A 72,089-nucleotide genomic window follows, 5' to 3' on the forward strand; every position below is an offset into this window, starting at 1 on the left:
CTACTATCATATGGAGATGGAAGAACACTTCGGGAGATCTGATGATGCATGATCTCTACTGTCATATGGTAATGGAAGAACACTTCAGAGATCTGATGATGCATGATCTCTACTGTCATATGGTAACAGAAGAACACTTCGGGAGATCTGATGATGCATGCTCTCTACTGTCATATGGTAATAGAAGAACACTTCGGGAGATCTGATGATGCGTGCTCTCTACTGTCATATGGTAATGGAAGAACACTTCGGGAGATCTGATGATGCATGCTCTCTACTGTCATATGGTAATGGAAGAACACTTCGGGAGATCTGGTGATGCATGATCTCTACTGTCATATGGTAATGGAAGAACACTTCGAGAGATCTGGTGATGCATGATCTCTACTGTCATATGGTAATGGAAGATCACCTCGGGAGATCTGATGATGCGTGCTCTTTAGTGTCATATGGTAATGGAAGAACACTTAGGGAGATCTGATGATGCATGCTCTCTACTGTCATATGGAGATGGAAGAACACCTCGGGAGATCTGATGATGCACAATCTCTACTATCATATGGTAACTGAAGAACACTTTGGGAGATCTGATGATGCATGCTCTCTATTGTACATATGGTAACAGAAAAACACTTCGGGAGATCTGATGATGCATGATCTCTACTACCATATGGTAACAGAAGAACACTTCGGGAGATCTGATGATGCCTGCTCTCTACTGTCATATGGTAATGGAAGAACACTTCGGGAGATCTGATGATGCATGCTCTCTATTGTACATATGGTAACAGAAGAACACTTCGGGAGATCTGATGATGCATGCTCTCTACTATCATATGGTAACGGAAGAACACTTCGAGAGATCTGATGATGCATGCTCTCTACTGTCACATTGTTATGGAAGAACACTTCGGGAGATCTGATGATGCATACTCTCTGCTGTCCATATGGTAATGGAAAGTCTTTAACGTATATATGGTAATGGAAAATATCTTCTGAACATTTGGCAAAGGGAGATCTCAACTGTCCATATGGTAAAGAAAAATCGCTACTGTAATGATAATCAATGAAGATTTCTACTGTACGTAAGTCAGTGAAAGATTTCTACTCTACATAAGGTAGTGGAATATCTCTACTGTACAAATAGTAATTGAATATATCTACTGTACTGATGGCAATGGAAGATTTCTACTGTACAGGTCGTATTGGAATATTTCTACTGTACAGATAGCAGTGGAAGATATCTACTGTACTGATAGTCATGGAAGATTTCTACCTACGTAATGCATCAGGAGATGTCTACTGTAGGCAGTGGAAGACATCTCCACTACATGTAGTAATGGAATATGTCCACTTTACATATGAAAATGTATGTTATTACCCATATTGGCTCAAATATGCAGTGAAATAACTTTTTTTATATTTGCACAGTGTGCAATTAGTGATTCTCGAAGCTGATTGGTCAGTTGAACAAAGATGAATTTTCATTGGACATGGAACTATTTTTTTTTCATTCCATTCATTCACAAATCCATGCCTTTCCCTACAGATGTTTTACTTGCTACAATCTCACTGATTCGAGTGAGTGAGTGAGTGAGTGAGTTTGGTTTAGCGCCGCTTTGAACAGCTTAATGTGGGAGGAAAGCCCGAAGTGATGCAGGTCTCAGACGTTTACCACTTCGGTGAAACCCACGAGCAAGGGTATGGTGCTGACAAACCTAGAAACATAATCGGGGCGAACCGAGATTCGAACCCACAATCATAGGTTTCTGGCGTGCCCAAGGGACGCAACTCTGCACAGCGAATGGCGGCGCCTTAGACGACTGGGCCACCCGTGCCCCCCTCACTGATTCGAGATCTTTAAGACAAGAAACACACTTTCATATCAACAACATGATATCACATTATTATTTTTTCATTTATGTCACATGATTATCATTTTACAGTAAAAAACAAAACTACGTCCGCGTTTGTAAACAAACATGGGTGGCCATTTATTTGACACCTGACATTTGAACGGAAATCTGACTGACATGAAGAGTTATTCGTATAATTCAACCTCTGAACACATTTAATGTCTTTGTTGTCAAAACTGCATATGGCCAGATTGAACATTCAGATTGTGATGTTTCTGGTGCGCCAAGATCAACACCACCACGTCCGGGTTTGCGTCTGTTTGACGAATCTTTCGACCACCCGAAACCAAAAACCGGACTTTGTACAGACCGGTTTGCGTTTGTGAACGATGATGACGTCGTCAACTGCCAATGAAAATGAAAACACAATGAAAAAAAACTACACTTGACAAGTTGACATGAACTTAGTGCACAAATTTATACTGGTAAGAAAAACACGAAAAAAAAGTGTGACTACTCACACTTTCAACGATGGCATGAGAATAAAAACAAATTCATTTTGCAACAACATTTAGACTTTCCGAAAGACAACATAAAGATACGCCATTTCGTAGAATTTTGTAACGTTGTGTGAAGAAATAAGAACGTGACACTTTTTTAATACAATGTATACGTTTTTGTAACTGCGACGTCAGCACAGTACGGCGCTGAGCGGTATGCAGGCGGACTGACGTCCGGGCACCATAAGACTATGAGGGCTGATGACACAGGAAAGGTGCAACTAAACATTATTCCTTGCAAATTTATCATTTCGGCATGCACATCAGACGATTCAGAATTCGAAATACCTACTTTGAAGGAGATCAAGGATAGCATAGAATGTTACCTTAGTGACCAGATTACCAACATCTGGTTGCGAAATCGATGTACTTTGCTGAACTCGGAGAGGTTTTGAAATCAAAACAAAAATAATTAAAAATACAAGGAAAAGAAAATTTACCCCAGCGAGCTGATCCTGTGTCCGATATTGAACTAAATGAACTCCGTGAATGCGGACAGCTTGGCAGCAAGTCTCAAGACACCGTGTTAGTCTATCAACAGGTATTCGACAATCATGAATCACATCAAAATATCAACAAACTCCCGTCATTTGATTCCACTCCACAAGCATGTTTGACAAGTCCTCCTAAAATCCCACATGCACATGTTTCCCATCAGTGACACTTGTCTCAAATCACACACGATGTTCATAAAACTTGTTGTCCGGATTAAACTGTAACGCCGGTTCTCTTGTCATTCCTGGTTTCGGCTGATTCATATATCGGGTCATTGACTCCGACACTGTGACAGCAATCGTACTTTTCAAAGTTTACCTTCTTTTCGTAACTGTTCTCTAACAGACAAGACTTCTGTACATTCCGTCCATGTTGTTTTTATAACTTTTGGAATTTTTAAATGACAAAAATTTGACAGGTTTTCTGGGTTTCCTCTTCTCAATGTAAAAATGCATGCCTCTGCCGATGTACGGCGGGCCTGTGTGTCAGTTACGAGATCTTGTCAAAACAAACCTTGATTAAAAAAAACTGATGAACCTTTTTGGAAACTTGTCTTCTTTATCAATGCTAGATAGTGTACGCTGTGTAAATCGGACAGAAATATAACTGCGATAATGTGATCTTTACCATTTTTAACAGAACCATATTGTGTTTTTTTCACACGCGGATTGATACAAAACAGCTGATTCTTGATTGGCGACAATCATTTTACGCTGAAGCTCGGAACTTAAAACATTAATTTCACTCGTGACATAGTTTCCGTAATCAGTCGTACCTCGTGGGTTATTCTATAAATCTGTACTGTACATAATTATGGTAATGGCATATCACCACTGCACTGAAGGCAATGGGCGATCGCTATTGTAATAATATAATGTAAGATGTCAACTGTTAATGTGGTAATGGAGGACCTCTACTGTGCATATTGTAATGGAGGACCTCTACTGTACACATTGTAATGGAATACCTCTACTGTATATGTTGTAATGGAGGACCTCTACTGTACATATTGTAATGGAGGACGTCTTCTGTACATATTGTAATGGGGGACCTCTACTGTACATATTGTAATGGAGGACCTCTTGTGTACATATTGCAATGGAGGACCTCTACTGTAAATATTGCAATGGAGGACCTCTACTGTACATATTGTAATGGAGGACCTCTACTGTACAAATTGTAATGGAGGACCTCTTGTGTACATATTGTAATGGAGGACCTCTACTGTACATATTGTAATGGAGGACCTCTACTGTACGTATTGTAATGGAGGACCATTACTATACATATTGTAATGGAGGACCTCTACTGTACATATTGTAATGGAGGACCTCTACTGTACATATTGTAATGGAGGACCTCTACTGTGCATATTGTAATGGAGGACCTCTACTGTACACATTGTAATGGAATACCTCTACTGTATATGTTGTAATGGAGGACCTCTACTGTACATATTGTAATGGAGGACGTCTTCTGTACATATTGTAATGGGGGACCTCTACTGTACATATTGTAATGGAGGACCTCTTGTGTACATATTGCAATGGAGGACCTCTACTGTAAATATTGCAATGGAGGACCTCTACTGTACATATTGTAATGGAGGACCTCTACTGTACATATTGTAATGGAGGACCTCTTGTGTACATATTGTAATGGAGGACCTCTACTGTACATATTGTAATGGAGGACCTCTACTGTACGTATTGTAATGGAGGACCACTACTATACATATTGTAATGGAGGACCTCTACTGTACATATTGTAATGGAGGACCTCTACTGTACATATTGTAATGGAGGACCTCTACTGTGCATATTGTAATGGAGGACCTCTACTGTACACATTGTAATGGAATACCTCTACTGTATATTTTGTAATGGAGGACCTCTACTGTACATATTGTAATGGAGGACGTCTTCTGTACATATTGTAATGGAGGACCTCTACTGTACATATTGTAATGGAGGACCTCTTGTGTACATATTGCAATGGAGGACCTCTACTGTAAATATTGCAATGGAGGACCTCTACTGTACATATTGTAATGGAGGACCTCTACTGTACATATTGTAATGGAGGACCTCTACTGTACATATTGTAATGGAGGACCTCTACTGTACGTATTGTAATGGAGGACCACTACTATACATATTGTAATGGAGGACCTCTACTGTACATATTGTAATGGAGGACCTCTACTGTACATATTGTAATGGAGGACCTCTACTCTACATATTTTAATGGAGGACCTCTACTGTACGTATTGTAATGGAGGACCTCTACTATACATATTGTAATGGAGGACCTCTACTCTACATATTGTAATGGAGGACCTCTACTGTACATATTGTAATGGAGGACATCTAGTGTACATATTGTAATGGAGGACCTCTACTATACATATTGTAATGGAGGACCTCTACTGTGCATATTGTAATGGAGGACTTCTAGTGTACATATTGTAATGGAGGACCCCTACTGTACATATTTTAATCAAACTTTTTAAAAATAATTATCAACATAATTAATACCCAGTGAATATATATTAAACAACTACTTTTTCAAAACATTATTCATTAATCTTATTTCCCGTCCATGCATTCTTGAAATCCTGCGTCTGTGTTTTGAAAAGGTAGTCATAACATCCTTTGTTATAGCAACAAAACGAAAACATGAAGACTTTATTTAGGACTTTACGAAAAGCACCCCAAAAATAGAGGACTATCATATATTTTCGTGTTATGATAGGACATATTATTATCATTATTTATATTAAATTTCATAATGATTTTGTCACTAAATAATTTATTTCTTCGTATTTCTATATTTTCCATTAAAACATGAGTAGGTATTTTTCTAGTTGCAGTACAAAACAGTTCCTAAATCACGACAGTATTAATACCGACAAAATATATGCCATCATTCTAGTAATCGTTTCCTTCAAATAATATTTGGACCTTTCTTGAAACTGTGCAATGTGCGATGGAGGGGGCACGTGTTGTATGTCGTTACTGGTTCCACTTATTGTATGCGCAGCAAGCTATGCACGTTTGCAGACAACTGTAGACAAGAGTCGATTTTAAGATATTCGTACCTCCACCGTTGAAGATTTCGATCTTAACTAGGATCGCGATCTTAACTCCAAGCCGTTTTCAATCGCGCTAAGATCGGTTTGTGCAAGTTAAATAGGACAATTGTGTGGTGATTGTAATGTAGCCAACTAAGATCGTTCTGTGCAAGGGGGTCCTGCTCTCGTTCAATTACAATCTGTCACACCACGCGTGAATGAACAGTTCTGCATGCGTTGATGTGGGCAAGTACCTAGCCTGTATATCTATTTTCATAAATACATATGTTACAGGTTTATGAAAGATGAATTAGTGCCTTGATATATTCAACATAAACGAATCTTGTATTTTTCCTCCATCCTGATGTGCATCATCGTTTAATGTGCCATTCAAAGACGCCGCCCAATAGACACAGTGTCGTCGGTTTCGCCTGAACTACCATCCAATCCTGTCAGTAACAGTTATGAAATCAGTACACAAACAACTGTCATCCGGTGTCAGTGTGGAAGTAGTTTGTATGGTTTACTCTCACTTCGCCAGCAGGGTGGGGAGATTAACTTGTACGGTCCAGTGACTTGCCAGCTATAGCCTGTTCTGATTATCTGAGCTACTTGATGACTTAGCTGTGATCCACTGTGAGCCAAACTTAACCAATGAAGTAAACTGTGTTCAGCTTAACATATATGGCTAAATTATTTGATGTGAACATAAATCACTGATTACTATACTATTCCAAACAGACAAATTTAGTGAGTTTAAAATTACGGGTATATACACTGTATATATACATGTATGGAGGTGCCATTTGAGAATTTATTGCAAAATGGCAAATGCACAGGTAAACGTTAAGTTCATCCCTAATTCGCGAGGTGGACAGAGTTTAGTGTATGGTGGACATAAGTTCAAGACAAGAAGACGAGACACAGTGCACTGGAGGTGTTGTAAGGCTGGATGTCCTGCAACCATCAACACTGCCAATAATCTCATCACCACCTACAGGAACATCCATAACCATCTTCCCGATGAAGTCAAGTTGAAAGTCAACGTCTTCCTTGCCTCCATGATAGATACAGTTCAAGTTGACTCTAGGCCGGTGCCTAGTATCTATCAAGAAGAGCTGAACAGTAGCTGTAACAAATGACAATTTCAGTAATTTTCAGTTTCTACTGTAACCATCTGGTGATATCTTTGTATTTTGTTTGTGTTGTAGCTTCCATTAAATCAATCATTAATTAATACTTTTATTTGTAGAGCTGAGATGTTCCGAGGTCGGACTCTAAGTGATTTTGCTGTAGCCAGACATAAATTTTGCAAGCTATATTGTATTATATTGTCTTGAACATTTGTACATCTTTACATAAATGTAATTTTTAATTATTAATTAAAAAAAACTATACTACTACATACATTTTTTGTGTGTTATATCTACCTAGACAGGCTGTAGTCTGGCTAAAGTCAATCTGTGAAAGTGAAACCGTCTATAGTGTTAATCCCCACTGTTGTAGGGATTATCACGGGCTACTGATTTTTGAACTAGAATAATAGCTGCGGGCAAAGTGAGAACACCCCGTTTGTATTACGTCCGCCACCGCACAAAAATCAGTAGCAATCAAAAAGGCCTTTGCCTTACAAATAACCAAGTGACGCACGTAACAACGGCTGTCAATCTTGCTGCTACAGCTACCATACCAGCATCCTTGTCACAACTGGCGCATAACTGGAATTTTCAAAATATTAATTTAAAACTTCGTTAACAGACTGACGTATATCGAATACAGTCCTTTTATTTGATAAAAAATACAGTAAGTAAGTTAACTGAAAAAATGAACTGGATGTGAAATTCCTTATATCAGCTAACGGACCTGTTTGAGAAAATATAGACATAAATTGGTATAGGGAAAAAAGTGAAAACAAATTGAAATAGATTTGAATAAGACATTATTGTACTAAACAACTTGCAAAAGCGGTGCCCCAAATTGTTGTATACAAACGAATAGCACGTAATTGTCATGCTATACGAATGCTTCTATATACAAATTCAGATATACCACCGGTATGAAGATGAGAACTGATATACCAAATATAACCTGCATTCACACACGGAAGCAATATATGCCCTCTCCTCTCCTAAAAAATATCACTAAAGTATTTACATTGTAATCAATATAGTAATGAATAAAACGTAGTAATTTGGTGTGTCTCCGATAGATATGATTTTCAGGTGGCAAGTTAAATTTAGTCTGAATCTGTTCAATTTACCCGTAAAGTAAACCCTAGTCGCCAACCTAACTTATGTATGAAAGATGCAGAAATCAAAGATGTTCAAAGTCATAAGCGCCTTGGTATTACTTGACAAAGCAATTGTACATGTAAAATGCACATTGATGATATTGCGAGGAAATGTTGAGCAAATCTAAACATTAGATTCTATTCAAAACTTCATATTAAAAACTGTAAGATTTTCAATTAAACGAATTGTTTAACATTAACTGCAAATATATTTATATTGTATACACATCTAGCTTGGCATGTAAAATTCATTTGTTACGTCTAACCTTCATTGACGTGTTTCATGTCTCATGTCTTCTGTGTAATGGAGTGGTATTGACATAAGCGCTTCGCTCGTTTACCAATTCATTTTCACATCTTTGTGAAAATAGATATGTTTAAACGATATGATTTTCATTTATTGACAGCTTTGATTGACAGGGATTACGTACATGTAGTAGCTTTCTCTAATGCAATAATAATTAGAAATTTCAAATGTCACGTGATAGCACTAGTGCTGTTGCTAAAATATAGCAGTTTCTCTTATCGGGTATAAATAGTTGATTCGTCTATTCACGCAGTCATTTTTACTTGATCGTATGATTTCCACGAAACTTTCCGGCAGAGAGTTTTTTTGTATTTTATTATATACATGTATTGTTAATTGTAGAAGATTATTACAACACTGTCTCAGAACGCAGAATCGATATCATTGCTTTCGGCTTCCTCAATCGGCTTGAAACATAATTCCCATTTGTCAGTTCGACACCGCATATAATAAAAGAATTATTTCGAGATTTCGTTAGAATGTGAGATATTCAGCCAGACAGTATGCAATGAAAGACGAATCAGTTTTTTTTCATAAAATGTGTACCTGTATATCGCACACTTAGTGTCACTTAATTGCCCAGTGTGATTGTTAGAACGGACATGGAACGCAAAATCCACTTAAAAGGGTAGGCCGTTAACATTTTACGACAATACACAAGGCCAAAGATGCGGTAGGCGGGATCTTCCGCCCTGTGGCCTCGTCTTTCTAAGTCATAGGCCTGCACATGGGCCAAACCTTTTCGCCCATGTGCGAAATATTTTAATAACGCCACAAATTAGTTGAATTAAGTTAAAATGAGTTGTATCATGTGTCATGATGCTTGTAGACAAGGCTTTATGTATTTGCAAAAGAAAAACATAAGTTTTGAGCAAAGGAAAATATTTTTGCCCATGGGCGAAACAGTATAAATTTTGAGTTTTCAAAGCTTTTTTCACATTTTCTCTTCCTTTTTATGTACACGTGAGAATAGCATGTTCAATTTTGTAAATACCTTTGACAGAGACAGGTCATAGCATGGATAGTTTCTGGACAAATGGGTTTCCCGAATTAAAATACGACGTGTTTACTGTAATTACTTAGCCTCACGATGATTAAGATAAATACGCACTAAGGGCAATCAAATACCGACACACACCTACCTGCCTCAGACAGCCCTGCTCGCTCACTGGAGCCAGTTCTCATATCATCTCTCCAAACACCTCCTGTGTTATTATTAATGTGCAGGTGACATTAAAACAACTGCATCGGAAGCAAAGCTTTGGAGCACAGTATAAAATATTTACACGTATACATGTAGCGTTACTCATTATCAGCGATATTGCTGAGTGAGAGAGTTTTTGAGTTTGTGGATATGATATGATCTCGGTTATACCAAGTTGTGTCAGTCTGACGTGGATGGAAACAACTTGCAGATCTACCATCTCTTCATTTTATATTGAAAAACATACGGATCTGTTTACGAAGTAATCTGTACACTAAAAATCTAATAGAAATAAAGGTTACATGAGAAAGATAGGACGCCGAGGCAGCCCCAGGAGATAACATATATACATATATACATGTACATATATATATTTTTAATCATTACGGTCTCTATACATCTTCAAACGAGTTTACAGGTCACCACGGTTGAGATACAGCATCGGCATTGTGAACTGGATGGTCGATATATGGGAAGATATGTTATCTTCTGGGGCTGCCTCGGCGTCCTGTCCTTTATTTCTATTAGATATTTATATAGGCCCCTGACAAATGACTATGGAATGCATGCCAATTCATTGTACAAGCGAATCCAAAAAGAAAACCACATACATAAAATACATGACACATGAAGCAATGGAATACAGGAGGTGCTAAAGGGTGGCTCGAAGGTAACAACACGGTTGAGTGGCTTCCAAAAATGGAGAAAGTGACCTCGTGCGAGGCTGATGGGTTAATAAATGTAAACACTGTGACGTCAGGTCCGGCTTACACGGCATGCATGCCCAGACTGTTTGGAAGTACCTTGTGGGGAGTAATTACTGTAACATGATCCAGACGGAATGAAACAAATTATATGACGGTGTTTTTTTAGAAATAATGTTGAATATAAAAGAAATGTGTTGACCGACCTGTAATTGGTAGATTAAATATGAACGAGTATGTACTGTTGTTGTTGCACAAACTAAAATATTTAATTACCATTTTGTGCCACAAACAACATGAAATGTAGTACATGAAATGAAGTTATATTACATACAAATATTTACATACAAACATTTCGCATAATGTGGGGGCTGCCTCGGTTGCCTATGTGAGACCCTGGAGTCAAGGTAACTCGGGTTGACAACCTGGAGTCGAGGTGACCCGCGTAATATGACTGAATGTCCTGGAGTCTTAGGGACCCGGACTTGTGTTGATGTGGGAGGGACATGCCAGTCCTGGGGTCCGATGACCCGGAGGATCCCTAGAGATAAGCTGGTCCTGGGTCGTGCTGACCAGACGGTACCGAAATAGCGTAATGTTCTTTGGAGCCACAAGCCTCCCATGCGACACATAGCCTTGTGGGCTTGTACTAACGTAGCTTCGGACGTTCTGATAACTTGGCATAACAGTCCGAAGTTCACCTGCCCATAGTCTTAATGAGGTGATCCTCGATGTGAGCAGTGGCTGCCGTAGTAGCTGCTCCTATCCGGAATGAGTGTCCCGAGTAGTCTGCAGAGTTATAGCGAGCTAGTGTGAGGACCCTATCTAACCATGACAAGAACACAGTCCTGGATATTGGTATATAGTCCCGGCTGATCCTGGTTTGCAGCCCTGCACTGCGTTCTTATGGAAAACAGTCTTGACAAGGCCGAGTAGGGACATGTCATGGTGTCAGTAGCGAATAAAGCAATGCGAACCCCTTGCCGGAAGGGATCAGTCTTTGACGCTTTTAAGGTTATAGCACATGTTCTTTTAAGATGTCCAAAATTAATGTCACGTTAATGTTATGTTCCTATTGGAATCAAAGTTGGCCAAACATGTGCATTCTCCGCATTGCAGGAATCCGAAGAACGCCGTGAGACACATACATTCCATCACCAAGTCGTTGATAGGACTGAACACTCAAGCCCTGAGCCGCTTGACGATGGTACTTAGCACATGGTAAGTGACTGGGAGTCTCTTCCTCCGATCTGTTGTGTGGGCACATTTGTAGCCCCTTAGTAGGGTTTAAATCCTATTCAGGGCACCGGTTGAGACATCGTCAAACAGTGTCCTGATGCCCGCTTGCAGATAAGTGAATCGGATTCCTGCCAGATAAGTGAATCGGATTCCTGCCAGATAAGTCTTCACGGTGTCATGTGAGAGTTTGAGGAAGCCGAAACAATGGTGAGTGCTGGGTCACGCTAATAGCGTTTTGGCCCCGTGGTAGAATTTGAATTTGAAATAGAAAACCAACACAATCTCAAATTTTGTTATCAATCAAATCACTGTCAAATGTTCCTGTTGAGGTTTCTCCTCACAGGACTTTGAATAGCAGTAAAGGCTTTGTCCCTGACATTGGACGTTGCCTTTCAGATATGACTGAGACTGACATTGGACGTTGCCTTTCAGATATGGCTGAGACTGAGACTGACATTGGGACAGAGCTGCACCCACAAGGAGTTACTGCTGTTAAACGCTTCACAGCTAAAAAGATCAACGAAGTCATTAAAACAAATACCTATCTCTTCACATTTAGTCTTCCCGTGCACCCAGAATCACTTAAAGCTGGTTACTGCAGCTTAAGGGTGGATACATTTATATCAAATGCTTATGGTGCAAAAAATATGGCCACGGATCAAAGTCATGCCATGTACCAGCTGCATGCCATCGGTGTGCTGGAACATGTGAGGACAGTAACCTATGTGATAAACCTCCTCTCTGTGTCAACTGTTCTGGCAACCACCCATCTTCTTCAAAGGAATGCCCAACATGGAGACCGCAATCCAAAATTTCGAGAGTTAAGCATGAACAAAACATCTCCTTTTTCGCGGCAAAGAAGGTTGTTCTTGCTCAGGATCAACCAGGACCATCTTTTGCTTCTGCTGTCTCTGCTTCTCTGCAGTCATCAAAGACCAAACATGTTTCATGTCATTCTGTTGGTTACCAGACCGACTACATGTGGGCTATGACATCTGCCCCTGCCTTGCTGTCTACAGCAGCCCTCTTGATGAGGCCCCCGCAAGAAACCTCCAGCTCTCAAACAGCCTCAACATCTCAAACACTTACTCAATCACAGACATCTAATTCGTCTCTATCTCAGAAACAATCACCCAAATTAGCTCAAGCACTCAAATCAGAAACTAATGTGAAACAAACTGCAAAAAGCAAAAGCAAACCTAGACCAGAACCATCACAAAAATCTCCAAGCAGCAGACCCACAAAACCGGACTACCAGATCTAACTGTTCAATAAGTTTGGATCCTTAGAAGACATGAATGTGTCCGATAACAGCCATTATCGGACACATAGCTTGTCACTCTCAAGAAAGGTGAGGGGTAGATCCCCAGTTAATCCTCCGAAAAGATAGTTTCTTCACCTACTATTGTACAGTGGAAATGTGGAGAAGTAAAGACTACTATTAATAAACTACATATATTATTCCAGGATCTTAATCCATCAGCATTCTGCTTACAAGAAACATATTTAAAGCAGACAGATAATTTTAGTTAACGTCAGTTCAGCGCGTATCATTCGTTTTCTCCTCCAGGGGATAGGGCCACCGGAGGATCTTCAATCATTGTGCGACAGAATGTTATACACTTGATACTAATCTGCAAGCTGTTGCTGTGCGACTTACTTTGCACGTCGCGTTAACATTGTGTTCTCTTGTATTCCGCCGTCATCAGCTCTCCAGCAGTCTGATCTTCAAACTCTCTATGATCACCTCCCTAAGCCCTGTATAATCATGGGTGATTTGAATGGCCACAATCCTCTTTGGAGTGGTACAAGCACAAATACTAAAGGTAAAGTACTTGAAGATTTTATATCCAATAATAATATATGTATCTTCAATGATGACACCCATACTTATCTGCATCCAGCAACCGGGACTAACTCTTCTTTGGATTTGTCCATTACTGATTCTAATCAACTCAACAATTTCGAATGGTCACTCTACAATGATCTTTGTGGAAGTGATCATTTCCCAATTATACTATCAACTGTTAATCCGACTGATGTTCCACCTTCTACAAGATGGAATTTTACAAAGGCAAACTCGTCTTTATTTCAAACAATGTGCTCAAATCAAATAAAACACAAATGTTTCACTGATGTCACTGATCCTATTCAGAATTTTTCTAACCTTTTAAATGGAATTGCTGACGAATGTATATCTAAATCCTCTACAATTCCACATATATGTAAACAAAGGTTTAACACCGAATGTAAACAAGCTAGAAAAGCGAGGAAAAAGGCAGTGAAATATTTTCGACGCCACCCTACTGTCCACAATTTAGATAAATTTAAAATATTAAATGCAAAAGCTTGTCGTGCATTTAAACAAAATAAATGCCAATCGTGGCAAAGCTATGTCTCTAAAATAAATTCCCCTACACCAATATCTAAGGTTTGGAATAAGGTGCAAATGATAAAGGGTAAAGGATCAAAATCTAGTGTTCACCATCTTAAGGAGGGTGACACTCTGATGAGGAAGAATGTTCAGCTAACTTAATAGAGTGTCACCCTCCTTAAGATGGTGTAAATCATACACCAAAATTTCCAAAATTTAAAGACCAACAAGAAAAAAAAGAAAATTGATTTAATTCTGATAATGGTGAGGATTATAACGAATTTGTTTCCATCCATGAGCTGCATACCGCCCTAGGGCAACCACGGATGCCGATAAAATCCATTATCAGTTACTCAAACATTTACCCGAGTCATGTTTAGACACATTATAAAATATTTTTGACCATATCTGGACAACAGGGAATGCTGGAGAAATGCTGTTGTAATTCCAATACCAAAACCTGGCCGTGATCATACTGATCCTTCTAATTATAGCTTACTTGCTTACTATTGCTTACTAGCTGTGTATGCAAGACCATGGAAAGAATGGTAAATAACCGACATATATGGTATTAAGAAACAAATAATCTTTTAACTAATATTCAATGTGGTTTTAGAAAAAAAAAAGTACCGTTGACCATTTGGTTAGACTGGAAACTTTTGTGAAAAATGCTTTAATTAAAAAACAACATGCGGTATCAATATTTTTCGATTTGAAAAAAGCGGACGATACGATCTGGAAACGTGGAATTTTAAAAGATCTTTATGAAATGGGATTGAGGGGGCGTTTGCCAAATTTGGTGTCTCAATTTTTAACAGATATAAATTTCCAGGTTCGTGTGGGATCCACCTTGTCTGATTTTTACGATCAAGATCAATGTGTCCCACAAGGTAGCATATTATCGGGAACGTTGTTAGCATAAAATTTAATAATTTATCTAAGGTTTTAAATGACTCTGTTGACGGGTTATCGTTTGTTGACGATTTTAATGTTTTACGTTTTTACCACATATTAAATATTGCAAGCTAAATGTATGAAGGCACTAGATTTATTGAAGGTTGTTTCTAGTTCCAAGCAGGGAAGGGATCAAACGAACCTCGTTCACTTATATAGATCTCTTTTCCGTTCTAAGCTCGATTATGGCTCCATTATCTATGGTGGAGCCTGTAAAAGAAATTGAATTGATTAATAAATTTTGATGTAGAAAGTTATATATTTTTTAAATTGGTAGTATATGATTATGAACTAAGATTGTTAGTGGTTATACCCTTGATAAGGGTTGAAGTAGCGTAAAATTATTATTCCCCAGAGAGGGTGCGTAAGCCCACTTCATTCAAACTAATTTATATATACCAGATTTTAAATCGTAGAAAAATTGTTTGTTTTAATTTTGGCTAAATTTCTCCATAATCACCAGTAACCCAAGGGATGGTGTGAATCCTGCCGGGGTCCATGCAGGTAGCAAAGGTACTGTAGGTCCCCATCATCCCTGGTATGGTGGCCTAACTTCAGTTCTTGGTAATCAATAGCCTGGTTTTATAATGTGTCGTCTGCCATAAACCAATCATTTTATTGTTCTAAAATTATTTTTAATGTTATAATCTGTGATATATTGCTAGTTGTTGTACTGTCCTTTGACGACAGTTGTTTGTCGAATCAGATAAGATAAGATCTGCGGAAGACGTTGTCACCCGCCATCTTTGTTCAAGATCACTCAAGATATATTATTACAACCAATTGTGCAGCAACTGGAATTCGATAATTGATCTGTGAAAACGAATACCTATTTATGCTTATCTGTCCATGTTATGAATCGCTCAGAACAAAATATGTCCAAGGTTTATCCCAAAACATCAATACACTAATCAAGCTCCTCCGTTTTGATGAAATATCTAACGAGCACGAAAAGAATACTATCCTATAGATTGATTATCGTTTACGACTTCGCAACCGTCTTTGTACAAATGATGTTTAATTATTCTTGAGGTTATTTGCCTTTATTAATCAAATGCTTTAATCTCTTCTTGTTGTGTTGTGATGCAATTTATTTTTCACAACATTGTACACGTACACATCTCTGTGCATATAATTCTGCATGTTTATACTTGTACATGTACAAAACTGTATATATGTAAGGCCTGAATACAATATATGATGATGATGAATTCGGATGGTGTAAGTTAATTTTATAAAACAGTCTCCTTTAGTTGTGTTGTTTTGCAGATACAGATAGTCACATGATTAATGTATCGGTGGCGGGGTTTAGAATGCACTTTGACGGTCACTTTCACTGAACGTCAATGTTGATGTTAATTATGTTACTACACAGACCATGATGCATATCAATATTTTGTTGGATACAAGAGGTAATTATCAACGCAAGCACTTAGCAGGATACGAGGGCTGGTCAAAGTTCTAAGCCTGACTAACTTTCAACTATGGGCAATAACAAAGTGAACTAGACAATGTCGTGCATTGTTCATTGCAAGTGTATTTGGCCTGTTGAGGCAGTTTGTATGTTAGTGACAGTTGAACGTGATAGGGGTCCAAATAGACACAGAAATGGAAAAGAACGAGAACCGAGCAGTCAAGTTTTTTACTTTAGAGAAATGTTCTCCCCAAGAAATTCATGACCACATGTAAACAAGTGTGTGAGGTGCCCACATCTTTTTAACTGTGAAACGTAAGGCAGCTATGTTTAAGGGTGGAGAACAAGTCTTGATGATGACCCGAGGTCTGGACGTCCCTCAACTTCCATAAATGAAGATTCAATCAAGGAGATAGAAAAACATTAACTGTTACATAGACGTATTACCGTTGCTAGAACTTGAGGAAGACACAGGTCTTAGACATAGATCCATTGAAACTTGTATTCATGAACATTTACGGATGAATAAGATATCTGCTCTTTTGGTGCCAAAGTTTCTAAATTCAGATCTTATGGAAAAAAGAACTGACATTGCCTGAGAAGATTTAGAGCTAGTTGAAGACGATTCAGCCACTATGATCCCGAGTCAAACCGTCATTCCATGGAATGGCACCATTTCACCAAAGAAATTCAAGCCTTCAAGATCAGCGAAGAAAGTTATGGCCACTGTATTCTGGGATGCCAAGGGTATTATCATTATTGACTTTGAAAGTCAAAAGACCTACTATGCTGATTTCCTTCATCGACTGAGATATTCTATCAAAGAAAAGCAGGGAGGAATGCTGACTGCTGGAGCTCTGCTACTTCATGACTATGCCTCTTCTCACACCACTCGACTGACAAATGCTGCCGTGTGACAATGTGGGTTCAAAGAACTTCCTCAACCTCCATTATCGCCAGACCTGGCACCAAGTGATTTCAGGCTGTTTCCTAAACTGAAAGAACACCTTCGCGGAAAGCGCTATGACGCCAACGATGACCTGAGAAATGCTGTGAATGGGGTTTTTTTCCGGGTGGCTTCGGAAAACCTCTTCCTGGATGGAATTGAGATCTTCACTATCGATATGAGAAATGTATTGAAAAGCAGGGAGGTAATGTCGAAAAATAAAATTGAAATCGGTTTCACAACCGTTGGTTTTGTTAGGCTTAGACCTTTTTGACCAGCCCTCGTATGAATTATTTGGTAGGCATTACTGAGAAGTTGACGGATGACAAAGTAGAACTATTTCATGGATACCAACTCCTTTATTTACTGTGTAAGGATATATCCCGAAACGTCGTCTTTAAAGTAAATAAAGAAGTTGTTATCCATAACTTATCTCTACTTTGTCAGCCCCTTTATGTTTGACCAGAATTCAGTTGGACGGCGTTTTGTGGTCGTCATATTACGTTCGGTTTTCGGTCGTAAGCGTATATGTATAACGTTTACATATCCTTTACATGTCAGTTAGCCCTATCGCCATTTCGTTCATGTCAGTCCGCGTGAAAAGTTGAGCAGATTTCTGTTATACAGCGAACAGAGGGAATCTAAACAACGGAAGTATTTTCAGGTCGACTAACTGCAGGCTGCTAGTTACCACCCTACTCTAAATCAGGGGCAGTCAGGTAGCCTAGTGGTTCGCTCGTCACGCCAAAGACCCGGGTTAGATTCCTGACATGGGTACAGTGTGTGAAGCCCATTTCTGGTGTCCCCCGCCGTGATATTGCTGGAATATTGCTAAAAGCGGCGTAAAACCATACTCACTCACTCACTCCTAATATAAATCGCTAAATGATATTATTAAATCCTATTTTCTGCAAGAGACAGAAACAATGCTTGTTAATTACTAATAATTAGCTCTGAACTACCCTAAGCGTGGATCATCTGGTTGTTGGATGTTGTCTAAAGTTATTTTGTAGTGAGGAGCTTACAATGTGTATTTTTAATATTTCCCCAAAAAAGTCAATTCATCATTTTCCGATAAATATGTCCCACTCCCTTCTAATGAAAATGAGCAAAATTACATTGAAATTGATTTCAACCATATTCGTTTGGTTTTCTATCACCATTTCTTATCGGAACTGTTCAGAATAATATTTAACTATTTTGAACTACAATGTATATAATGTTATGTTATGTGTAGTCCCAAATAAATTTTATATGATACTTGATGCATGTCATTGTATCCCAATTGCGTGGATCGATGCTCATGATATTAATTGTCTGGTCCAAACTCGAATATTTACAGACCGCCGTCATATCGCTGGAATATTGCTGAGTATGGCGTCAAGCAACAAACCAACCAACGAACCAACTTGATTCACTGAAACTTTTTGACAAAAAGAGAAAATTAAAAATGGTGACTGAAAACTGAAAGAGTGCAATGCTCGCTCTGTAGCATGAAGGTGGGAATCGTAGCTTCTTACAAAGCCTGTTTAATACATCTATTCTCGTTATGACCCGTGTGTGTACTAACAGCTGCCTAAGGGGCGAAAACATGGAGGTTGTTATAATGTGGAACATTGTTGTTTTCGCTGCAAGGGTGAGAACTGTGACACGAGCATCCCAGGAGATAAAAACAGGAATGTTGGATCATTTAGGAATTGGGTTTTTGTATCAAGGCTACATATTTTTTTCATTTTCAGGTACCAGATATATTTTTTTTATTTAAAGCTATGAGCCTGAAGATAAACACCTTACAAGAATAACATTTTTGTGGCTGGCATTTTTTTTCCCACTCTAAAGCATAATTAACGTTTTCAAGTTTTTTCGGCGACAATTTACTTTTTGGGAAAATAACACTCCAGACCCTTCCCATAATATCAAATGTTTAGTCCCGTTGTCAGAGAGTGGGATTTCCCCCTAGCCTAAATTCCCCCCGGAAAAGGGGCTATATAGCCTAATTTCCCCCCGGAAAAAGGGCTATATAGCTAAATTTCCCCCGGGGAAAAATGACTACATGTACATAGCCATATTTCCGCTTTAGAGTGAGATTTCCCCCCTTAACACAAGGGGGAAGTATGGCTATACAGCAGAATTTCACCTATATCCCTCAGATTGTTCAATGCAATATTAAAAAACATAACCTACGGCACCATTTAACAAACATTGATCAAACAGCACTGGCAAAAGCGAACATCTTGCATGCCATATTTGACAGAGAAATTGGAGTTAAACGTGTCTCAATTGAAAACAAGCTTTTAGGAATCCTGTACAACAAGTTTAGTGTTCGAAACATAGACGATTCCGACTTGCCACTTGCTATTCATGCCAGAGAACTTAATTATGAACTGTTGCTGGATACTAGTAAATACTTCACGTCAGTGATTTTCTACAATGCAGTGATTAATGGTGTGTTTGAATCATATATCTTCCACTGAAACACGAGTTGAAAAACTTGCGGCGTCTCCTTTGGCAAGTGATCTTGTTCATGCATGCCTCTGTCCACAAACAGTAAATGGGTACCAAGGAGTTAATGTGGTAATGGTAATGTGAATGGGTAATCTTCTAGCGCCTGACAGGCAGCTTTGGTTGCATATTTCACATGTAGCTGGGAAGTTCTGGAATGCAAATTATACGGACCTCTGATCGGGGCAAGAAACACTATGAGCACGCACAGATATATGCGCTATATACCTTGTAAATATACTTTATAATATACTTGGCAGTGAGAGACTGAGGATTCTCGATGACAGAAAAGTGATATGTCACTGCAACCATGATAAGGAGAACGACTGCCGTTCAAGTTTACAGTGCAGACCTGATAGAAATCAACTAGCAAAATGTGTTTCAACTAGCAATGTGACGTATTGTTACTGAAGACAGTTGGAAGATTTTAGATTCGATGATTTACCTCAAATACACAAGAAAATAAAAGAAACAACAACAACACTTACCCTAATAAATAAATATATAATAAATAAAACATTTCATTTCGTCAGAGATAAAAGGCTGATCTGATCTGTCGAGTGACAGATCCGCCATATCTCACTGTCGAAATAAACTATCCTCTATTTATTAAAATTACAAATGTATGGCGCAAAAAACACACAAGATTTTAATCATGGTTTCTATTGTAAATTACTCCATCAGCCTACTGTACATCTAGGTACTTTTGATAATAGACATATATTTAATTATGGGGGAAATCTGACTCCAAAGCGGAAAATTGGCTATATAGTGTATTTTCCGGGTAGGAAATATGGCCATATAGTATGCTTTCCGTGGGCCCTTTTTCCGGGGGGAAATTAGGCTAGGGGGGAAATTCCACTCCCTGACACCGTAACAGCTGGTATTTTACGTTTTGAACTTTGTCAGATAAATCACGACCAAACTGTTAACTGGGCTATTTGATTCCCTGGTTTGAAAACATTGGTAAAGCGTATTTCAAACCATAAACATGGCTAAAACATAATTCAAAACATTTAGGGAACATGCCGCGAAATGTCTTTTGGGTGTTTGTACAATATGTCGCGGGGTATAGCCATGAGATGAGGTTGTCACAACGATTTCATCCTTCCAATACAACGTTACTTCACGTCCTTGTGACAACGTCCATGACAGTCCACAGAAAAAAAGCGTTGTAGGGACGTAATATTAAAACACTGCCACAAAGTAAAATACGACATTACCTCAACGTAAAATACAAAAATTCCCACACCGTCAAAATGAAATGATATCACAATGTTGTGACGAAGTGAAAATGACTTTTCGCAAACGTTAGCTTACAACGTTGTGACATCATAAATTGGAGTCCACAGAGACCCGTAAAGACCCGGGAAGAGAAGAGGTCTACCCAACCCATCCTTGCCGAAAAAGGTGACCATGCTCGTCGTAAGGGGCGACTAACGGGATCGGGTGGTCAGGCTCGCTGACTTTGTTAATGCATGTCATCGATCCCAATTGAGGGATGATATTACGTTAAATCCTTCCAACGAAAGTGTGTGGGTGAAAGTTGCACATATTTCAATGTTGCTATCGCAGATGCAGTACAGCGTGATCAATACATCCTGGAATACAGGTTTCCTGTTTCTACTGAACTTCATAAATATTAATCCGACATTGCTGCAAAGGATCGCCGTCAGTACTGCTGCTACCAGTACCAACATCACAATTGTCACTAAAAGAAACTTAGTTACCCAGGGAGCACACTTTATACTATCACTTCAAATATGATCGGCCCATTCCGACAACGACCACTGCAATAACCAACATTATACATGCCACAACCGTTTCCACCAAAATTCTGACCACCAACAACAACATTTCCACCGATACCACAACTGACATCGCCACGAATTGACACAGACACCAATTGACACCGCAACCATCCCATTTGCCTCCGTACTAATGCCACTGTCACCATCACAGCTTCAGTTTACACGCCTGTTATGTACATTTGTTTGCCAAGGACGCATACCATGTGATGTCCAGAACATCGGCTACGCATATTGTTCGCGGGCACGTGAAGATCCGGGGTAGAATGGCCTTCAGCAAACCATTCCAAAATACGTTGTTATCATAACATTGTGACGACGTGAAAATGACGTTTCGAGAACGTTAGCTCACAGCGTTGTGAAAACATAAATGGGAGTCCACAAGGACCCGTGAAGATCCGGGTAGAGAATAGGTCTTCAGCAACACATGCGTGCCGAAAAAGGTGACTATGCTTGTCGAAAGGGGCGACTAAAGGGATCGGGTGGTCAGGCTCGCTGACTTGATTGATGCAAGTCATTATATTCCAATTGCGTCGATCGATGCTCATGATGTCAGTCACTGGATTGTCTGGTCCAGACCGCCGTCATTTAGCTGGAATATTGCTGAGTGTGACATTCAACAGCAGACAATAACAATAAATAAATAGCATATTGTCAGCAAGGTCCGGTATGTTATTCCATATGTGCAAATCAAAACGGGTATTCCTTTTTCTGAAGTGATAACTTTTTGTCAGTCAAATTCGTTATTCCGGCCACATGGCTCATGATACAGTTGTAAGATAAATTATATTTCGGTCCCATGTCCAGAATGTCGATCTCATTTTAAACAATTTACATTAATATAAAGTTATCAAGCGTGGTATGAGTTAATTACCTTTGATAAAGAAATTCTACCTTATTTATGACTTGAGGTAAAAGGGATATATTTCCTACACACCAAAAGTACTCTGTATTTCTCTTCTGTTACATGAAGGTCACATATAATCACAATATCATATAAATTCTACATGAGGTATGTTGAACAATGGCCTTTTACATTGCTCTAACTAATCGTTAGTCTCTTATATTATTCAGTTTGCAAAAGAAATTTTATATTAGCATAATACACTAATAAAGACTCCAAACTATGGTATCATATAAAGCGTTTGTCTAAACGCACCGAAAAACATGTTCTTATCACCAACACATACTAAAATGTTCTCATTCGAGATAATGATGTCAATGTCAAAAGGACGGTGGGGTAGACGTCAATGTACAAGGGACGGTTGTGTAAATGTCTATGTACAAGGGACGGTGGGGTAGATGTCAATGTACAAGGGTCGGTGGGGTAAACGTCTATGTACAAGGGACGGTGGGGTAGATGTCAATGTACAAAGGACGGTTGGGTAGACGTCAATGTACAAGGGACGGACAGGTAGACGTCAATGCACAAGGGACGGTGGGGTAGATGTCAATGTACAAGGGACGATGGGGTAGACGTCAATGTACAAGGGACGGTAGGGTAGACGTCAATGTACAAGGGACGGTGGGGTAGACGACAATGTACAAGGGACGGTGGGGTAGATGTCAATGTACAAGGGACGTTTCGGTAGACGTCTGTGTACATTGACGGTGGGATAGACGTCAATGTTGAAGGGACGGTGGGGTAGACGTCAATGTACAAGGGACGATGGGGTAGACGTCAATGTACAAGGGACAGACGGGTAGACGTCAATGTAAAAGGGACGGTGGGGTAGACGTCAATGTACTAGGAAAGGTGGGGTAGATGTCAATGTACAAGGGACGTTTCGGTAGACGTCTGTGTACAAGGGACGGTGGGATAGACGTCAATGTTGAAGGGACAGTCGGGTAGACGTCAATGTACAGGGGACGGTTGGGTAGATGTCAGTGTACAAGGGACGGACGGGTAGACGTCAATGTACAAGGGACGGTGGGGTAGACGTCAATGTACAAGGGACGGTGGGGTAGACGCCAATGTACAAGGGACGTGTGGGTAGACGTCAGCGTACAATTTTCGGTGGGGTAGACGTCAATGTACAGGGGACGGTGGGGTAGACGTCAATGTACAGGGGACGGTGGGGTAGATGTCAATGTACAAGGGACGGTGGGGTAGATGTCAATGTACAAGGGACGGTGGGGTAGACGTCATCGACAAGGGACGGTGGGGTAGACGTCAGTGTACAAGGGACGTTTGGGTAGACGTCAGTGTACAAGGGACGGTGGGATAGACGTCAATGTACAAGGGACGGCGGGGTAAACGTCTATGTACAAGGGACAGTGGGGTAGATGTCAATGTACAAGGGTCGGTGGGGTAAACGTCTATGTACAAGGGACGGTGGGGTAGATGTCAATGTACAAGGGACGTTTGGGTAGACGTCAATGTACAAGGGACGGACGGGTAGACGTCAATGCACAAGGGACGGTGGGGTAGATGTCAATGTACAAGTGAAGATGGGGTAGATGTCAATGTACAAGGGACGGTAGGGTAGACGTCAATGTACAAGGGACGGTGGGGTAGACGTCAATGTACAAGGCACGGTGGGGTAGATGTCAATGTACAAGGGGCGTTTCGGTAGACGTCAATGTACAAGGGACGGTGGGATAGACGTCAATGTTGAAGGGACAGTGGGGTAGACGTCAATGTACAATGGACGATGGGGTAGACGTCAATGTACAAGGACGGACGGGTAGACGTCAATGTACAAGGGACGGTGGGGTAGACGTCAATGTACAAGGGACGGTGGGGTAGATGTCAATGTACAAGGGACGTTTCGGTAGACGTCTGTGTCCAAGGGACGGTGGGATAGACGTCAATGTTGAAGGGACAGTGGGGTAGACGTCAATGTACAGGGGACGGTTGGGTAGATGTCAGTGTACAAGGGACGGACGGGTAGACGTCAATGTACAAGGGACGGTGGGGTAGACGCCAATGTACAAGGGACGTGTGGGTAGACGTCAGTGTACAGGGGACGGTGGGGTAGACGTCAATGTACAGGGGACGGTGGGGTAGACGTCAACGTACAAGAGACGGTGGGGTAGATGTCAATGTACAAGGGACGGTGGGGTAGACGTCAATGTACAAGGGAAGTTTGAGTAGACGTCAGTGTACAAGGGACGGTGGGATAGATGTCAATGTACAAGGGACGGTGGGGTAGACGTCAATGTACAAGGGACGTTTGGGTAGACGTCAATGTACAAGGGACGGTGGGATAGACGTCAATGTACAAGGGACGGTGGGGTAAACGTCAACGTACAAGGGAAGGTGGGGTTGTTGTTAATGTACAAGGGACTGTTGGGTAGACGTCAATGTACAAGGGACGGACGGGTATACGTCAATGTACAAGGGACGGTTGGGTAGACGTCAATGTACAAGGGACGGTGGGGTAAACGTCTATTACAAGGCACGGTGGGGTAGATGTCAATGTACAAGGGACGGTGGGGTAGACGTCAATGTACAATGGGCGGTGGGATAGACGTCAATGTACAAGGGACGGTGGGGTAGACGTCAATGTACAAGGGACGGTGGGGTAGACGTCAATGTACAAGGGTCGGTGAGGTAGACGTCAATGTACAAGGGTCAGTGAGGTAGACGTCAATGTACAAGTGACGGTGGGGTAGATGTCAATGTACAAGGGTCGGTGGGATAGAAGTCAATGTTCAAAGGACGGCGGAGTAGACGTCAATGTACAAGGGACGGTGGGGTAGATGTCAATGTACAAGGGACGGTGGGGTAGACGTCAATGTACAAGGGACGGTGGGGTAGATGTCAATGTACAAGGGACGGTGGGGTAGACGTCAATGTACAAGGGACTGTGGGGTAGACCTCAATGTACCAGGGACGGTGGGGTAGACGTCAATGTACAAGGGACGGTAGGGTTGCCTGTTACTCTGGCTCGATTCCTAACATGGGTACAGTGTACAAAGCCCACTTCTAGTGTCCCTTGCCGTGATATTGCCGGAGAATTACAAAAAGCAGCGTGAAACGACACTCACTCACTCATGCGAATTAGCAAATGTCAAAACTTTGGGTAAGAAGAAGCGTTTATTGTCTATCTATCATACATTGTTCATACTAACAATGTGCGAATACACAAAGCTTTGTTATGGTTCTGACATTCGAATATAAAACTTTATTGCCTGAAAGTTACCACTCTCGATTATCTCGAGTTAAAATATGTTAACTGTCAGCTATTTCTACCAGCAAATATTAATGAGATTGAATTCGAAAACGGACTTTCTCATTTCTGCAATAACATATAATTGATACCATATCCAAATGGTATTTTCAATCTTTTTCGTTGAGCACACATGATCAATTCTAAACACTGTATCTGTAGATCAACGATGTCCGGTGGTCTGTTTCAGGCAACATACCACAAAACGCCGCAATGTTTGTTTGTTTATTGTTTACCGCCGCACTCAGCAATATTACAGCTATATGACGGCGGTCTGTAAATAATACATTGTCAACATGATCATGAGCATCGTTCCACGCAATTGGGATACGATGACATGCATCAACCAAGTCAGCGAGCCTGATCCCGTTAGTCGCCTCTAACCACAAACATAGCCGCCTTTTACGGCAAGCATGGGTTTTGAAGTTCTATTCTACACGGGCCCACTTCAATGTATTACCATATGCTGGCGTACTAAAGTATTTATGTGATGATGCAATACTTAAGAAAGCGTCTGCTTGAATAACCTAAGTTGCGACAAGAGTGACAATATCAAATAAAATAACGAATATTTGACGACCTCAGAAAAGGAACTACAACAAATCACTTGCTTCCACAGATGCGATGAAATTTGCTCTTGTTCTTTCATCATCTGCATCTAAAAGAAAACATATATTTGAATAAATTGACGATGGAGTTATAAGAATGTCACAGCTCACACAGTTTTATTAAAATGAGGTGAGGTGAAATGGGGTTTAACGTCGCGTCCAAGATTATTGCACTTATATAGCGACGTGCATGCACCATGCCGCAGTTTAACTTGAATACCCCACTCAGACACAGTATACTGACTCCGAGCCGACCAGTCCTTGTTTTAGCACCTTAATGCCGAGCGCCAGACAGGGTAACAACAAGTACCATCTTTTAATGTCTTTTGGTATGACGCGGCCGGGGATCAAACCTCGGACCTTCCGCTCTACGGGCGGACGCTCTACCACTAGACCGCGGAGGCGGTCTGTATTAGTAGGAGTGTGTCGGGTATATTGTATTCAGACATATGTAAACTGTTGTATTACGTGGTGTACCTTGGAATATGTATCGTTACTAATGTACTAGTGATTTTAATAGTTTTTCATGTTCGTCTAACTTTCTTCGCATACATGTACTTCTTTAACTGATCGTAAACAGGCCCGTGAAGATCCGAGGTAGAATAGGTCTTCAGCAACCCATGCTTGCCCTAAAAGACGAACATACGTGTCGTAATAGGCGACTAACGGGATCGGGTGGTCAGGCTCGCTGACTTGGTTGATGCATGTCATCGATTCCAATTGCGGGGATCGATGCTCATGATATCAGTCACTTGATTGTCTGGTCCAGACTGGATTATTAACAGACCGCCGTCATATAGCTGGGATATTGCTGAGTGCGGCGTCAAAGAACAAACAATAAAAAAAAACGTTCGTAAACATGGTCTTTTAATTGATTGTTTGCATAATATTGTTGACTGATTACATATAAGATTCTGTGGCTGTCTAATAAACTGACTGTTTTTTCACCCAGGTCTTCTGTTGTTATGTGGGTTGGTCGTGTACAGTTGTACCTCTGCTAAGCGAGCTGAATTCCAAACTCTCGTTTTTAAATACAGTGGTCCTTGGTACATGTATATTACTGAGAGTGTACATACGTCTTTGTTGAGAGCAATACTGAAAGTATCTATATATCACGGCAGTTTGTATGTAACGGTTCTTGGTTTGAGACCCCCCTCGTTGTCTAGAGCTGATACAGAGCCGACGGTTGGTCATGTCAAAAGACGTTAAAAGATTATATTCGTTGATATCCTGTCTGGCGTTCGCGACTGAGAGACTAAAACAAGGACTGGTCCGGTCTGAGTCAGTATACTGTGTCTGAGTGGGGTACTCATGTTAAACTGTGGCATGGGACCTCAGTGGACTAGCACTATAAAAGCAGCATTAGACTAGTACCAGCAGACACACACACACACACACACACACGCACGCACGCACGCACACACACACGCACGCACACACGCACGCACACACGCACGCACGCACGCACGCAAACACACACACACGCACGCACGCACGCACGCACGCACGCACGCACGCACGCGCGCGCGCGCGCACATACATGCAGGTCGCTATAACAGTGCAAACAATTTGAAGGCGACGTTTAACCCCATTTCACCCTACCTCTCTAGTGTTAACGATTAAGAGTATATAAGGAAGGTCTTATCGGCTCGGGGTCAAACTTTGAATAACAAAACGTCCATCATTTTATTTAAAAAATCATTTTTAAAAACTCATCTTCCGATGAAGTTGTTAATGAGTAATTGTCCTTTAAACAACATCCCAGCAATATCCCGACAAGAGAAGAAAAACTCTCCCACATGGCGGAGATCGGTTTTTGGAGTGAGTCTACGCATAAACCATATCAAGTAAATGAGTGAGTGTCGTGGCGTCACGCCGCTTCAAGCAATCTTTCGGTTACATCACGGCACGTCAGCTTGAAGTGAGACGACAGCCCGAGGCGACGCAGGTCTCAGACCTTCATCGCTTACCCATCAGGGCAGAGAGCTGACAAACCTAGAACATACACATAATGAACCGGAATCCCAACCCACTAGCATAAGCGTCTGGCACATCTAAGGCACGCAAGTGGCGAATTGAGATACGTAAGATGACTGGCACACCAGTGCCCGAAAATCATACAGATCAGCAAACAAAATATATAATTTGAAAATGAGGTCAGTTGCTGTCTCATTGAGCTTGTGATTCCCCCAACTCGACCTGTTGATGTACTTACAGTTTCCGTCATCCACCCTGTGCAGGTAGAAGGACATCCTCTGTGCATCCATGCCAATATCAGGCGGTAAGCGTGGCAGCCCCTTTGTTGTGTCTTTGTCTTGCAGGTCTCGGCAGCCAATAGTGACGATAGGCCCGGGTTCTTTTGTTACTTCCCCTAACCCGGAAACGTTAAGTCTGTAAATATAGTTCGAGTGTTAGGTAATATAATGTGAGTGTTAGGTAATATAACGCGGGTGTTAGATAATATAATGTGACTATTAGGTTATATAATGTCTGTGTTAGGTAATATAATGTGAGTGTTAGGTAATATAATGTAAGTGTTAGGTAATATAATGTGAGTGTTAGGTAATATAACGCGAGTGTTAGATAATATAATGTTAGTGTTAGGTAATATAATGTGAATGTTAGGTAATATAACGCGAGTGTTAGATACTATAATGTGAGTGTTAGGTAATATAACGCGAGCGTTAAATAATATAATTTGATTGTTAGGTAATATAATGTGAGTATTAGGTAATATAATGTGATTGTTAGGTAATGTAACGCGAGTGTTAGATAATATAATGTGATTGTAAGGTAATATAATGTGAGTGTTAGGTAATGTAACGCGAGTGTTAGATGTTATAATGTGAGTGTGAGGTAATATAATGTGAGTGGTAGGTAATATAATTTGAGTGTTAGGTAATATAACGCGAGTGTTAGATAATATAATGTGAGTGTTAGGTATTATAATGTGAGTGTTAGGTAATATAACACGAGTGTTAAATAATATAATTTGAGTGTTAGGTAATATAATGTGAGTATTAGGTAATATAACGCGAGCGTTAAATAATATAATTTGATTGTTAGGTAATATAATGTGAGTATTAGGTAATATAATGTGATTGTTAGGTAATGTAACGCGAGTGTTAGATAATATAATGTGATTGTAAGGTAATATAATGTGAGTGTTAGGTAATGTAACGCGAGTGTTAGATGTTATAATGTGAGTGTGAGGTAATATAATGTGAGTGGTAGGTAATATAATTTGAGTGTTAGGTAATATAACGCGAGTGTTAGATAATATAATGTGAGTGTTAGGTATTATAATGTGAGTGTTAGGTAATATAACACGAGTGTTAAATAATATAATTTGAGTGTTAGATAATATAATGTGAGTGTTAGGTATTATAATGTGAGTGTTAGGTAATATAACACGAGTGTTAAATAATATAATGTGAGTGTTAAATAATATAATGTGTGTGTTAGGTAATATAATGTGAGTGTTCGATAACATAATGTGAGTGTTAGGTAATATAATGTGAGTGTAAGGTAATATAACGCGAGTGTTAGATAATATAACGCGATTGTTAGATAACATAATGTGAGTGTTTGGTAATATAATGTGAGTGTTAGGTAATATAATGTGAGTGTTAGGTAATATAATGTGAGTGTTAGGTAATATAATGTGAGTGTTAGGAATATTATGTGAGTGTTAGGTAATATAATGTGAGCGTCAGGTAATAAAACGCGAGTGTTACGTAATGTAATGTGAGTGTTAGGTAATGTAATGTGAATGTTAGGTAATATAATGTGAGTGTTAGGTAATAAAATGTGAGTGTTAGGTGATATAACTTGAGTGTTAGGTAATATGATGTGAGTGGCAGGTTATATCATGTGAGCGTTAGGTAATATAATATGAGCGTTAGGTAATATAACGCAAGTGTTAGGTAATATAGTGTTAGTGTTAGGTAAAATAATGTGAGTGTCAGGTAATATAATGTGAGTGTTATGTAATATAACGTGAGTGTTAGGTAATATAGCGCGATTGATGGGTATTAAAATAAGGTAATATAACGTGAGTGTTTGGTAATATTATTGGAGTGTTAGGTAATATAACGCGAGTGTTAGGTAAAATAAGGTGAGTATTAGGTAATACAACGTGAGTATTGCGAAATATAACATGAATGTTAGGTAATATAACGCGAATGTAAGATAATATAACGTGAGTGTTAGGTAATATAACGCGAGTGTAAGATAATATAACGTGAGTGTTAGGTAATGTAACGTGAGTGTTAAGTAATATAACGTGAGTGCCAAGTAATATAATGTGAGTGTTAGGTAATATAAAGTGAGTGTCAGGTAAAATAACGTGAGTCAAAGGTAATATAATTACCATGTAATACCTAACATAGCAGCGAAAAACACATCGTGATTGACACGCGTGTGTGTATAGGCAGCACAGGATACGGTAGTACCTAATAAGTGAGGTAGCTTTTCCAGTTAGGAATGGGTCGTTTATCATAAGGGGGAAGAATTTACCATATATTGCCCAAAATCTCAACACTATTTAACATGCCCCCTAACCCCAAATAAATTTAACACTTTTCTATGCAGGCCCCCTACCCTATACCCAAAAAATAGAACTGCAGGGTTTTTTTTTCATTGTGTGCTATTTTCATACTTTACCCCCTTCCCCACCCCCCACGCGCCGACCCCCACCCACCCACCCTCTTCACCAACAAAGATAGCCAGTCCCTTATATTCTTATATTGTCAATTTTCGCCATAATAAGGGAGGAACCAAAGGGACGCAAATGGAAAATGCAGCCATTGATGAGACCCAGGAACAAAGACACAGAATACAGGAACCAACATCTAATGCTTACCCGCCTTTCCTGGATTCTGAAATATAAGATACAAATGCATATAATATCATAGATACTTCGATCAATCAAACGTGATGCAGTTAGCATATCACATGTGTTTGGGCTCTCGGTAATCGGAAAATACATCTTTAACACAATTTTCAACGATATATCATCACCTGTATGGTTCTTATTTATGAAAGAAGGTGAGCGAGTGAGTTCAACGTTGACATTATGCAAGTCATATGGCGAAAGGTCATATAATACAAGCACAGCAGTTTTGCAGATAAGTGTGTACACACATATCTAACACTACTAAGCGGATGTTTAGACACTGCGGTTATTTTCCCATTCATATCTGTACCTGTCAGTTTCCTGAATGCCAGGCAGAAAATAGAGACGATTATTATGCCAACAACCACCACAGACACAGCTGTGACGATCACAACCTTCTCTCCGTCTACAACACAAACAAGGGTACATATTAATTTGAGGTTTATGCACAGTGTCTTTGTTTATTTGTTGGTTTGTTATTGAGCCCCGCACTCAGCAATATTCCAGCTATATGACGGCGGCCTGCAAATTGTCAAGTCTGGACCAGACAATCCAGTGATTGATATCCTGAGCATCGATCTAAGCAATTAGGATACGATCACGTGCATCAACCAAGTCAGTGAGACTGACCACCCGATCCCGTAACTCGGCTCTTACGACAAGGATTGCTGAAGATCAAATCTCACCTGGGTCTTCACGGGTCTGTTGCAGGATGTGTTACAGAGCCTATATTAACCAACCGTTTCCATCTATTCAAATGTTTATCACAAATGCACCAGAAATGTCCAACTGACTTTAATTCAGGAGATGCAATTAATTTTCCATTCTTTCAGCAGCAAAATAATCATAAAACGGTTCACAGTAAAACAACTGAGGTTGAAAAATAACTTTTCATTTGTTTGAAACTGGTAGTAACTCTGAACGCTAAACGGCCGTGTATATTTACTGAGCAGTCTGAATAAAACAAGAGTTGATACATTTCAAACCCGCCCTATGTTACTCTGAAAAAAGACATAAATTATCGTAACGATCTACAAACAGCATATCTGTGAGTCACAGCCATAAGATATATGTATTGTGACTCGGTAGTTGATGCGGCCATTGGCTATACTACAAAGCACAAATTACGTAACGAACGGATATATAAGTGATCTCTGTCCAGTTTCTTAATTACTTTATATGTTTCACTTCACATGTAGGCGTTGGTGCTCACGGTGTACATTGAAGAATGTATATCGCTTTAGGGGCAGTCGGGTAGCCTAGTGGTTAAAGCGTTCGCTCGTCATGCCGAAGACCCGGGTTCGATTCCCGACATGGGTACAGTGTGTGAAGCCCATTTCTGGTGTCCCCCGCCGTGATATTGCTGGACTATTGCTAAAAGCGGCGTCAAAACATACTCACTCACTCACTCACTGCTTTGATTGTAGTGTGTCCTTCTTTCACATTGTCTGTGTCTCGTAGATACCAGAACATACAAAAACTGACAGAACCATACTCGCCTGGAACAAACAGTTCAACGCTGACGTCCAGAGAGCCTTGGCCATTGTCGAAAGATATAGTGTAAATTCCTTCATCGCTCTGTTCAACTTTGTTGATGGTAAATGTAACCATGAACTGGTTGTCCTCGATGTTTGATGTTGAGAGTATGTACTTCTGGCTACCTGAGATGTTAATGCCAGTCTGTCCGTCTGGACAGGACAGCCTTGTATTGCTGGGTTTAGGGTAGCCCCAGAGATAGAACGTTCCAACAGCATGACTTGTGTACGTCTTCAAGGTGATGTCTTCGTCATTCTGTCGATACAGTCTCGCTGAAGTAACAGAACAGATACAGTGTTGAGCAGATTGCCCGACGTTGCATAGTACAGACATATATATACCATTTACTTTTGTTAAATGCAGTTAAAACGAAGAATGATGTTTCTCTTTACACAGTTCATCCTTATCGTTACCAATCACTCTTCTACCTTCAGCTTTGGGAAGTTCACTTGAATAGATCAGAAGGGTGTCAGTCTGTCTGTCAAAATTGTGAATCTTGCAAGGCCAAATCACGCATAAAAACCGGATGCTCGCATTGCACAAGGTAAGGGTGTAGCGTGCTTACATTTCAGGAAACTAGAAGTAGATCCATCATCATGCCCGACTACATTGGACGCTGAACACAGGTATTCTCCCAGGCTGGGCTTCCCGACGTTAAAGGCAACCATCCTAGAAGTGTAGGTCGTGGTGCTGCCCAGCACTGTATCCCCATCCTTGGACCTTCTGATGAGGGACACAGACAGAGGCGGCGTGCCGTCCACCTCACACGTAAAGGTGACGTCATCAGGCTTCGGGTCAATACTCGACTTGGCATCATGGGTCAGTCTCTTAATGGTTGGTTTGTCTGAAGCATACGAGAGCAGATTCTCAGTTGACTAACAGAAACCTTTCACTGACACTATTTTCAGATTATGATAACACATCTGCTATACAATAGATGCAACAAAAGGCGGTGGAATGATCTACTGCTTATAGCCTTCGATCGACAAACCAAAGACCTAGGTTCTTTTCCTCACATTGGTAATGCGTAAGAAGTCAACTGTTTGTGTATCCCGTTATGATATTGCTGGAATAGTACTAACAACGGCGTAAGACTATTCACACATATATTTTCCGTCCATGTTTTGTAAACAGTATTTTGAAACTTGTGAATTTGAGAAGGTGGTAACAGTATTGATTATAAGATTTTGATGTACATCGCTTGCAAAAACAGTTGTGCGAATGAGATTAAAGATCTTGACTAATTGAGACATTAGTCTGTGATGTTGGTGCAAACGAGAGGCATAGAAACACAGAAACAGCTGGGTCTAATGGAATACAATAAGAATGTCTATCAACTAGTACTATTTTGTGTTCATTGGGCAACTCGAATCGTCGTGTATCGGGACAAAATGTGTTAAGTTAATCTGTCAAGCAATGCTGTCGAAACTCACAGACGAAAACGTCAAATGAACGATAACGCCTGACATAAGGAACAAGAGCTGGATTTACTCTTTGATTGGCAGTTAGGAGTGATGCATATAAGAGAGAGAATTTATACATGTCAAGTTTTTTTTGTCTTTTTAAGTTGACATCCATATTTTTTTCTCTCTTAAGAACTGAATTCATTACCATTTAACGAAATGTCCGAAATTGTTTACGGCCAAGGTGAATGGGAGCAAGGGCACAATGTATTTTTAACTATGGCGTCATTGAAATGGTTACCTGACAGCGTGACGACATGACAGTGTATGACTTTATCACAGGAATGTTGCATCACATAAGGAACATTGAAATACGTCAATGCAGACGTTAAAATTAGTACACTGGTTTATAACAATAATGATATTTACCTCTGTAAGAATGATGATTATACGAACGTTTTATCCACGTGGTCAAAATACTAATAATACTGTCAGTATTTTGTTATGCAAAAATATTAACACAGAGACCGTTTTGCCAATATGTCTCTACAGCAAAGTGAAAATTTGGTGAGGGTAGTGTGAAGCCCCATTGTCATTTGGAAACGAGGCCGTGGGTTAGCCTAGTGGTTAAAGGGTTCTCTCGTCACACCGAATGCCCGGATTCGGTTCACCACATTGTTACAATGTGTAGACCTTATGTCTGATATTTCCCGCCGTAATGGTACTGAAATATTGGAAAAATCAGTGTAAAACCATTTTAGCCGACTCACTTAAATGGAAATGTTGGATTAAACCAAATATATTTTGACACAATCTATATCCATCGTCCCGAGGCAAGAGAGTTAACTGCCTGTAAAAGTCAAGTTTCCACCCTTGCCAAACGAGGCTGTTATTATGGCTGGACTAACGAGTCTATGCATAGTCCAATCAAAATCGCGCAATGAAATCGAAATCCGGTTCGTAAACTGTCGTGCAGATTTCGGTCGATTGCACGATTTGCAAAACATGTGCACCGCCAACTCGTTGTCAACAGATATTTGCCAAACCTTTTCATGTTTTTAATCAAGGTGCTCGCGTGATTTGATGCACTTCGAGATGTAATTATAAGACCCTTTTTATCACAAAATATATCTTGATTATCGATTCGATCGTCTTGACTGGACACAAGTGATGGAATCGGATTGGTCCATAGGAGAGGCTTAGAAGGGACATAACTCGTAATATCCACTGGTGGCGCTACGATCGATCCCTGGAATTCCAGCCTAGTTCGGCAAGGGTGGCAACAGGACTTTTAAAGTCAGTTAACTCTCTTGCCTCAGGAAGATGTCTATATCAGAAAAGGCTTAATACCCAGAATACAGAGCAGCGGACAACCGTAACTGGTACTCACGCAGAACGTAAACTTCGCTCCAGTCTGAATACAGGCCTTGTTCTACAGCCTGGCATGTGTACTGGTCCCCCTGGGTCGCAGTGCTTAGCGTGAGGGTGGCCCCTGTGTTCATCTCTCCCCTCCCAGGATGACTGCTGATGTTGAGAGCAGCCCCTTTGGTCATCCTCCCATTCTCCAGGTGACTGCTGCCTCCCTTCCATCTGTAGGAGAGCACGTCACGGAAAGCATCAGGAGACATCAGCGATGAAGATACGCAAGTCAGGATGACTTCCTTGTGAGATCCTGCACTGGTGATTGTCGGAACTATCGGTTTTCCTGTGAAGACACAATGCCATTCAGAAAGTGTTCAAATAAAAGAAATGTTCTCTATGGGATAACACTGTTTTGGTAAAGTACAAATTCTAGTTCTTTTTTTTGTGAGGGGTTGAGCCCTGAAAGGTGTTCAGTTGTTTTGGAAAGGATACGATATTGTCTGTTCCTGTGTTGAATAATCCGTTGAATTGAAAATGTTATTGATATTGTAGAGGAAAAAGCATTAAATACAATGCATCTGCCAGTATCACTTGTATGAACATCTTGAGAAGCATTATGATAACATATCAGCCAGATATCGATAAAAAAAAAAGGATGACTAAATATCCGATTCCTTTCCATTCTTTTGAAAAATGTCACGTGGCAGTTTCAGATTTAGCCCGTGAAGATCCGGGGTAGAATAGGTCTTCAGCAACCCATGCTTGCCGTAAAAGGCGACTATGCTTGTCGTAAAAGGCGACTAACGAGGTCGGGTTGTCAGGCTCACTGACTTGGCTGATGCATGTCATCGATCCCAATTGCGTGGATCGATTCTCATGATATCAATCACTGGATTGCCTGGTCCGATTGTTTACAGACCACCGTCATATAGTTGGAATATTGCTGAGTGTGGCGTTAAAGAACCTAATCAACCAACCAAGTTTCAGATTTAACACCTTTATGACTTTGTATTAACATTAGTGAGAACGGAATATGTATAACATCTCTGAAACCAATAGATATTTTCAAACCAAATACCATTAGAAAATATAGTTGTTGATTAACATGTCATTAAAATATCATATTGTCAATGATGTTTAATGACAGTACAGGCCTCAACTGGATATAGTAAAGAATGTCAGAAGCAATGTCATTGACATCTCTGTTCAAAACATTGTCAATACTCTTACTGAGAACAAACTCCGCACACTACAGAGACACAAAACTCTTACTGAGAACAAACTCTGCACTCCACGGAAACACAAAACTCTTACTGAGAACAAACTCCGCACTCCACAGAGACACAAAACTCTTACTGAGAACAAACTCCGCACTCCATGGAGACACAAAACTCTTACTGAGAACCAAACTTCACAATCCACGGAGACACAAAACTCTTACAGAGAACAAACTCCGCACTCCAAGGAGACACAAAACTCTTACTGAGAACAAACTCTGCACTTCACGAAGACACAAAACTCTAGCTGAGAACAAACTCTGCACTCCACGGAGACACAAACTCTTACTGCGAACAAACTCTGCACTTCACGGAGACACAAAACTCTTACTGAGAACAAACTCCGCACACCACCGAGACACAAAACTCTTACTGAGAACAAACTCCGCACTCCATGGAGACACAAATCTCTTACTGAGAACAAACTCCGCACTCCACGGAGACACAAAACTCTTACTGAGAACAAACTCCGCACTCCACGGAGACACAAAACTCTTACTGAGAACAAACTCCGCACACCACCGAGACACAAAACTCTTACTGAGAACAAACTCCGCACTCCATGGAGACACAAATCTCTTACTGAGAACAAACTCTGCACTCCACCGAGACACAAAACTCTTACTGAGAACAAACTCCGCACTCCACGGAGACACAAAACTCTTACTGAGAACAAACTCCGCACTCCACCGAGACACAAAACTCTTACTGAGAACAAAACTCAACAATCCACGGAAGACACAAAACTCTTACTGAGAACAAACTCCGCACTCCACGGAGACACAAAACTCTTACTGAGAACAAACTCCACACTCCACGGAGACACAAAACTCTTACTGAGAACAAACTCCGCACACCACCGAGACACAAAACTCTTACTGAGAACAAACTCCGCACTCCACGGAGACACAAAACTCTTACTGAGAACAAACTCCGCACTCCACGGAGACACAAAACTCTTACAGAGAACAAACTCCACACTCCACCAAGACACAAAATTCTTACTGAGAACAAAACTCAACAATCCACGGAAGACACAAAACTCTTACTGAGAACAAACTCCGCACTCCACCGAGACACAAAACTCTTACTGAGAACAAACTCCGCACTCAACGGAGACACAAAACTCTTACTGCGAACAAACTCCACACTCCACGGAGACACAAAACTCTTACTGAGAACAAACTCCGCACTCCACGGAGACACCAGGCCTTGCTCTGCTGCCTGACAGGAGTAGTGGTCCCCATCCTTTGTTGTGCTGCTGATGTTGAGTGTCGGATTTACGCTGTGAAACACCTCCAGTCCCATGTCACTGCTGTTCCTTCTCCAGCTGTAGGACAACATGTCCGGGTTATTGTGTGGAAGTGTCTGTGAAGCGGAGGCACATGATAGCACCACGCCTTGTCCTTGATCGACGTTTGAAATCGTTGGGTCTCTGGGCTTTCCTGAAAATATTGGATTCCATTTATTAATAGAGAATCTCACCCTCGTGTCTTTTGATATCAATTATATCAACACGAGTTTTCTTCACTTTTATCAATGTTGACATATTTCATATAAAACGAGTGAGGGTGAGATTTCATTTATTATCCAACATCATTCTTCCAGTTTTTTTCATTTTGTAGACAGTAATAAGCAGTGTAAAAGGTACTGCCAACAGCTTCAGTAGCAGAGCCAAAAGCGATGTCATTTGATTGTGACGTCATGGTAACCAATGATGTCACAATGGTCTGCAAACCATTGTAATGCAATTTCATTGCAGTAATATCTACAATGTAGATATCGCATGATCGTACCCAAGCGATATCTCCTGTGGGAGACAGTTTTGGAAGTTAACTCAAATCATGTTACATTATCAAGACTATTGTGTACACCATACCTCCATACAGCAAGTTTATTGAAGTCAAGTCCTATGAAAAGAAATGTCAATATATATAAATATATATATATATATATATATATATATTTATATATATATATATATATATATATATATATATATATATATATATATATATATATATATATATGCAAATGAAAGCCACAAAACCCTATCTATAGCCACAAGAAATTCCTGCTAAAAGCAGAGTCGTATCTAAGATTCCGACTATATCAAGAGCATGTGATTATGGGTCAGTATCAACAAATAGCGATGATACTAGGTGTTTGCGAACAGTTGAGCGTATCCTGTCCCACTGGTGGCACCCGTCACAAACACATGCAAAGACTGATCTTTTAATCATTAATACAAACAAAATTGTGTCACATCCCAACGCAATAATGATCCTCCCTCTGTATCATAAAGTAAACAGTTATTTCTAATGAGCATGGGCTAATGCTGTCCAGGTTCATGACAACATAAACGATAATGAATTAAGCCTTCTTGACTAGTTAATAATATAATGGAGTTTACACCTGAGCGTTCAAGGGCAGCACGTAAGTTGTATGCTGTGGATGATCACGCCTTCCCTAGTGACATTATGATGCAAATATGTCGTAATGTATTGCTCTTTTAGTATTTTATCTTTTTATGAATGGTGTTATGCCATACGTTTAGAAACCGCTGTGATAACTAGGTTCGTTACAGGTAATGAAACATGTGCCAATCGACATTATTGATATAAAGTAAAAGCAAATCGCACTGTGCTTTTGTCAGGCATTGAGAAAATGATATATATATAAGCTTTTATTCCTCCAAAGGAGAGTACAATATGCAGGGCAGAATATTAAAAAAATATTTAGGGGACTAGATTCATGTTATTTTAAAGTTCAGGAGTTGATACAAATGCTGAAAGTAGAAATGACGTTGTCTGAGAAAATGAAGTAATCAGAGAGAGTGTCTTTATCGGAGAAAGCTATGTTATCTGAGAAAATGACCTTATCAGCGAAAATGAAGAAATTCGAGAAAATGTAATCAACCCTTGGCGGTGAAACTGACAACCAGTAAAAACGTCCATGAATGGTACTCACGTGAGACATACAGGAAGTTTTCCCAATCTGTGAGAGTCACATTACCCCCAGCTTCACACGAGTAACGACCAGCATCATAGCCTCTGACAGTATGGAATATTAGCTGTACTGCCACGAAGTCATCAGTGGTAAGGACTCCGGCAATCTTCACCCTGGGCCTGTAATGCGGACGTAGGTAGATGCTAGCAGCGTCCACATCCAGGATAGCTGTACCGCTGGGGGACGTCACGAGAAATGGGGGCCTCGGCTGTGGCAGCGTCCATGTCAACGTGGCCTTGTCGCCTTCACCCAGCATTGCATAGTTGGTGTAGACATCTGGCCATGCTGTAAAGTATACAATAGATAAGGAAGAAATGAAGGAATTATCCATGCACTGCATGCAAAAGTTAAAAAAAACCTGTGAACGATTGCTTTGATCTTTGCCGGTGCTAATTATCTACCTGGCTTCATTTACCCATTGCTATTTCCATTCTTTTACCTATCAGTGCTAATTACCCCCAGCCTCCCGTTTTTCTATTGTCCATTGCCAATTATCAATCAGGGATAATCTTAAGTCCTGCCTTCCAGTTGTCCATAACTATCAGCGCTAATTCGTGTGAAGTGTTAGCGTCCATTGTCTATTGCTAATCATCTATCAGCGCCAATTATCTGTTGGCTTCCCTTGCTAAGTTTCCACCTTTTGTTATCTTATTACTTTCATTGTTCTTACAGGTCTATATATATGTTCATTGCTTCATAGCATTCATTCACCCGATGAAGGATCCGGAGTAAGCATATACTACGAAACGTTGTGTTCCTCAAAATAAAGAAGTTGACATCCATAAATTTTCTTCCTTATGTGTATCTTTTCCAAATGTCTTCCAAAGACATGAAAGTTACGAAACTATTCATTTAAACAAACCCAAAATGTATATCCATTCAACATTTATTCGTGACATTTCACATTAAACCAGAGTCCCCTTACTGTATGACAACACGTGCTGGTGGCTGTATTACATCATGTTGAATAACGGTAAATATGTGCACGTGAAAGGGCTGTACATGCTTACTGAGTTTCCAGTTACTACCACAAGCGGAATGTAGCGACGCGCAATGTAACGGTAAATGTCATAAATGATACACTCACATACGACATTTCTTTAACATATACGGGTATTTTTTCTAACTGACTTTAATGAAATAGAAAAAAGGTCAAAACATCATATTCATCACTTATGCAACAATATGTGAAGACAACATACTAGTTTATTCATAAGCGATCAACCTCCGTGATCTAGTGGAAAGAGGTGAGGTGAAATGGGGTTTAACGTCGCGTCCAAGATTTTTGCACTTATATAGCGATGTGCATGCACTTGTGTGTGTGTGGCTGCTTGTACTAGTCCGGACTGATGCCGATTTATAGTGCTAGCTCACTTAGATACCATGCCGCAGTTTGACGTGAATACCACACTCAGACTCAGTATACAGACTCCGAGCCGACCAGTCCTTGGTTTAGCCCCTTAATGCCGAGCGCCAGACAGGGTAACAACAAGTAATATCTTTTAATGTCTTTTGGTATGACGCGGCCGGGGATCGAACCCCGGACCTTCCGCTCTATGGGCGGATCTTGTGGACAGAGCGTCTGTCTGGAGAGTGGACCATCGATTCCCTGACGTCATACCAAAAGAGTGAGTGAGTGAGTATGGTTTTACGCCGCTTTTAGCAACATTCCAGCAATATCCCGGCGGGGGACACCAGAAACGGGCTTCACACATCGAACCCGGGTCTTCGGCGTGACGAGCGAACGCTTTAACCACTAGGCTATCCGACCGCCCCCATACCAAAAGACTTTGAAAGATGGTATTTGTTGTTACTCTGGCGTACGTCATTTCGGGTTAAAAAAATGGAAGGGTCAGCTCGGAGCTAATGCAATGTGTCTGTCAATCCATCTTAAAATCAAGGTCAGTGGCCTAGTACTATCAACTTGGCATTAGTCCGGATTAGTCCAAGCAGCCACACACCCGCATGGTTGTAGCTGTATAAGTGCAATAATCTTGAACGCGAGTTTAACCCACATTTCACTATACCTCATGTGTGAACAGTATAACTTACTGTCCATGTCCAGGGCAAACTCCTCACTCGGCACCGTCTGGTGTTGCTGCCCAACACGGGCCTGGCACGTGTATCTGCCAACCTCATCCCCCTTGGCTACAGAGGCTGTAGTGAGCACACTGATGTCCACCCTCAGCTGGCTGCCAGACACACCATCCCGCACCGATGTGTGGTGCTCCGTCTCCCCGTCAACCTGGGAACCATTCCTCCTCCAGATGAAGGATGCTTCCCCGGGATACGATGAAGTTGCATTGGTAACGATGATGCAGGACAAGTTGACGCTGCCGTTGTATTGCGACAGTTCATATGTATCTCTGGCCGCAATGTAAGGGTCCTGGATATCTGTAAAATATATGTAATAGGATACATTAAAACAAAAAACACACGACTAAACATATGCCATAGATGAGGTTCATAACTTCAGGTTGGTTGGTCGGTTGGTTTGTTGTTTAACGCCGCACTCAGCAATATTCCAGCTATATGACGGCGGTCCACCCAAATGGGATCGATGACATGCATCAACTAAGTCAGCGAGCCTGACCACCCGATCCCGTTAGTCGCCTTTTACGACAAGCATAGTCACCTTTTACGGCAAGCATGGGTTGCTGAAGACCTATTCTACCCCGGAATCTTCACGGGTCCATAACTTCAGGGGACTTTCGTGGTTGATTCAAACACGCCGGGAGCATTTTGGCAAATAATTTACAATTGACGCAAATAAAATGATTGAGAAATGTGTGTTATAACCGTCGAAAAATCCTGAATTCAAAATTACCCCCACCCCCACCCCCCATCCCCCACCCCACCCACAAAACAAGATGTTTTTTATTAAGTTTTATGACATCTAAACAACGTCCGTTCACATAACGTAAATAATACTAAACTGAAGGCCAAGAGAACGTATACATTTGAACATTAATATGATCAATCGATTACAAAAATTATCAAAACGCTCCTAGGATGAAAACATTGCCGAAACACTGTACACTTCATGTCCAAAACATATTAACAATCATCATCAAATACATCACCATCGAATAACCGTTTCTTGTTTCTAGCAACCATTAAACATGGGTGCATACTTTCTCTTGCCAGGCAGTTTACTTCACTGATAGATATTGCCTACCTATCACAACGAGTTCCAGCCCACATTTGGTGATAAGATCACGAGGCCTCCGTCGTGGCGGTCCTCTGAAACACTTGTATCGTCCTGCGTCTGTCCACTTGACCCCCTGCAACACTACACTGACCATGCCTTCAGTTGAGGATGTGTTCCATGTTCTGCTTTTGTAACCGGCATTGACAACGTTGACCCTGTCAAACTTGATATGAAATACATCTTCCTTTCGCTTTGCATTCCGGACTATATACTGTCTCACCGACCGTGGACGTTTCCAGGATAAAGTCACCGTTCCCCCTACAGGAGCTGTAATCACAGGCGCTGAAACACGTCGATAAAACATTGATTTCGAATGATGTATATCAATGTGGTGAAAAATATTTAAAAATTGCTGAAATGACGCTATTCTCCTCCTATTTCAACATCTTCCGTGTTAATAATATTTCTCATTCCCAGCCCTCACACTCAAATTACACCCCCTTAATTAATATGTCATCTCCCACCTGCTAGGGCGGGCCAGAAACCTATGATCGTGGGTTCGAATCCCGGTTGGCCCCGATTATGTATCTAGGTTTGTCTGCACCATACCCGTTCACGTAGAGTTTAACTGAAGTAGTAAACGTCTGAGACCTGCATCACTTTGGGCTATCCTCCCACATTAAGCTGACACGCCGTGATATACAGTAAACTACGGTTATAACGAACACACTTATAACGAACTGTCGGATATAACGGACTTACTTTTTTGGAACCGACTAGTTGCTGTAGTTATGCTGTATATATGCTTATAACGAACTACGGTTATAACGAACTAAAATAAGTAGTCCCTTTGAGTTCGTTATAACCGTAGTTTACTGTAACTGGAATACTGTTAAAAGCGGCGTTCACTGACTCACCCCCTGATGTTGTTGCAGAAAGGTTCACAGGTTGATTCATAAGCATAGAACGGTTAAAAATTGTAAACTATTTAAACAAAAATTTGAAACTCATGTAAATAATCTGCCATTAACAAAGCTTCTGTGATTATTATCAATTTAACCATAATCTCTGAACATTACAAATTCAATGATCAGCTGAGGTCATTGTGGATAGAGCGTCTGCCCAGAGAGCTGAAGCTCGGTGGTCATTGTGGATAGAGCGTCTGCCCAGAGAGCTGAAGCTCCGTGGTCATTGTGGATAGAGCGTCTGCCCAGAGAGCTGAAGCTCCGTGGTCATTGTGGATAGAGCGTCTGCCCAGAGAGCTGAAGCTCCGTGGTCATTGTGGATAGAGCGTCTGCCCAGAGAGCTGAAGCTCCGTGGTCATTGTGGATAGAGCGTCTGCCCAGAGAGCTGAAACTCCGTGGTCATTGTGGATAGAGCGTCTGCCCAGAGAGCTGAAGCTCTGTGGTCATTGTGGATAGAGCATCTGCCAAGAGAGCTGAAACTCGGTGGTACGATCTCCTGACCGCCACATACCAAAGGACATTAAGTGAACGTACAAAATGCCTTGCTGTTACCCTGCCCAGACTTTGGCAGTATGGGGAACAAGGACTCATCGACTCGGAGGCGGTATAATGTGTCTGATTGGAGAATCCACATTTTTAACTGTGGTATAGTCTTTGGCTAGCACTATTCCGGACTAGTACTAGCAACTCACTCACTCACTCACTCACTCACTCACTCACTCACTCACTAACTCACTCACTCAAACCCACCCACCCACCCACCCACCCACTCACACTCACTCACTCACTCACTCACTCACTCACTCACTCACTCACTCACTCACTCACTCACTCACAACATCTATTGCGCTGATACCGGTCTAGTCCACTTCTGCATAAAGAAAAATATAAAAAGTCAAAAATAGATACTTCAATCCTACGCGAAACTACTCAGATAAATGATTGAGCACGTTAATGCGTTACACGCTACCTTTTTCAATATTATTCGTTTATCATGCCGGGGAACACGTTAGCTCACCGGAGGAGACGGCGGGGTTAAAGTAGGAGGAACACTCGTTTATTCGCGACTGTGTTGTTTATGTTTTTCATTATGTTACGCCAGATTCATTTTGTAAATTTTCTGTGCATATTAAACTGAAATAAAATGCCATTTTGTGAAGTGAATAAAGTAAATAATATAAAAATACGTGATTTTATTTTAGAGTTATGTTATGTCGAGCAGTTACACTCACTATACTATTAATCCCCATGTTGGTTAAGGGATTATCTCGGTCTGGTAACTTCATATGAGTCCAAAACTGTTAGAACACCCGACTTCCGACTAACCCCCCCTCCCCCCCCACCCGCATATCCCTCCTCCTGCCCCCCTACACGCCCCATTCCAACCACCCCCCCCCCCCCACACACACACACACACACATATCCACCCCATCCACCCACCCTACACACACACACACACATCCACACCTACACCCCCCCCCCCACACCCACACACATACATCCACAACCACACACACACACACACACACACACACATCCACACACACACACACACACACACACACACAGATACACACATACACACACATACACCCACACCCACACATACTCCCACTCCCACACACCCACACACAAACACCCACCCGCACACACACATCCACAGACACACACACTCACATCCACACACACACACTTCCATCCACACACACACACATCCACACGCACACACATCCACACACACACACACCCCACACACACACCCCCCAACCCCCCCCCCCCCCCCCCCCCCCCCCCCACACACACACACACATCAACACACACACCCTTGAGGAGTACGCAGAGGTGCAACATACAGACATACAGACATACAGACACCCACACCCACACATACTCCCACTCACACCCACCCACACACACACATCCACAGACACACACACACACACATCCACACACACACACTTCCATCCACACACACACATCCACACACACACACACACATCCACACACACTTCCATACACACACACACACACACCCCACTCACACACACACATCAACACCCACACTCTTGAGGAGTACGCAGAGGTGCAGCATACAGAGACTACATCCTACATGAACATCTGTGGAATCAAGGATCTTTAAGTTTATCTTGACTCTTTCTTTGTGTAGCACTACCACCGTAAACTTAGATTGATTGTTATGATTGGAATAGAAATTGTTGACTTATTTCGAAAAATATACATCACACTTACCTTTAGCTGGGTGACAATCTTGAAATTCAGACCAAAACACAATAGAGAAGAACAATAGTCTACTAAACAGATGTCTCATGCTGAGAGAGGAGTTGAACATTACTTTGAGTTATATCCCAGTCTCATCAAGGTCACCGCATTCTGCACCTGTCTTCTATCAACAAAATATTTCCGCATACGGCCTGTGATGACTGAGTGTTTCGAAACTGGTGCACACACCTTTCACCCGACATTACAGGCGAGACGGTACACTGCGTGATAATGTTCATAGCTTTTAAACGTTCATACAAGGAACACATCACTTGATCATGGGAATTGAAATACGAATAGAGAATATATTGACAAATAGGTTGAACATAGGTGATACGAAAGCATGAATCTCAAACATCGAGCCTTGTTCAAACGTTAAATACACGTGTTGGTAGGATGCACCATCACGTAACTCTCATTGCATCACACAAACATCTTAGGGTGTTTCCAACCTCATTACACCATAAATATAACTAATTATAACCATCGCGTGTTTCCAACAACCTAATTGCATGACAAATAGAACCATCGCGTTTTTCAACAACCTCATTACATCACAAATATAACTATCACGTGTTTCCAACAACCTCATTACATCACAAATATAACCATTGCTTGTTTCCGACAACCGCATCACATCACAAATATAATCATCACGTATTTCCGAAAACCTCGTTACATCACAAATCTAATCATCACGTGTTTCCAACAACCTCGTTACATGACAAATATAACCATCACTTGTTTCCAACACACCTTTCACCCGGCATTACAGGCGAGACTGTACACTGTGTCATAATGTCCATAGCCTTTAAACGTTCATACAAGGAACACATTACTTAAGCATGGGAATTGAAATAAGAATAGAGAATATATTTACAAATATGGTGAACATAGATTACACGAAAGCATGAATTTCAAACATCGAGCCTGGTGTAAAAGTTAGATGCTTGTTTAGGCAGGATGCACCATCACGTAACCCACGAAAACCTCATCACATCGAGGTACAACTATGTGCTGCGTAATGTGTGTACCTTTTAACTTATGACCAAACACTCTAAGCTTTATTCTTATGTAGTCGTTAATACTTAAATTTATGTATTTTTTCGTTTCTATGCACCGCTATTATTCTATATTTCTCACGTACCATGTAAGTGTACACCAGGCAAACGATACTTATATCTGGTTTTGGGTTCTCTTGTTCTTTTCCAAAAATGATTAACCCATGCTGAAAAACTACTACCGAAACAGATTTAGTAGTATGGCAATGTCACTTCAGCACGCATTACTTGCACAGGGTATAAAGTGCCGGGTGTAATCAACAACACCTGATTCTGAACGGTTGTTCATAACTGTTTAAAGATAATCAACATCACGTGATATCCTGTTGAACTCTACCCTGCCGCTTTGTGCGCGATAGGGGTATGTACATGTAGGTCGAGGCCGTGTGGGGTCGGGGAATGTGGGTCGAGGCCGTGTGGGTTAGGGCATGGGTGTCGACGCTAGGCTGTCAACGTGGGGCAGAACGCAATGATATCGGGGTTGGGCTACGGGTGGGTATGATGATGATGATGATGATGATGATGATGATGATGATGATGACTACTCTAGTCGTCATCTATACTCAGCCCTTAAATACATGAAATCTGTCAAGTGAGAGATGTTGTTATTTTCGAGGTATTTTTTGTTCTTATATTCTATATTTCACATTTGGCGTTGGGGTAGCCTATAGCTACTGGTTAATGTGTTCGCTCATCACGCCGAAAACCCGGGTTCGATTCCATACATGTGTACCAATGTATGAAGCCCATTTCTGGTGTCCCTTGCTGTGATATTGCTGGAATATTGCTAAAAGCGCCGTAAAACCATACTCGCTCACTCACTCACTCACTCACTCACTCACTCACAGCAATAACAGAATTCCTTATTGAGAAACCTGTTAGGGTTATTTACAAAAGCAATAAACATGTTGGTAGAGAAGACAACAAAAGCTTTCTTTGCATTATTAAAGAAAACACTGATATTAAATAGTCTCTTGTTGTATGCTATCAGAAATTGTCCCGTTTTGAATGTAGTGTTCGGAAATTTGGGGATTTCGTTACCCAACACCACATTTCATGGTCTACGGTGAACTATGTGCATGAACTGATGATAAGACACCAGGGCCCACTTGCACAAAGCGATCTTAGTGCTAAGATGATCTTAACTCCCATACTTTAACATAGGCTCACAATAGTCTTAGCACTAAGATCGTTTTGTGCAATTGGGCCCTGGAGGAGACATACAGGCATAAGGAGAGTGAATGAGTGAGTCCGGTTTTACGCCAATTTCAGCAACCACACCGCCCAACATGTATAAGGCGTAGATTACTGTAACACAGGTAACATTTGGGATGAGGAATGGGTGTCACGTTACGTGCATGTGCACCCGCAGCAGCAGCAGTTTGATCACTTCTTACGTTCAACCAAAGATTAGTGGAATTCAACGTATTGTTCCAGAACATATTATCTATTGCACCGAATGTGTGTTATGCCGGGTCAAAACAGTTTATAGACAGGTACAGATTCAGTTTAAGATAAAATGATTTAATTTCTTATCCCTGTCGATACATTTACTAATATGAACACATATTATTTTACGGGTTCTGCTGTTATGTGAGTGAGTGTGTGTCATGTTAACCGCCGCTTTTAACAGTATTCCAGTTATATCACGGTGTGTCAGCTTAATGTGGGAGGAAAGCCCCAAGTGATGCAGGTCTCAGACGTTTACCACGAGCAGGGGTATGGTGCTGACAAATCTAGAAACAGAATCGGGACGACCTGGGTTTCATGCTTGCCCAATGGACGCAACCCTGCACCTATTATGTAGTGCTATTATTATAATTATTATTATTAGCAGTAGTAGTAGTAGTGGTGTTAGTAGTAGTATAAAAGTAATAGTTGTAGTAGTAGCAGCAGCAGGAGTAGTAGTAGTAGTGGTGGTAGTAGTAGTAGTAGTAGTAGTAGTAGTAGCATCAGCAGGGATAGTAGTAGTTGTAGCATCAGCATCAGCATCAGTAGTAGTAGTTGTAGTAGTAGCAGCAGCAGCAGGAGTAGTAGTAGTAGTAGTAGCAGCAACAGTAGTAGCAGTAGCAGCAGCAGGAGTAGTAGGAGTAGCAGCAGTAGTAGTGGAAGTAGTGGTAGTAGTAGTAGCAGCAACAGTAGTAGCAGTAGCAGCAGCAGGAGTAGTAGGAGTAGCAGCAGTAGTAGTGGAAGTAGTGGTAGTAGTAGTAGTAGTAGTAGTAGTAGTAGTAGTAGTAGTAGTAGTAGTAGTAGTAGTAGAAACATAGAAACGGGTAATGTCTCGCTCTTAATACAGGTTATCTCGCGACGCCTTACAACAATGTCATCGTGACACCTCGGACATATCCAGTGTAATAGTTCATAACAATAGATTTCAACGAAAATAAACGTTTGCTGCCTAATTACGAGCCCTGGCAAAACGTATTTATATATAGTATAAAACGATGTGATTGTCTATACACTGAAGTTGACTGAAGATTTGTCTTTACTCAAACATATAAAAATCAGAAGGAATGTGTGCACAGTCAGAAAGAAATGCGAACATTAGTGACTTGTACAAATAAAGTGTAACCATGACATTTTATTGTATTTTTAATGTCATAAAAATATATATCACATGACTAACCACGGGTCTGGGTAGTCCTGTGGGTACCCGGGTCCAACTCAGTACCCACCCGACTCGAGTACCCGAGTTACCCGTCCCAGCCCTATTTGCCGCGTCCAACAGTATCCAATCATTCTTCATAAATAACATGTCAACCCATTACTCTATTGGACAACCTGCAACGATATCACCTCGACATCCCAAAACAAAATATCCTTGGCAACCACAGCAATATCACCTCTACACCAACACAAAATCCTCGACATCCCCCAAAAATATATCCCGACACCCAAAACAGTATCACTTCCACACCACACAGCAAAATATCAGCGACACCCCATACCAATATATTCTTGACACTCACATTAATCACCTGGACACCCCTCAAAAACATATCCTCAACACACCCAACAATATATCATTGACACCCACAATAGTATCCCCCAGAACCCCACAACAATATATAGATACCAAAAGCATTATCATCTCGACACCCCTCAATAATTTATCCTCAACTTCCACAACAATAGCACGTCGACCCTTACAATAATATATTCTCCATAACCAAAATATTATCACCTACATTTACACACCCATAACAATATATCCATAACATTAACAACATTATCATCTCGACACCCCTCAATAATTTATCCTCAACTTCCACAACAATAGCACGTCGACCCTTACAATAATATATTCTCTATAACCACAATATTATCACCTACATTTACACACCCATAACAATATATCCATAACATGAACAGCATCTCGACACTCCTCACTAATATATCCCACAACAATATTACTTGGGAAGAACCCACAAAAATCTCACCTCAACACCCTACAGCAATAACACCCCGACAATCGGAAGAGGCATCACCTCACCACTCTGCATCAATTAACACCACCGGGGAACATCCCCGGAAAAGCCCACAGCAATATCATATCCACACCAACACAAACACTTGACACCCAAAATGATATATCCCCGACACTCACAAAAATCTCACTTTCATACCCCACAAAAATACATCATCGACACCCAATAACAATGTATCCTCAACACTCACACTATTATCACCCCGACAACCCTTAATAATATATTCTCTACAAGCGACAACATTATCATCTCGACACCCCTGAATACTTTTCCCTCTGCACCATCAACAATATATGCTTGACACACACAATATTATCACCTCAAACCCCACAAAAGTATATCATAGACACCAAAAGCACTATCGCCCCAACATCCCTCAATGATATATATTCTACAATAACACCTCGACCCTCACTATAATATATCTTTGACACCTCAATAGGATCATCTAGACACCACATCCTCGGAAAGAAGCCACAACAATATCACCACAAAAACCTGCTACTTTAACACAACGACACCCGGGAGAAACATCTTCGGTACAATCCAGGACATCCCCGGAACACACTACACCAAAAACACCCCGATACCAAAGAGGAACATCTCCGTAACACCCTACACCAATAACACCCCGATACCACAGAGGAACATCCCCGGAACACCCTACATCAATAACACCCCAATAATCACAGAGGAACATCTCCAGAACACCCTTCACCAAAAACACCCCGACACCACAGAGGAACTTCCCCGGAACACCCTACACCAATAACACCCTGATACCAAAGAGGAACATCTCCGGAACACCCTACGGCAATAACACCCCGACACCACAAAGTAACATCCCCGGAACACCCTACATCAATAACACCTCAATAATCACAGAGGAACATCTCCGGAACACCCTACGGCAATAACACTCCGACACCACAGAGGAACATCCCCGGAACACCCTACACCAATAACACCCCGATAACCACAGAGGAACATCCCCGGAACTCCCTACGGCAATAACACCCCGACACCACAGAGGAACATCCCCACAACACCTTACACCAATAACACCCCGATAAACACAGAGGAACATCCCCGGAACACCCTACGGCAATAACACCCCCACACAACAGAGGAACATCCCCGGAACACTCTACACCAATAACACCTCGAAACCACAGAGGAACATCCCCGGAACACCCTACATCAATAACACACCGTCATCACAGAGTAACATTCCCGGAACACCCTACACCAATAACACCCCGATACCACAGAGGAACATCTCCGGAACACCCTACATCAATAACACACCGTCACCACAGAGGAACATCTCCGGAACACCCTACATCAATCACACACCGTCACCATAGAGGAACATTCCCGGAACACCCTACACCAATAACACCTCGAAAAAACAGAGGAACATCTCCGGAACCCCCTACATCAATAACACACCGTCACCATAGAGGAACATTCCCGGAACACCCTACGGCAATAACACCCCGATACCACAGAGGGACATCCCCGGAACATCCTACGGCAATAACACCCCGATACCACAGAGGGACGTCCCCGAAACAACCTACATCAATAACACCCCTATACCACAGAGGGACACCCCCGAAACATCCTATATCCATAACACAGAGGAACATCCCCGGAACACCCTACGGCAATAACACCCCCACACAACAGAGGAACATCCCCGGAACTCTCTACACCAATAACACACCGTCACCACAGAGGAACATCCCCGGAACACCCTACACCAATAACACCCCGATACCACAGAGGAACATCCCCAGAACACCCTACATCAATAACACACCGTCACCACAGAGGAACATTCCCGGAACACCCTACGGCAATAACACCCCGAAACCACAGAGGAACATCCCCGGAACACCCTACATCAATAACACAGCGTCACCACAGAGGAACATTCCCGGAACACCCTACGGCAATAACACCCCGATACCACAGAGGAACATCCCCAGAACACCCTACATCAATAACACACCGTCACCACAGAGGAACATTCCCGGAACACCCTACGGCAATAACACCCCGAAACCACAGAGGAACATCCCCGGAACACCCTACATCAATAACACAGCGTCACCACAGAGGAACATTCCCGGAACACCCTACATCAATAACACCCCGACACCACAGAGGAACATCCCCGGAACTCCCTACACCAATAACACCCCGATAAACACAGAGGAACATCCCCGGAACACCCTACGGCAATAACACCCCCACACAACAGAGGAACATCCCCAGAACACCCTACACCAATAACACCCCGAAACCACAGAGGAACATCCCCGGAACACCCTACATCAATAACACACCGTCACCACAGAGTAACATTCCGGGAACACCCTACACCAATAACACCCCGATACAACAGAGGAACATTCCCGGAACACCCTACATCAATCATACACCGTCACCATAGAGGAACATTCCCGGAACACCCTACACCAATAACACCCCAAAACAACAGAGGAACATCTCCGGAACACCCTACATCAATAACACACCGTCACCACAGAGGAACATTCCCGGAACACCCTACGGCAATAACACCCCGAAACCACAGAGGAACATCTCCGGAACACCCTACATCAATCACACACCGTCACCATAGAGGAACATTCCCGGAACACCCTACACCAATAACACCTCGAAAAAACAGAGGAACATCTCCGGAACCCCCTACATCAATAACACCCCGATACCACAGAGGGACATCCCCGGAACATCCTACGGCAATAACACCCCGATACCACAGAGGGACGTCCCCGAAACAACCTACATCAATAACACCCCTATACCACAGAGGGACACCCCCGAAACATCCTATATCCATAACACAGAGGAACATCAGCGGAACACCCTACGGCAATAACACCCCCACACAACAGAGGAACATCCACGGAACTCTCTACACCAATAACACACCGTCACCACAGAGGAACATCCCCGGAACACCCTACACCAATAACACCCCGATACCACAGAGGAACATCCCCAGAACACCCTACATCAATAACACACCGTCACCACAGAGGAACATTCCCGGAACACCCTACGGCAATAACACCCCGAAACCACAGAGGAACATCCCCGGAACACCCTACATCAATAACACAGCGTCACCACAGAGGAACATTCCCGGAACACCCTACGGCAATAACACCCCGATACCACAGAGGAACATCCCCAGAACACCCTACATCAATAACACACCGTCACCACAGAGGAACATTCCCGGAACACCCTACGGCAATAACACCCCGAAACCACAGAGGAACATCCCCGGAACACCCTACATCAATAACACAGCGTCACCACAGAGGAACATTCCCGGAACACCCTACATCAATAACACCCCGACACCACAGAGGAACATCCCCGGAACTCCCTACACCAATAACACCCCGATAAACACAGAGGAACATCCCCGGAACACCCTACGGCAATAACACCCCCACACAACAGAGGAACATCCCCAGAACACCCTACACCAATAACACCCCGAAACCACAGAGGAACATCCCCGGAACACCCTACATCAATAACACACCGTCACCACAGAGTAGCATTCCGGGAACACCCTACACCAATAACACCCCGATACAACAGAGGAACATTCCCGGAACACCCTACATCAATCATACACCGTCACCATAGAGGAACATTCCCGGAACACCCTACACCAATAACACCCCAAAACAACAGAGGAACATCTCCGGAACACCCTACATCAATAACACACCGTCACCACAGAGGAACATTCCCGGAACACCCTACGGCAATAACACCCCGAAACCACAGAGGAACATCCCCGGAACACCCTACATCAATAACACACCGTCACCATAGAGGAACATTCCCGGAACACCCTACGGCAATAACACCCCGATACCACAGAGGTACATCACCGGAACACCCTACATCAATAAAACCCCGACACCACAGAGGGACATCCCCGGAACATCCTACGGCAATAACACCCCGATAACCACAGAGGGACATCCCCGAAACAACCTACATCAATAACACCCCGATACCACAGAGGGACACCCCCGAAACATCCTACATCCATAACACAGAGGAACATCCCCGGAACACCCTACGGCAATAACACCCCCACACAACAGAGGAACATCCCCGGAACACTCTACACCAATAACACCCCGAAACCATGGAGGAACATTCCCGGAACACCCTACACCAATAACACCCCGAAACCACAGAGGAACATCCCCGGAACACCCTACATCAATAACACACCGTCACCACAGAGGAACATTCCCGGAACACCCTACGGCAATAAAACCCCGATACCACAGAGGAACATCCCCAGAACACCCTACATCAATAACACACCGTCACCACAGAGGAACATTACCGGAACACCCTACATCAATCACACACCGTCACCATAGAGGAACATTCCCGGAACACCCTACACCAATAACACCCCGAAACCACAGAGGAACATCTCCGGAACACCCTACATCAATAACACACCGTCACCACAGAGGAACATTCCCGGAACACCCTACGGCAATAACACCCCGAAACCACAGAGGAACATCCCCGGAACACCCTACATCAATAACACACCGTCACCACAGAGGAACATTCCCGGAACACCCTACGGCAATAACACCCCGATACTACAGATGTACATCACCGGAACACCCTACATCAATAAAACCCCGACACCACAGAGGGACATCCCCAAAACATCCTACGGCAATAACACCCCGATACCACAGATGGACATACCCGAAACATCCTACATCGATAACACCCCGACACCACAGAGGGACATCCCCGAAACATCCTACATCTATAACACAGAGGAACATCCCCGGAACACCCTACGGCAATAACACCCCCACACAACAGAGGAACATCCCCGGAACACTCTACACCAATAACACCCCGAAACCACAGAGGAACTTCGCCGGAACACCCTACATCAATCACACACCGTCACCATAGAGGAATATTCCCGGAACACCCTACACCAATAACACCCCGATACCACAGAGGAACATTACCGGAACACCCTACATCAATCACACACCGTCACCACAGAGTAACATTCCCGGAACACCCTACGGCAATAACACCCCGATACCACAGAGGAACATTCCCGGAACACCCTACGGCAATAACACCCCGATACCACAGAGGTACATCACCGGAACACCTTACGGCAATAACACTCCAATACCACAGAGGAACATTCCCGGAACACCCTACATCAATAAAACCCCGACACCACAGAGGGACATCCCCGAAACATCCTACATCGATAACACCCCGACACCATCGCCGGATCAACCCACACAAATATCACCACAACATCCTATGTCAATAACCCCCGACACTACGTAAGCCCATCCTCGGTACAAACCACAATATCACCACAGCACCCTACATCAATTACACCCCGACACCCGAGGAAACAACCTCGGTACAACCCAGAACAATATCACCTCAATACCCCGACACCAAGGAGAGCCATCCTCAGAACATCTCAAAACTGTATCACATCCACACCAACACAAATATACCCTTGACATTGATGCTGCAAGTCCGACAATGATAAAAGCAGGGCAGAGGAGAGAAGCCAGCACCCGAAACCACATTCTGCATGAATGTGGGATATTAGGATAACTGGATTGTCTGGTCCAGACTGGATTATTTACATACCGCCGTCATATAGCTGGAATATTGTTGAGTGCGGCGTAAAACAACAAACCAAACCAAACCAGGATCAAGTAGTCGACTGGTCGAATGACCCTGTATGATACTGAACTGTTGGGTTTTTTCAAATGTTGCACACTGGTGGTCTTGACTAACCTTCCACTTTCTGTGCTCCCTCGTGACTGCTACCGCTGATTACGAATGAATAAGTGTTAGAGATAAATATTTAATCATCTGGCACCTGATGCCAAGTCAGTGCCTTTCAATGATATGTCGCATTATCAAAGTAATTGTCTCGAGCGTAAAGGCACTGAGGAGGGTATACAAGATGCAGTATTTAGCAGTCCTCAGCGCTACAGTGCTGCTACAAAGACTTCAGAATAATTAGTTGTTAGTTTTTTTTGCCTTTTGTATGATATGTTTCAAGAAAAGCATGAAAAGTTGTACCGATTGTCAGATATAAGCCTTTATGATAGTATTGCTATTTGAGGCGTTTCTGATCTATAACATTATTGTATAGGGCATGATTATTATTTTAACTTGTGTAGGACTTTTCCCCATTTTCGTTCAAATTGTAATAGACCATTGTATTTTGTGGCAATATTTTTTTCAATCATAGCTGACTCGTTTAGTATTTTCCTAAATTGATCCAAACTTGGTTCCTCACCCTTAATACTTGATATATATATTTCTTTTACTGGATATTATAATATGATTTAGTAAAAGTTTATTTTTGTCAAATCCAAATATAACTGAGTATTTGGTAAGTGAGATCCTAGTATTGATATCAAGGTTTAAAAAGGTTTCCAGTTTGCTCCAAAAGTGTTTATTATATTCACTTTCCCAATATACATATATAAGGTTTTCACCATTTAAATAACAAAATGAGCAAATATCATTATCAACTAGTTTCATTTTTAACAATTCCTTTTTGGTGCAAATTATTCTATGGATGAACAGAATAATCAGTTTGTTCCTCACGATGAACATTCAATGTATGACACAGGCATACATCACTGCTAGAAATACATTGCCCTGGCGGTGAAGGTAAACAAGAATATAACTTGCCAAGCTTGGAACAGAAACACAGAGTAGTATCCAGTAAATACTGCTTTAAGTACGTATACACATTTCACTGGAGATTAATGAGTTGCTAACTGTAATCTCTATGTATATGTTGCTAAATATGCAAGTTAATCAACATCTGTTCTCAAAACAAATCCACATGGTTTAAGAAATGTCCTGGCATCTCATGGTTGGCTGTGAACGAATTGGCCCAGTGTGTGTCGTTGCACCCCAATCGCAGAGGTCGTTTTGGTTTTAGTTTCTGTTTTAGCCTTGTCTCGATGGCTATGCGTCACGTTTGCACAACCCAGCAGCTGTATAAAGCACGTGAGTAATGTATGTCACATTTGCACTACTCATCGGGTGTATAACATCGGTCCGTAATATATGTCATGTTTGCACTTCCCAGCAGCTGTATAAAAGGGGCCAATATTATGTGTCATGTTTCCGCTTCCCAACATCCGTGTGACACGGGCCAGTACTGTGTGTCATGTTTGCACTACCCAACATCCGTGTAACACGGGCCAGTACTGTGTGTCATGTTTGCACTACCCAACATCCGTGTAACACGGGCCAGTACTGTGTGTCATGTTTTTACTACCCAACATCCGTGTAACACGGGCCAGTACTGTGTGTCATGTTTGCACTACCCAACATCCGTGTAACACGGGCCAGTACTGTGTGTCATGTTTGCATATCCCAACATCCGTGTAACACGGGCCAGTACTGTGTGTCATGTTTGCATATCCCAACATCCGTGTAACACGGGCCAGTACTGTGTGTCATGTTTGCACTATCCAACAGGCGTGTAACACGGGTCAGTACTGTGTTTCGTGTTCGCCCTTCCTAACAGCCGTGTAACAGGACCCAGTTATTGCCTTGTTGGGGTAATGTCACTATGGCCTTATGGGAGTAATATCACTATGGCCTTGTGGGAGTAATGTCACTATGGCCTTGTAGGAGTTATGTCACCATGTCCTTGTAGGAGTAATGTCACTATGGCCTTGTATGAGTAATGTCACTATGGCCTTTTTGGGGTAATGTCACTATGGCCTTGTTGGGGTAATGTCACTATGGTCTTGTGGGAGTAATGTCACTATGGCCTTGTTGGGGTTGTGTCAATATGGCCATGTAGGAGTAATGTCACTATGTCATTGTAGGATTAATGTCACTATGGCCTTATGGGAGTAATGTCACTATGGCCTTGTAGGAGTAATGTCACTCTGGCCTTATGGGGGTAATGTCACTATGGCCTTGTGGGGGGTTGTGGGGGCCGGGGGGAGGGGGGGGGTAGCTTAGTGTTGGAGAAAAGACCAAGATAATGTGAAGCTTGACGTTTACCTCCATGTTAACATTGCTGGACAATGATCCTAAGTTCGTTGGCTCGAATCTCAGATTAGCACTGATTATGATCCTTGGTATGTCGTAAACATCTATGATTAGCATTACTCAGACCGTTCCTCCTCGCGCCAAGATATAATACTACGAATAACGTCACACAGAGATCGGACCCATGATGATCCGGGTTAGATATGATGTTCAGCATCCAGTACTTGTCGTAAGAGGCGACTAATTATACAACGGTGTCGGGATGGGGTGGTCAGGCTCGCTGACTTGGCTGATGCGTGTCATCTTATCCCAGTCGTGTAGATCGATGCTCATGGTGTCAATCATTGAAATGTCTGATCCAGACTCGAGTATTTACAGACCTGAGACATAAAGCTGGTATATTGCTAAAAAATTAATCCAACTAAGAGAATAAACATGGAAAACAAAACAGTGAACACAGAATACTGATTTTACAAAGCATGCTTTATTGATTTAATTGCATAGATCTGGACGTTTTCATGGTGGAATGCCAATCCGTCAGTCTGAAAAATAAGTAACTATAAAATGCACATTCTATATACGGCAATAAAAGCGACACAATATGTCAGTAATCAAAGGAAATATTTGCTTAAAGCAGAATCCATTGTACGATTCAAACTATAGCATGTGTTTATGAATCACTATCAAATAGCGATGTTACCAGGTGAACAGGTGAGCATATCCTGTCCCACGGTGGAACCAATCACAAACACATGCAAAGGCATGTCAAATGTTCACCGGAAAAAAATACGTGAACATATGGTACAAGTCAAAACTAGAGGGAGCAGTGACACCATGCACCTGTTGGCGAGTGCTGTCCCCATGTATTTGTTGGGGAGGAGTGTGACCATGATCTTATAGGCAAGTAGTGACCCCATGCTCCTATAGGCGAGACGTGACACGGGTGGCCCAGTCGTCTCAGGCGCCGTGATTCGCTTTGCAGAGTTGCGTCCACTGGACACGCCAGAAACCTATGACTGTGGGTTCGAATCCCGGTTCACCCCGATTATGTTTCTAGGTTTGTCAGCACCATACCCGTGCTCGTGGGTTTCACCGAAGTGGTAAACGTCTTAAACCTGCATCACTTCGGGCTTTCCTACCACATTAAGCTGACACGCCGTGATATAACTGGAATACTGTTAAAAGCGGCGTTTATCCGAACTCACACACTCACTTAGAGGCGAGTAGTGTCACCATGCTCTTATAGGCGAGTAGTGTCACCATGCTCTTATAGGCGAGTAGTGTCACCATGCTCTTATAGGCCAGTAGTGTCACCATGCTCTTATAGACAAGTGGTGTCACCTAGTATGTGTTGGCGAGTAGTGTCACCATGCTCTTATGGACGAGTACTTGTGAGTAGGTTGTGGAAAATGACTACCTTAACCTGTTCCTGGAGTTGAGGTTGGAGCAGGGGTAGGAGCAGGGGTAGTATCGGAGCTGCTGCTGGAGCTGCTGCTGGAACTTGAACGTGCTGTCAGACCTAAGAAGTAAAGTGGATATTAAACGGAACAGGCCATATTATCTTCCTCAGTTCTTTCTGAAAAAATGCAAGCTGTAATATGCGATTATGCTTGTCGTAAGAGGCGAATAACGGGTGGTCAGGCTCGCTGACTCGGTTGATGCATTATCCCAAATGCGTGGATCGATGTTCGTGATGCCAATCACTGGATTGTCTGGCCCAGACTCGATCATTTACAGACCGCCGTCATATAGGTGGAATATTGCTGAATATGGCGTTAAACAACAAACAAAGAAACAAACCATCGTTCTGTAAATTTACCGAAATTTTATCACCTCAAAATAAAAAGTCAACATTGAAGTGACACTATTTTCTATAGCATGTGGAATGATGCATCATGTAAATGTGATAATGCATACGTTTGACAGAATACTACTCATACGTCCTGTAATTGTATGAATGATAGAGCACAAACAGCAACACCGATTACAGTTCAGAGTACACAGACTGATCAGTCCTATCATCTTACGTCTCGCAAGGACTGCCTCTTCTCTCCGATATGCGTGGACTTAAGACATGTCCCCTGAAACAGTTTAAGAAACGAACGTATCAGAAAACATAATTTTGTCATGTTCGGGTTAGACAAGAGTTTTAAGATCAGCAGTATGAGTGGAATACATTTGTTTGCCTTTGCATGTGTTTGTGACTGATGCCACAGGTGGGGCAGTTGTACTTTTTTTTAATAAAAGGGATGAGGGAAAACAGTTTGCATTTACTTTTCTCACCAAGCATACTGGCTTGGAACACACTGTCAGTTTCCCTGAGACAGGAATTAGCTAGGCAGGATAAAAACAAGTATTATCTTTCAGCATGACAGTGTGACACGACAGGGATCGAGCCACCGACTTTCGGCTCTCTGGGCAGGCGCTCTATCTACTACACCTCGGAGGCGTTCCGTAATAGGCAAAGGGATGTAGAACCAAGCATATAACGTTAACGCCACTGAAAAATCAGTCTCAATTTTACGACGGAACAGATTCCACTGGGCGTTAAAAACAAAATAACAGCGAAAATTAAAAAATCACTCGTCATTGATACAGGAAAAATATGTTCAAGCAAGTTATGTCATAATACAACAGTTGCACCATCACTCGTAATAGACACATGGCTGTAAAACCAAGCAGGTTCAGTCATGATACAAGAGTTAAATTATCGCTCATAATAGACACAGGAATGTAAAATCAAGCAGGTTCAGCCATGATACAAGAGTTAAATTATCGCTCGTAATAGACACAGGGATGTCAAACCAAACAGTCCCAGCCATGATTCATTAGTTAAATTATCGCTCGTAATAGACACAGGGATGTCAAACCAATCAGGTTCAGTCATGATACAAGAGTTAAATTATCGCTCGTAATAGACACAGGGATGTAAACCCAATCAGGTTCTGACATAATACAAGAGTTAAAGTATTGCTCGTAATAGACACAGGGATGTCAAACCAATCAGGTTCAGTCATAATACAAGAGTTAAATCATTGCTCGTAATAGACAGAGGGATATAAAACCAAGCAGGTTCAGTCATGATACAAGAGTTAAATTATCGCTCGTAATAGACACAGGGATGTAAACCCAATCAGGTTCAATCATAATACAAGAGTTAAATTATTGGTCGTAATAGACAGAAGGATATAAAACCAAGCAGGTTCAGTCATGATACAAGAGTTAAATTATTGCTCGTAATAGACAGAGGGATATATAACCAACAGGTTTTGTCAACCAGTCTCGATTATTTCCATTGGGCGTAAAAGGCAAACTACTTTTGTAAATTCGTCCAAGCAAATTCTGCCATGATACAACAAAAACATTATCACTCGTCCTTGATACAGGGTTGTAAAACCGAGCTGGTTTGACAGAATACAGAAGATTCCCACTGTGACCGGATCCCAAACTAAAGAAAACGATGAAACAACAAATGCACTACCAACTATAACAAGGCAAAAGGTCTCATGCTGAGTGATGCCATATATAATGCATAAATATATGCACCAAATTCAGCAAATGTTTAAGCTTAATGTTCACGAATTTCATATTTTAGCCCCTGTTTGTTTTGTGGCAGGCATTTTATGATAAACATATCCACGGCTAGAACGGTTTATTGAAGTGAATCTAGAGATCACTACTGTAACCATACAAACTTGCACTTCCGGTAAGCAATAATACAAAGGTCAATATCACTTCAAAACAAAATAGATATCCGTTTACACTTTTAAAACCAGCTTCGGACTCACATGTTTACTTTCTGCCCGGTATTTGACGAACTCTTCGGGAGATAATTCATGCTAAATGCTGAACGAGTTCTTCACGAAATGTGATCTTCTGCAAGATAGATACATCTCTGCACCGAGTTGACATTTCTGCAACATATTCCCCAAACGAGGAATCTCGGAATACAGTGGAGACTGATAAAGAAGCAAGTGCCACCCTGATACAGGGACATACTAACCATCAGCAGAGGATGCGGCCACGAAGAACACCAGGAGCAGCGCAGTGAGACACACGACTTTCATCATCTGAAGATAACAGTTGAAACAGATATTAATATTGAATTACACCATCATTGTTTCTTGTCAAATAATATCATGATCGTTTGTGTGATAACACTTGATAGTTCACATGCACTACGTGTATGTACAATAAACACTGTTCTCATGAAATGTACAAGTGAGTGAGTGAGTATGGTTTTACGCCGCATTTAGCAATATTCCAGCAATATCACGGCGATGGACACCAGAAATGGGCTTCACACATTGTACTTATGTCCGGAATCGAGCCGGGGTCTTCGGTGTGACGAGCGAACGCTCTAACCACTAGGCTACCCGACCTCCCCTGAAATGTACAAACAATGAACTTGGTTGCAAAATTGTTCTCATGAAATGTACAAACAATGAACTTTGTCGCAACATTGTTCTTATGAAATGAACAAACAATGAATTTGGATGCAACATTGTTCTTATGAAATGTACAAACAATGAACTTGGATGCAACATTGTTCTTATGAAATGTACAAACAATGAACTTGGTTGCAACATTGTTCTTATGAAATGTACAAACAATGAACTTGGCTGCAACATTGTTCTTATGAAATGTACAAACAATGAACTTTGTCGCAACATTGTTCTTATGAAATGAACAAACAATGAATTTGGATGCAACATTGTTCTTATGAAATGTACAAACAATGAACTTGGTTGCAACATTGTTCTTATGAAATGTACAAACAATGAACTTGGTTGCAACATTGTTCTCATGAAATGTACAAACAATGAATTTAGATGCAACATTGTTCTCATGAAATGTACAAACACTGAACTTGGATGCAACATTGTTCTCATGAAATGTACAAACAATGAACTTTGTTGCAACATTGTTCTCGTGAAATGTACAAACAATGAACTCGGATGTAACATTGTTCTCATGAAATGTACAAACAATGAACTTACAACATTATTCTGATATCAAGTACATCATTGTTATAACAAATTATATAGTATGTGTGATAACACATGCTTTTTCCATGTACTTCGTACATGTATGTGAACAATCTTAGTTTGTAGAAACATTGTTCTTACATATGTAACACAATGCTATTTTCTACAACACTGTTCTCATTAATTCCACAAACAATAAAGTTGTTTGTAATATGGTTCTAATATATGTACTATACTATACTGGGGTAAAATAGATCTTCAGCAACGCATGCTTGCCGTAAAATGTGACTATGCTTGTCGTAAGAGGCGATTAACTGGATCGGGTGGTCAGGCTCGCTGACTTAGTTCATGCATGTCCTCGATCCCAACTGCGTGGATCGATGCTCATGATGTCAATCACTGGATTGTCTGGTCCAGACTCGATTATTTACAGACAGCCGTCATGGAGCTGGAATATTGCTGAGTGCGGCGTTAAACAACAAACGAACAAACAAATCTAAAATATACAAACAGTGTTTTACAACATCGTTCTCATATACAAGCAGTGAACTTTCAACATTGTTTTAATATACAGCAGAAGATTGCTACAACAAATAATTTTAAAATATCGACTGTTCTACTATATGTTATACATAAAATTTAGGTGATTAACGAATTCTGTAAAATAATCACTGACGGCTATAGAAAACTGACTTTTTGAGACCCGTGAAGATCCGGGGTAGAATAGGCCTTCAGCAACCCATGCTTGCCGTGACAGGCGACTATTCTTGTCGTATGAGGCGACTAACGGGATCGGATGGTGAGGCTCGCTGACTTGGCTGATGCATGTCATCGATACAGGTACATAAAGTTGCAAGAAAGACTACATGGCCGCGCTGTATGGTGCTGTCAGACCAACGATACTTATCAGCACAACGGGCATAACTTACAAAACTTTATACCACAATTAGACAAATGACAACACATGCCTACTTACCTTGAACAGCTTCTTGCTTTTACCTCTAGGAAAGCATCTGCGTTGAGGCAGTCTCGGACTGTTCAATTTATGTGAACACATTCATACCACGTGAACACTCCAAACATCTATTTAGCGCATTTGTCAACCAACAGATGTTTGATTTATTGAATACGTTTAGGCAATACAAATTGTTTTTGTTAGACAATCGGTTTAATATTCAGCGGCTGCGTATGTGTAGACGATTAAACAACGCTGGAAAACTGTAACTCCAACTTGATAAGCGTTAATGGCCAATAAAAGCAGATGTAATAGCAAAATGTTTTAAGACAGGTGTCCCGAATGTCTCCTTAACTGTCTCATTAGATGTATCCTATATCGATATTGACACCACATTGAAGTAATATGAGGTTTTATGCAAAACTTACACTGCAATGAGATTAATCTCGTGAATGGGGAAGTCAAAAGCATTTACTCACTTATTTTGGGATCATAAATATAGTAATACTAATAACGGGAAGTGGAATGGCATGTAGTAAATACATCGTACTAATAGTGACACAATGACTTACTTACTTACTTATATTGGAGATTTTACGTGCGCTTTCCGAATGCAAGCGTTTGTCGCACACGGGCCCGCCAGGCTATTTAATGTGTTTCTGAAAGGGGAAAAAGGAAGTGCTGGTGCAACCCAGGAGGGGGGTTTAAGGGTTGCTTATATGGTGATTTTGAGATTTTGAGATTTGGAATGAATGCCAAGAGTCTGACTGACTGAGGTTGGAGATTTAACGTGCGCTTTCCGACTAACAGCGTATGTCGCACATGGGCCGGTGTCCCGGTATAAACTCTCCCCCGTACAAATTCTCCCCCCGGAGAGTTTATACCGGTACAGATTCTCCCCCGGAGAATCTGTTCTGAAATAAAATCTCCCCCGGGCGGATATATTTCGCGCCCCCCTCAGTATAAAGTCTCCCCCCTGATTATTCGGTTTGTTGCAATGTCTTTAAGTACTATAGTCTTTAAATAGATATCTTTAATGTAAGGAGGGATGCTTTGAAAAATAGATTATGAAATATGGTCATAATGAATTGATATTTCAGTATATTTTATTTGGTATCTGTACCTTCCATCCTAAAATAATTATAAGATATATATCATACCAAACAAATTTGAATGAAATGACTTGATGTAACAAATACATGTACGGTTACTGTTGTAACTGAATTCAGAAATCTTATTAATCCTCGCAAACATTCGGTTTTAACACTAACTACTTTAGTATATTAGCTGAAAGGGGCGTAAATAATTTCCAATCCGATTTGGGGCTTTTATGGACTGCTCATATAGGAATTTTGAAATTTGGAGTATTGGAATGTATGCCAGGGGCTGGAGAGCCTAAGTGAGGTGTGGTTTCAGTTTGAGTTTAGCTTTCTTTTTTGGGGGGTTAGCTTATTTGCTTATTTGGAGGTTTTGTTTTTTTATTTTTAAATGCGATTGATTAAATCTATTTGGAGTAAGTATTTGCCTAGGGCTTTAAAATTGGATGTGTTGTTTTGAGGGTTTAATATTGTCCCTAAAGTTAATTCGAGTTTTGGGTTTAGTGAGTTTTGGAGTGTTTTTCTGTGGGTATTGTAGTGTGGGCAATGAATGAGTATGTGTTCTGTGGTTTCTTGATTGGTGCAGTGTGGGCATTTACCTGTTGCGTGTATTTTTAATATTTTAGGTGGCTATTTAGTTTAGTGTGTCCTGATTGTAGTTTAGTGATTGCCCTGTCTATTTTCTTGTATGGGTGGAGGTTCTTAGGTTTGGATAGAGGTTTTTTAAGTATTTTTTTTAGTTTTGGTATTTTGTTTGCCATCTTTTGGTGATTTTTTTTTAGTTGTGCTTTTAATTTCTGATTTTGAGATGGGCAAATTTAGGCTTATTTCTGGGAGTTTAAGTGATAGTTTGGCTGCTAATTAAGTCTGCATTTTCATTACCGTAAATTCCTACGTGTGCTGGAATCCAGACGAATTCTATTTGTTTGTTTTGTTTGGTTAGTTCAGAACATCTTTTTATTATTTGATTTATCAATTTGGGGCGGTTTCTAGTGTTTTTATTTTTTAGGGCCTGGAGTCCACTGAGGGAGTCTGTAAGAATGAGGATGTTTGGATGTTTTTTTAGTTGTGGATTGTGTAGAGCTGTGGCCATACCCATGAGTTCGGTGACGAAGACTGACTGATTATTTGGGAGTCGATACGATTTGGTTTGTTTTAATGGTTGGGAGATGTGAACGCCGACACCTGTGTGATTTGAAGCCGGATCAGAGGATCCGTCTGTGTAGATGTGGCACCAATTTGGCCATGTTACGTGGATATATGCTAGTGAGTCGTTTTTAGAGATGTTTAGGTCCGTTTGTTTGTTTAGAGTGGAGGCGAGTGAGATGTCTATTTTGGGCGTTTGGAGTTTTGGGGTGTAAGTATCAGAGGGTTTGATATTTTGTCTTAGGTCCTTTAATTTGTGTTTATTTTAGGTAGTTATTTATTCTTTGTAAAATTGGGGTAAGAAGTGGGTTGGTTTTTTAGGCTTCCCAGTTGGAGCCTGTTAGGCAACTTAGCGTATTTAGGTCTTTATTGCATTTATTGATTAGGCAGTTTATATGAGCATCCCAGGTGAGATGCTCGTCGAATATTAGTCCTAGGATTTGGGTTTGTTTCTGAAATTGGATTGGGTTGTTTAGTTGTAGTTTTGGAGACGCGGGTTGCATATTTTTGTGTTTGAAGACAATACCTGTTGTTTTATCGGAATTTAATGAGAAGCCCCATTTTTCTGCCCATAGTTGGATTTTGTTTTGTGATTTTTGGAGTAGGTTTGGTGCCAATTTGATACTTCTAGTGTGGATCCAGAGGGCTCCGTCATCTTCGAATTTAGAGGTGTTTTTTTTAGGAGATTGTTGGGCTTAGGGTGCTGCCCTGGGGTGTGCCGTTTTCTAGGGGACAGTGGTCCGATAGAGTATGGTCTATCCCCACCGTAATTTTGCGATTAGTTAGGAAGTCTTGAATGTAGTTTACTATTTGTCCTTTGAGTCCTATTTTTAAAAGTTTTTGTATAAGCCCGTTATGCAAAACCATATCGAACGCCTGGGAGAAATCTAAGAACACACCTGTGGTGTATTGTTTATTTAATTGTCCTATTTTTATGTCCTGTTCTAGTCGAGCGAGGTTGTCTAGGGTTGAACGGCCTGGAGTGAAGCCGCTTTGATCTGGGTTTATGATATTGTTTTGTTCTAGGATGTGTTGAAGTCTATTTTTAACCATAGATTCCATAACTTTGCATATTTTTGAGGTTAGAGATATGGGCCTGTAGGAGTTTCCTTGGTCAGCTGGTTTGTTAGGTTTTGGTATTGGGATGACCAGAGCTTGTTTCCATGTTGTAGGGACCTGGCCGTTTTGGGATATTAGGTTGTATAGTTTTAATAGTGTATTGAGGAGTTTTGGGGGAAGTTGTTTGATTATTTGATATGAAGTTAGGTCGAGTCCTGGGACTGTCCCCTTTTTCGTGTTATTTGTTACGTATAGTAGTTCCTCCATAGTATATGGTTTGTTTATGTCTAGGTTATCATATTTTGGTAATTTGGAGACTTTAGGTTCTGACTTTAGTTTATCCTGGAATTTTGGACTGAAGTTGCTAGTGCTGCTTACGGCCGAAACGTGGTTGGCTAGGTTGTTTGCTTTTCGAGAGGGTTTGTTGAGTTGTTTATGTTTGGACTTTTTTTGACGTTTTATGTCCCTAATGGCGTGCATTTTGTGCCAGACTGTTCTGGCGTCTGTAGTGTGGTTAATTCCCTCACAGAATTTTTTCCAGTTTTTTTGTTTTGGCTCTTTGGACTTAGTTTTGTACTTTGTGGTTTAATTCATAAGCTGTTTTAAGATATTTATGGTCACGCTTGCCTTTGTTTTTCGTTTTTTCCTAGTTGTATTTATTTCGTCGTTCCACCATGGTAGTGACGGTTTGTCTGTTTTAGCTGTTCTAAATGGGATGGAGTTTTTAGCTGCAGCGATAATGTATTCAGTTAGATTTTTGCAGAAGATTTCGGGGTCTTTATTTTCTAGTTTTTTTATGCTTGCTTGGTTACAGATTTCTTTGAATTTATTCCAGTCTGCATGTTGGTATTGAAATTTTGGTTCCTGATTTTCGGATGGTATTCGGTCGTTTATGCCTCCTACTGTTATGTTTTTGGGGTAATGGTCGCTGCCTAGTGGTTCTGGGTGGACTTCCCATTGTGTGCGTTGGGCCAGGTCGGGTGTACATATAGGTAGGTCGATAGCCGACATAGTATTGTGTATTTTATCGTATCTGGTGGGTTGGTTATCGTTTAGTTGTACTAGGTCGTTTTGTTCTATCCATTCTGAGATTAATTTGCCGGGTTGGTCTAGTTTATCTGCTACCCCCGAGGTAGGACGGTGAGCATCAAAGTCCCCTAGGAATATAGTTGATTTTTTCCCTATTTGGGTGAGAATGTCTAGATCTTCAGGTTTTACTTGTTTGGTAGCCCAGTGGTAAATATTTATGATATCATTTTTTTTTTAAATTTATTTGTATGCCGTTAGTTTCTAGATTAGGTGTGTTAGTTTTAATCTCTTGATAGATAATGTCTTCCCTGATGTATATGATGAAGCCACCACCGGCTGTACCTGGTTTAGTTTTGATTCTATCAAGTCTTACTGAGTTATAGTTTTTTAGGGTGAATTTGGTTTTAGAGGAAAATATAGTTTCCTGTATGCATAATGCATGTGGGCCTTTGTTTGGTTTGAATTTAGTTTCGGAGACTAGGGAGACTTCAAGTGGGCTTTTTACATTCTACCCCACAGTCCCTTGTACATTGACGTCTAGCCCACCGTCCCTTGAACATTGACATCTACCCCACCGTCCCTTGGACATTGACGTCTACCCCATCGTCCCTTGTATATTGACGTCTACCCCACCGTCCCTTGTACATTGACGTCTACCCCACCGTCCCTTGTACATTCACATCTAGCCCACCGTCCCTTGCACATTGACATCTACCCCAACATCCCTTGTACATTGACATCTACTCCACCGTCTCTTGTACATTAATGTCTACCCCACCGTCCCTTGTACATTGACGTCTACCCCACCGACCCTTGTACATTGACATCTACCCCACCGTCCCTTGAACATTGACATCTACCCCACCGTCCCTTGTACAATGACAACTACCCCACCGTCCCTTGTACATTGATATCTATCCCACCGTCCCTTGAACATTGACATCTACCCCACCGTCCCTTGTACATTGACATCTACTTCACCGTCTCTTGTATATTGACATCTATCCCATCGTCTCTTGTACATTGACATCTACCCCACCGTCCCTTGAACATTGACATCTACCCCACCGTCCCTTGTACATTGAGGTCTACCCCACCGTCCCTTGTACATTGCCATCTACCCCATCGTCCCTTGTACATTGACGTCTACCCCCACCGTCCCTTGTACATTGACATCTACTTCACCGTCTCTTGTATATTGACATCTATCCCATCGTCTCTTGTACATTGACATCTACCCCACCGTCCCTTGAACATTGTCATCTACCCCACCGTCCCTTGTACATTGACGTCTACCCCACCGTCCCTTGTACATTGCCATCTACCCCATCGTCCCTTGTACATTGACGTCTAACCCACCGGCTCTTGTACATTGATGTCTACCCCTCCGTCCCTTGTACATTGACATCTAGCCCACAGTCCCTTGAACATTGACATCTACCCCACGGTCCCTTGCACATTGACGTCTACCCCACCATCCCTTGTACATTGACATCTATCCCACCGTCTCTTGTACATTAACGTCTACCCCACCGTCCATTGTACATTGACATCTACCCCACCGTCTCTTGTACATTGACGTCTACCCCAACGTCCCATGTACATTGACGTCTACCCCACCATCCCTTGTATATTGACATCTATCCCACCGTCTCTTGTACATTGACATCTACCCCACCGTCCCTTGAACATTGACATCTACCCCACCGTCCCTTGTACAATGACAACTACCCCACCGTCCCTTGTACATTGACATCTATCCCACCGTCCCTTGAACATTGACATCTACCCCACCGTCCCTTGTACATTGACATCTACTTCACCGTCTCTTGTATATTGACATCTATCCCATCGTCTCTTGTACATTGACATCTACCCCACCGTCCCTTGAACATTGACATCTACCCCACCGTCCCTTGTACATTGACGTCTACCCCACCGTCCCTTGTACATTGCCATCTACCCCATCGTCCCTTGTACATTGACGTCTACCCCCACCGTCCCTTGAACATTGACGTCTAACCCACCGGCCCCTGTACATTGACGTCTACCCCTCCGTCCCTTGTACATTGACATCTAGCCCACCGTCCCTTGAACATTGACATCTACCCCACGGTCCCTTGTACATTGACATCTATCCCACCGTCTCTTGTACATTAACGTCTACCCCACCGTCCATTGTACATTGACATCTACCCCACCGTCTCTTGTACATTGACGTCTACCCCAACGTCCCATGTACATTGACGTCTACCCCACCATCCCTTGTATATTGACATCTATCCCACCGTCTCTTGTACATTGTCATCTACCCCACCGTCCCTTGTACATTGACGTCTACCCCACCGTCCCTTGTACATTGCCATCTACCCCACCGTCCCTTGTACATTGACGTCTACCCCACCGTCCCTTGTACATTGACATCTACCCCACCGTCCCTTGAATATTGACGTCTACCCCACCGTCCCTTGTACATTGACGTCTACCCCACCGTCCCTTGTACATTGACGTCTACCCCATCGTCCCTTGTACATTGACATCTAGCCCACCGTCCCTTGAACATTGACATCTACCCCACTGTCCCTTGCACATTGACGTCTACCCCACCATCCCTTGTACATTGACATCTATCCCACCTTCTCTTGTACATTAACGTCTACCCCACCGTCCATTGTACATTGACATCTACCCCACCGTCTCTTGTACATTGACGTCTGTCCCACCGTCCCCTGTACATGGACGTCTACCCC

At 41.7% G+C, this 72,089-nt stretch overlaps 2 protein-coding genes across 2 annotated transcripts; one reads left to right on the forward strand and one right to left on the reverse strand.

The window, feature by feature from the left end:
* Window positions 1-25,827: 25,827 nt before the first annotated feature.
* On the reverse strand, window positions 25,828-46,483 carry LOC139457605 (uncharacterized). The gene is made up of 12 exons (XM_071238963.1): window positions 46,360-46,483; window positions 43,172-43,486; window positions 42,046-42,387; window positions 39,955-40,278; window positions 38,160-38,429; window positions 35,736-36,050; window positions 33,508-33,786; window positions 32,906-33,214; window positions 31,717-31,812; window positions 31,374-31,389; window positions 28,725-28,900; window positions 25,828-26,559 (listed from the first exon to the last, which is right to left on the reverse strand). The coding sequence occupies exons 1-12, from the start codon at window positions 46,457-46,459 to the stop codon at window positions 26,495-26,497; spliced, it is 2,607 nt and encodes an 868-aa protein (XP_071095064.1). The 5' UTR covers window positions 46,460-46,483; the 3' UTR covers window positions 25,828-26,494.
* Window positions 46,484-47,849: 1,366 nt separating this feature from the next.
* LOC139457137 (uncharacterized) lies at window positions 47,850-55,848 on the forward strand. Its single transcript, XM_071238566.1, has 5 exons — window positions 47,850-47,870; window positions 51,631-51,848; window positions 52,546-53,184; window positions 53,784-54,422; window positions 55,398-55,848. Exons 1-5 carry the CDS (start codon window positions 47,850-47,852, stop codon window positions 55,846-55,848), a joined length of 1,968 nt encoding a protein of 655 aa, XP_071094667.1.
* Window positions 55,849-72,089: the final 16,241 nt, after the last annotated feature.

This window comes from Haliotis cracherodii, unplaced genomic scaffold (assembly GCF_022045235.1).
Source record: "Haliotis cracherodii isolate W230 unplaced genomic scaffold, xgHalCrac1.p SCAF_12, whole genome shotgun sequence".
In the NCBI taxonomy this organism is placed as follows: domain Eukaryota; kingdom Metazoa; phylum Mollusca; class Gastropoda; order Lepetellida; family Haliotidae; genus Haliotis; species Haliotis cracherodii.

What these genes read in the sequence shown, in the direction of transcription:
- LOC139457137 (XM_071238566.1), top strand. Translation starts at nt 47,850, where the DNA reads ATGTGGGTCGAGGCCGTGTGG. An exon ending in TGTGGGTCGAGGCCGTGTGG is followed by an intron (nt 47,871 to 51,630) that starts GTTAGGGCATGG and finishes CAATAATCACAG; the next exon opens with AGGAACATCTCCAGAACACC. An exon ending in CATCCCCGGAACACCCTACG is followed by an intron (nt 53,185 to 53,783) that starts GCAATAACACCC and finishes CCTATACCACAG; the next exon opens with AGGGACACCCCCGAAACATC.
- LOC139457605 (XM_071238963.1), bottom strand. Translation starts at nt 46,459, where the DNA reads ATGTTCAACTCCTCTCTCAGCATGAGACATCTGTTTAGTAGACTATTG. An exon ending in GTTTGCCCTGGACATGGACA is followed by an intron (nt 40,279 to 42,045) that starts GTAAGTTATACT and finishes TATACTTTACAG; the next exon opens with CATGGCCAGATGTCTACACC. An exon ending in TACTTCTAGTTTCCTGAAAT is followed by an intron (nt 33,215 to 33,507) that starts GTAAGCACGCTA and finishes CTGTTACTTCAG; the next exon opens with CGAGACTGTATCGACAGAAT.